The following is a 72,089-nucleotide window of genomic DNA, read 5'->3' on the forward strand; positions in this document are numbered from 1 at the left end:
GTGATTGGTGTTATGCTGCACTATTGTCAATGTCTGGCTCAATGTATAGTGATAGGGATTACGCTGTACGACTGTCAATGTGTGCCTCAGTATATAGTGATAGGTGTTATGCTGTACCACCGTCATTGTCTGCCTCAGTATATAGTGGTAGGTGTATAAGTTTTTATTCCTTTCTTTTTTTGGGATGGGGGGGCACCAGAGGAGTAGTCCGCACAGGGCGCCAGAACACCTAAGGCCGGCTCTGCCTTAGAGTGGCGAACCCGGTTGCAGTTGCGGCGGGCTTAAGGGGCTCTGCCTTAATACGGCCATATTTTAAGGTACTAGCCTGGAGCTGCAGCTCCATCAGCCCCTAAATCAATCCTGCCCTGCCACAGGCGCGGTCGCAGTTGCTGCTTGCTCTGGCAACAAGGTAAGTAGGGTGAGGGAGGGGGCTGCAGTGAGAAGGGCCAGAGGGGGGTTAGGTAGTGAGAAAGGGGGAGAGGGGATAGATAGAGGCGGTACATATTGATAAGTGGGGAAGGGGGTTACATAGTGAAAAGGGGGAACATAGTGAGAAGGGGCAGATAAGATGATGAGAGGGGGTAGTGTAAATGCGTATGAGAATGAATGAATAAATGTGTGGATGAATTGTGTGAATGCCTATGACAATTAATGAATTCATGTGTGGATGAATTGCTTGAATGATTTGTGAGACTGCATTAATGAATGTGTTAATGATTTGTGTGAATGATTAAATGCAAAGATGGTACATGAAGGGTGGGCTTTAACAATAAATAAATAAATATGGGCTGCTCAGGCTTAAATGCCCGGGCCTATTTTTTGTCCCAGTCCGGGCCTGCATACACATATATATATATATATATATATACACACACATCGATGGGAGCCGCCATGGCGCCCATGTACGCTAACGCATATATGTATGAAGTAGAAAGACGTACATGGTTAAAAACACATGCAAATAAAATCTTGAGGTATTTTCGATATATCGATGATGGGTTGGTACTATGGAGGGGTACCGTTGAGGAAGCGGAGATGTTTGTTGTGGAGATAAATTCTCTACCAACCCCTATTAAAGTTACTGCCCAAATAAGTTCATCAACTATCAATTTTCTTGATTTGTCTATTTACATTGAAAATAATAAACTAAAGTATTCCATGTATAGTAAGCCAACGGATAGAAATACTCTACTACATGCCGAAAGTGCACACCCTAATCATTTGAAAAGATCCTTACCGTATTCACAATTTATTAGAGTGATCAGGAATAATACGGATGAAGATAAGAAACAGGAACAGTTACAGTTGATGTACAATAAGTTTATGGCAAGAGGATATACTACCAAGATCTTGACAGCAGCTATGGAAAAAGCCACACAGTCGCATATGAAAGTTGATAAATCCTTGAATACACAAATGGTATGTACAACCACATACAATGCTGGATCTCAACATTTAACTAGAAGCATTAGGAAGAATTGGAATATGCTCACCTGCGATGCTTCTTTGCCTCAGGCATTCCATCAGGCCCCGTTAATGAGTTACAAGAGACAAAAGAATCTAAGGGACCTCCTGGTACGGATTGACCAGGTAGAGAGCTACTCAGAGGGTCGAAGTAAATTTAAGAATAATGGGAGTGTCAGATGTTTGAGATGCGTCACATGTGGACATATGACTCCAGGTAAAACATTTGCACACCCACATACGGGCAGAGTCTACAACATCAGACATTGGATCACATGCAAGACAGAGTATGTGATTTACAAGATACAGTGTCCCTGTGGCCTTGCATATATAGGCAAAACAGAAACTACTCTAGGTGAGCGTATTAGGGGTCATAGATCCAGTATTCGGGTAGCTTACAGGGATGGGGAGTCTGATAAACCTGTGGCAAAACATTTTTTGGACCTTAAACATCCTCTGACATCCCTCAGGTTTATAGCAATTGACCACATCCCGGAGTCATTAAGAGGGGGCGACCGTGGAAGGCACCTATTACAGAGAGAAACATACTGGATCTTTCATCTAAAGACAATGTCCCCCTTTGGATTGAATGAAAAGCTCACATATACATCGTTTTTATTTGTTATCTCGCAAACTGTATATAGTTAGTGTCCAATGCCTGTATGCGGCATTTTGGAGTAGGTACTTGGGGAGTAGAACACTGTATGTGACTGATATGTAACCCTTTTATTAAGCTTAGAACGTATTAGTGGATACTGTGCAAAATCATATAGTGTAATGTTTTGTGGTATATGGATGGAGTTATACCAGTAGAGATCTTCTTGGTTTAATTGTGGTATCTGGTACTAAATTAGACAATAGATACCCATGAGTTAAATTGTCTATTATAGTATCTTTATGTTGAATCTAAATGTATACATGAATAAGGAACTGTGTTCAATAATAATGGACACACCAAATTATTAAACATGCCCTATATCTATATATATTTGAATTAGGGATTTTGGTAGATTCAAATTCCACTGATTTGTCCATTTAATAATAATGGTGATTTAAAGTGAGTTGGTATTGCATGTTGCATTTGCAGGCACTTTTTTGGTGCTGCATCTACCGACATGCATGGTTTTTAATGTGATGTATTTTTGTATTTTAATAATAAAAGTATATAATGCTTATGTTAGGGGTTAACATTGAGGAACATACTTGCACTGTCACTTTAAATTTTGGACTAGTTTCAATTTTGCACATTTGTTATTTGCACCTTTTGTGCTATTTGCAGTTTGCACAATTCATTGCACATTATTGGTACTCTTTGTTAGTATGTCTAGCAAATACCTATTTTCACTATATGACATATTGTAGATATATTTAACATTTAAAGTTAATCCCCTTTCATGTTTGCACATTATAGCACTTTAAATTTAACATAATGAGCTCTTAGGGGCCTCAGAACATATTTCACATCACTTTAAAACATTACTGATTATGCACAAACTGAATAAACTGTGTTACTATAGTAACAGGAACACAATAATGTTACACTGCACTTCCGGGTATGAGCAGTGTTATTACACACATGTTCACTAATGGCATTGACACGCCGATTTCAGCACACACCCACTCACTTCAGATTGGTGAGTTCTCAAGCTATTTTATTATAAATATGTGTTTGTTTTAGTTCAAATGTATGTCCTGATCAGGGCCGGCCGAAGACTTAACGCCGCCTGGGGCGAAGTTTAAAACGCCCCCCCCCGCCCCGCCGACATCGGGGGGGGGCATTTTAAACTTCGCCGACGCCATAACGATCCCCCCCCGGTACTTACCTTTAAACAGTCCTGCGGCGAGTCTCCCTGCTCTGCCACGGTGCCGGCTTGTAATGCTGAGCGCCGGAAATTGACATCACTTCCGGCGCTCTGCATTACAAGCTGGCACCGGGACCGAACAGGGAGACTCGCCGCAGAGGAGAGAGAGAGAGGGGCGCCGAGCAGGTAAGTGAAAGCCACTCGGTGCCCCTCTCTCTCTCCTCCGCTTCAACAAAAAAAAAAAAAAACCCGCTTGGGGCGGCAAAGTGCCGCCCTTTCTAAAGTGCCGCCTGGGGCAATTGCCCCAGTCTGCCCCATTATAGGGCCGGCCCTGGTCCTGATGAAAGTCAGTAATGACTGAAACGTCGACTTGACTTTGAAAGACTTTATCTTTTGAAAGTGTTTTATATATACACACACACATATATATATATACACACATATATATATATATACACACATATACACACACATATACATATATATATATACACATACAAATATATATATATATATATATATATATACACATATAAATAAATATATATACACATACACATATACACATATATACACATATACATATATATACATATATACACACACACACACCTGGGGTGGAGCAATTGGAGAGCAGGGTGGGCCAATGCTCCATTCCCCCATTCTGTGGAAACTCCATGCCGGGTTTTCCAGGAGGCAAGAGATCTGCAGGATCCGGTCCGGGATTTCTATGAGGCCGGCGTCAGGCCCAGGTGCTGGGCATTAAAAACCCCTGGAGCCTGATACTCAGGGAGACTGTTGAGGGAAGAGGAAGTTCCCTGTGCTCCCAGGGCAAGGAGAGGCCCTGAAGAAGACCATCCCTGAGCCAAGTGAGACAACACACATTTTGTGTGTTGTCTGGGGGAGGTTTTCCAGAGCCTGGAGTAGCTGGGTCTGGCAGGGAGGTCTAGTTAGTGGGTGATTAGGCTGGTCAGTCTAGACCAGCATAGTTAAGTTAGAGAGAGGGCTCCAATTGGGAGCTAGGTTTTATTTTTATGATTTGGTTTTTGGGGTTTCAGCAATTAAGAATAAAGTGCTGTTTTGTTCAAAGCTGCTGTTCCTGACTCTGATTGCCCTAGAGGACTGTGCTTATGACCCCTAAAAGTGACATGTATGGCCCTCATGCTATAGGGTTTGTCACAATACATATACATATATATATATACATATATATATACACACATTATATATATATATATATATATATATACACACATATACATATACACACATATATATACATACAACCTCTCATTTATATTATGTTTATATATTTGTTGCCAACTTTATTAGGGTGAGAAGCGCAGACAGTATTTTGTTTTTTTGCATACATTGTACAGCCAACACACTGTATTTGCAGCATGCTCACACTGTTTGGTAGGCCTAGTATTATTTGAGCCTGAGACTAGCTTAGCGCACCGACATTTTTTCTTTTCCCTGATTGCACATATTTGAGGTTGTTGGCTCCTCATCAGTCTGGTTGCAGCTTGCTGTCCAGGGGTTAATTGGGAGGAGGTTTAATTGCACCTCCCCCAACACATTAATAAGGTTTTGGTAGCAGTATAAACTGCTTTGTGTGCCCACTATGTAGGAGGTGAGAGTAGGACGTGGCGGGTGAGCTTAATTATGCTTTGTCCAATTCATATAACCAAAACCTCTCATTTATATTATCTTTATATATTTGTTGCCAACTTTATTAGGGTGAGAAGCGCAGACAGTATTTTGTTTTTTGTATACATATATATATACACATATACATATATATATATATACACATATATACATATATATATATATACACATATATACATATATATATATACACATACATATACACATATATACACATATACATACATATACATATATATATATACACACATATATAAATATATATATACACACATATATATATATATATATATATATATATATATATACACATATACATATATATATACACATATACATATATATACACATATATCCCCTTCGTGACAATGGCCGTTTTAACATTTCTGCGCTGCTCGTGTTTAGCTGTAATTTTCTTCTTTCCCGTTTACTGAACCCACACACATTATATATTGTTTTTTTCAGGACAAGAAGGGCTTTCTTTAGATGACATTGTTTTGATTGTATCGTATTATTTACTATTAAAAAAAAGTATAAAATATGGTGAAACATTTAGAAAAAAATGACTGTTTCTAACTTTTAGTTGAAAAATCTTTTACTCATCTATAAAAGGTAATAAAAAAACCTGCTAAATAGATTCTACTATTTGTCCTGAGTTTAGAAATACCCAATGTTTTTAAGTTTTTTTGCTTTTTTCTACACATTATGGGGCAATAAGTACAGGTAGCGTTTTGCTATTTCAAAGCCATTTTTTCCAAATCTGGTAATTCTTCCCCCCATGTGCCATTTCGGGTATCTTTGAAGCCGGCCAATGCAATTTACCCCATCAAGTCATATATTTTTGAAAACTAGACAGCCCAGGGTATTCCAAATGCTAGTATTTTAACCCTTTCCAAGCACTTATTCTACCATCAGCCTTTGTCAAACTTTATGGTGGTAATTTTTTTGCATTTGTTTTTTCACACACATTTTACTTCAGGTATGAATAAACAGGTTCTGGTATATGTCACTATCACAAAACACCCCAATATGTGTTCAGCAACATCTCCTGAGTACAGCGATACCCCACATGAATTATTTTGCCTGGCTGTTTGGGGGCAAAAGGGCCACATTTGGGGCATGCACATTTTTCAATGTTGAACTTTGGCATTTGGGGATCCACTGCCCATGCCGTATTTGGTACATCTTTGAGCCGGGCCATTTCAGTGTGCCCAATAAACCCATATATTTTTGAAAACTACACACCACAGTGTATTTTAAATGCTGGTATTTTAACTCTTTGCATGCACACATTTTACCACCAGCATTGTTTCAAAGTTTGCAGTAGTATTTTTGTGTGTGTATTTTTCCCACACACACCTACTTTTTGTATGAATTTACAGCTCCTGGTATATGCCACTGTCACACGACACCCCGATATGTGTTCAACAACATCTCCTGAGTACAGTGATACCCCACATGCATGGGTTTGTTTTTTTGGGGAACTAAAAGGCCACATTTGGTACGTGTGCATTTTTTTTAATTGGAAATTAGATGTGTGGCCATCCTTCCCCCCGTGTTAATTGGGACCTTGTTGAACCCGGCCAATTCAAGTTACCCCATCAAATCATACATTTTTTAAAAGTAGACACCCCATGGGCATTTAATATGCCAGTATTTTAACTCTTTCCATGCGAGAATTGTTTTAAGCTAATATGCTAATTTTAGGACTTACTCACAAAAATATATTTTTTATATATATATATTTTTTTTTACATTTTTTTTCAACTTGAAGGTTCCCCTGATAGTGACATCAGTGGGAAATTATTTTTACATTTTACTGGTTTTTTACTATTTTTTTCTAATTATTATTAATTTTATTTTATTTTTAATTTATTTTTACTAATCACACTGTGATTAGAAAGCTGGGCTCCATTGACTTGCATGGTTGAATGCAGTACCTGTATTCAACCTGCAAGTGGAGCCAGAGTTCTCTAGAGGGTCTGGAGACCGTCTAGCGAACTTTTTAGTCTTTATTGTTTTTTTTTACAGGGCGGCCGCCATCTTGCTTGATGGCGAAGATCACCTGCAGCGGCGGCTGTGACCGCTCACCAGAGATGGCCCCTTTGTGCCGATCATGGCGTTGCTGAACGAGGCATTACAGCAACGCCGTTTCGGTGCAGAAAGCGAAAATAGTTCGCTTTCTGCACCCGTTTAAAGACGTGCCGGTCCTGGCACGTCAATTGTCATCAAGTGGTTAAATATATATATATATACATATACATATATACACATATACATATATATATTTGCCCCTGCTGCCAATATATATATATATAAATATGAGACGCTGTTGCCAATATATTTTATAGTGAAAAAATTGGACCCTACCCAAGCACTTGTGGGCCCCACTCAACGCTCCCTTTCATGCAATCACTCCCTCCGGTACCACACCAAAAAAATATATATTTGCCACACTGACTGCAGATCAAGGGAAGACAGTGAGAGTCAGTACAGTCTTCCCTCCTTCTGACTGCACCATGACATTGAGAGGTCCTCTCCCCTGTAATCATCCCCAGAGTCCCTTTGTCCCCTCATTCACTAAACCACACCGCTCTTTTACTTACACCCTGTAGTTCAGGTATAGATCAAATAAATAACACATGAAAACAGCACATGCAACTGAGTAAGACAAAAAAAAACCCTTTTATTTGCAGGTATACATAAATAATGTACGGAAACATAGCATTGCAGGTATAAAGCAACAGAACTCAGCATTGCAGGTATAGATCAATTGGAAATCACATGTAAACTCAGCACTGAAGTTATAGATTAAATAAACAACACATGGAAACAGCACTCCAGGTATTGATCAACTGAATAAGACATACAAATCCTATATTTGCAGGTAAGCATAAATGATGTATGGAAACATAGCAGATACAGGTCAACAGACTAACACAAAAACCCAGCTTTGCAGGTATATATCAATTGGAAATCACATATTAAAAGGTATAGATAAAAAACCCTAAATTACAGGCATAGATCACAGGTCGCACACCCTACAGCCAACCCTGGCGTCCACATTGCTCACATAGAACCTGACTAGCACCCAAATTACACACACATAGGATGTTGCTAAACAGCCCAGCATGAGTCAACATGGTCCCCAAACAGCTGAGCGTACGCCATCTTTGTCCCATAAACACGCTACTTGTGCCATCTTTGTCCCCAGTGCTTACACCCTGCTTATACCATCTTTGCTTTATTATTTAATTATTTACACATATTCATTAATGCATCCACACATTAATCCATTCATTATCTCTCTCATTCTTAGATTCTTATATTTAATGCAGGTTATAAATAATAATTAATGCAATAAAAACAGCCTATGAAACTAATGTGCGTATGTTTTCAAATACCATATACATGATAAAGTATATAAAACCTTGTATTTGAATTGCTATCTGATTTTTCAGTCTACATGTCATTGTATTCACTTATAGAGCTTCAACAGATCCCTTAGCGCTACTGCTATAGAGAGGGAATAAAAATTAACAATAGCCTTAAAAGCTACAATTTAAATAAAAAACTCTCAAATTCATAATAAAGCACTCATATTTCTCATGTTTTTCTATAAATATATTTGGCAAGGATTACTTATAACCCTCATAATACATGGACATCTCTCTTGGATATGTCCTCACTTCTCATTCATTGCTTCATCTGTTAGTTATCTTCAAAACAAATGGGGTAATTTCAAAGCAAAAGCTAGAATATGTATCCGGTCCCAGACTCGGCAATGTATTTTAGTTAGGCTCAACCCTTGGCACCATTCACTTCCATGGCTGGTGTCCTCACTGTAATGTGTGATCCTGACTCTCCACTTTAGAAGGATGCATGGCACCTGGTACAGTATACTATGGAGGCTGTGTCAGGCAGTCACAGTCCTTCATAGTGTAAATAGGCCAGTTGGCACGATGGGCTCATAAAGCATTGACACACTGGTGAGCCTGACCAACCATTAGGGTTGTCCTCTGTTTTGGGCAGTAGGGTTGGGGTAGGGCTAATGCCAAGCACACTATAAAAGGAGAGCAGGAAGTACCCGGTTATAATGTAAATTCTCCTCACTTTCTACCCTCTCCCCCCTTTGCCGTTCACTTACCTTGTAGAAGTCCAGCGGTGCGTGCGGGTTCACTGCTGATTGCCGGAATATGACATCATATTCTGGCGTTTAGCATGAAATGCCAGCACTGCGACTAAGACAGAGGCCTCGAGGAGAAGAGTGAGAGGCCCCGAACGGTTGCTGAAAAGTTATTCCTCAGCAACCACTCGGCGCCCCTCTCTCCTCCGCGTCTATTACAAAAAAAAAAAAAGACGGCGTTTCGATTGGAGGCCCCCCCCCCGCGTTAATTGGGACATTGTTGAACCCGGCCAATTCAACTTACCCCATCAAATCATACATTTTTTAAAAGTAGACACCCCATGGGCATTTAATATGGCAGTATTTTAACTCTTTCCATGCGAGAATTCTTTTAAGCTAATGTGCTAATTTTAGGAGTTGCTCACAAAAATGTTATATATTTTATTATTATTATAATTTTTGCCTTTTTTTATTTGGTGACTTTTTTTTTATCAGTGGGAAATTATTTATACATTTTACTTTTTTTTAACTATTTTCTTTTCTTACCATTATAATTTTTTTACATTTATTTTAATAATCACATTGTGATTGGAAAGCTGGACTCCATTGACTTGCAAGGTTGAATACAACCTGCAAGTGGAGCCATATTCTGGGGAGATCCTGTGTTTTTTTTTAAAGGATGCCGCCATTTTGCGAGTGGCAAAATCACTTGCAGTGACAGTTGTCATTGCGCGTCCTGGGGTGGGAGTTCGGTGTTGCTGAATGCCTCGAGATCGAGGCATTTCAGCAACACCTTTGAAGTTTAGGAGGCAATCAACGATTAAAAAACTCTTAAAACAGGCGTCCGCAGCCATAAATCGACATCGAGGCATTGCAGCAACAACGTGTGGGTGCAGAAAGCGAACATGGAACTAAAATTTAGGGGTGTGTAGAAGCACTATTAAACATCTACAGGCACCAGACAAGCTAGAAGGCTTGAGATTTCTGAGGGAACAACAAGCCTCAGTGTCTGTAGATGAGTGTTTAATGCTTCTATATACCCCTAAACTTTAGTGGAAGGGTTTTCCCATCACCTTTACCCACCATAACTTATGTAATGGTATTTCTTGGTTACCCCAAGCCTCAAGTATTAAGCCAGTATCATTAACCAGTATCACCAGGAGTGGCAATTACTTCCAAGGGTTCCATGTATAAAGTGGATATAGAGGCAAAAGGTGATAATTGTTGACTTCATTTGCATGGGCCTACCCAGAATCCCTTGTGGTTGTGGCAGCACCATGAGATTTCTGAGGGAACAACAAGCCTTCTGGCTTGTCTGATGTCTGTAGATGAGTGTTTAATAATGCTTCTACATATGTTAAATATATATATATATATATACAGTATAACAAACAATTCTTCCACAAATGACATGTAACTGACAAAAAAAACCTGATTTAGGTTTTTTTTGCAGTGCTACAGACCCCCTAGCCACTCTTCTCGTCCTACAGACCGCCTAGCCACTCTGCTCGTCCTACAGACACCTCTGCTTTGCTCTACAGAACCTGTTGCTGTAAGCCTGTTCCTAAACTGGTGTTTTCCAGTTGTGTCTACAGGTAGCATCAAAGACTACAGCAGACAGCTATCTACCTCCAGCCAAGCCCAAAGCCTGATCCTGCCCCTGCACAGGACCTGTAACTTGATCTGGCACCTGGGCCCCTGATACCAGACACCAAAGAAGAGCCCCTGAGGGAAAGAATGGGACATGAGGTGCAGTACACCTTTTTTAAATTACATTTTCCTCACTATTGATACCATTGTACCAGGTAAGGCACCCCAATGACACCTGAGGGCCGGATATGGGAGGGGGTGAATGAGAGCCCCTCTAAAGGCTGATAAAAGAAGTAGAAGGTCAGTAAACAATTGTAATTTTTCTACAAATCGTATATTTTTTTGTATTCGTTAAAAACAAACAAAAAAAAAAAATCGGTATGTGTGTGTATGGAAGTGTGTCTGTGGAGGACAAACAACATAATGCTTTTTTAAATTATTAAACAAAAAAAGAAATCTCTGTGTCTATATGTGTTCACAAGTTCAGTCCCCAGTGTCACCTCTGTCCCCAAACAACCCCTCCCAGTGTCACCTCTGTCCCCAATCAGCCCCTCCCAGTATCACCTCTGTCCCCAATCAGCCCCCCCATGTCATTGATGTCTATAATCAGCCCCTCCCAGTGTCATCTCTGTCCCCAATCAGCCCCTCCCAGTATCACCTCTGTCCCCTTTCAGACCCCCATGTCATTGCTGTCCCCATTCAGCTCCCCAGTATCATTTCTGTCCCCAATCAGCCCCTCCCAGTGTCATCTCTGTCCCCAATCAGCCCCCCATGTCATTGCTGTCCCCATTAAGCTCCCCAGTGTCACCTCTGTCCCCAATCAGACCTTCCCAGTGTCACCTGTCCCCAATCAGCCCCCCCATGTCATTGCTATTATGTTTTTCCAAGTATCCATCCAGTTGCAGTTTAAACGTCTGTACAGACTCAGATTGTCTAACCAGTACATGAGAAGCCAGGTATTCAAGAAAAAAATGACTCAGAGTCGATATCTGACCCTTTAAAGTCGAGACACTAAGGCCCGTAGAAAAACCATCTTTTAAAAACATCAAAATGGAGCTAATGGAAGGAGGAAAAACCGAAACATCCCTAGCGGCATACCAGAGCAGAAACTTCTTCCAGACCCGAAAATAAATTCTTGAAGTAGAGCCCCTAACAGATCGTAACAGTAAGTCAAAAGATCCTCCGTAACACCATGATCACGAAGAATCATCCTTGCAGTAGCCAGGCCGTCAACCTGAACATCTGGAGCTAATCTGGAGGAAGATTGCCGCCGTCCAACAAGTGATCTGAGGGAGGTAGTTCCCAAAACCTTAGACTCAGCTGACTTAGGAGGGAGAACCAACTGCGGTTCGGCCAGTATGGGATAACGACTAAGACCCGAGCCCTGTCCGAACTAATCTTCTGGAGGACACGGGGAGGCAGAAACACGTATCCCAGAGGGAAGTTCCACTTGATGGACAGACCGTCCAGGAAGTCCGGCGAATCCTGCCTGTTGATTGAGGCAAAAATTGGTACCTTCCTGTTTCGCCTGGAGGCCATCAAATCTATCTCTGGAAGGCCAAATCTTGATACCAGGGAGGTGAAGGTCCCTTCGGTCAAGGACCACTCTGCTTGAGAACATCTTAGCCTGCTTAGATCGTCTGCAACGCAATTGTCGCAGCCTGTCAGGGTCCACAGCTAAGACCCCGTAGAAGTGACTCACCTGAATACCTGGCACCCGCGAGTGCCGGGCACAATGCTGCTCCTGCTTCCTCTCCGGCACCATCTGCAGTTTGTTCTAGGCGCGCGCCCCCACCTCAATTTAACACTTCCAGTCCTGGAATGGCGGGGAACGCGCTCTGATGACGCTGTACACGGAGGCGTGGGCGACATCTAGTGGCGGCTTTATAAACCAGCACTGAGTATTATTGAGCTTCCCTCTGCATTTTTGCTGTTTCCTGATTGTTCTTGTTGCTGACCCCGGATTGCCTTCGGACCTTGCCGACTTCTATATTCCTGACCCCGGCTATTGTTTACGGATTTCGCTGACCTCTCCTTCCCTGAACCTTGGCTTCATTTACTGGACTGTGTTTTATTACCCTGACTTGGCTACGTTTCTGGACCACGCTGCGCGTGGTGCATCTGTTCCAATTACTTCTATTGGACTGTATATTCCTGCATACTGGGTTTCTCATCCCTAATCCTCGCACAGCCTCTTATGTGGGTAGCCGATAAGTCTTCCAGATGACGCTGGGCCCAACTCATTATAGCCAAACAAAGAACCTGCAGGCTCCTTACTCGTGTACCCCCTTGTTTGTTTACATACGCAACTGTCGTAGCGTTGTGCGACTGAATCTTCATGGCACGACCTTCCAATTGGGGTCTGAAGGCTACCAGTGCATGAAGAACCGCTTTTAGCTCCCGGTAATTGGACGAACGCAGCGAATCTTCCAGAGACCAAATTCCTTGCCTGAAGATGGCCTTAAATGGGCGCCCCAACCGATACCGGAAGCATCCGTGGTAAGAGTTATCCAATTGCGAGGACGAAAAGAAAGGCCTTCTGAAAGATGAGAAGAGGTCCTCCACCAAGAAAGTTGGGATAAGACCTGATTCAAGATAGTTATGTCCCGGTCTAGGTCTACCTCTTGCCTGGACCAACTCCGTAGAATACCCCACTGAAGGTGACATAGCTGAGATCTTGCCCACCTGACCGCTGGGATGGAGGCTGTCAGTAGACCTAAGATGCTCATGGCCTTCCTGATAGAGCAGGTCGGATGTAATTGAAGCGATCTGACCTTTCTTTTGCTTTTCCTGATTTTTTCGGAAGGAAGAAAAACACGTTGGGAAATCGAATCCACCTCTAGGCCAAGGAATTGGATCCTGGTGGAAGGTATGAAGTTGGATTTGCTGCGGTTGATAATCCAGCACGCATCGTGGTGACTAGATCCGCCCGGAGCTCCTTTGAAGATTCGGCCTTGATTAGCCAGTCGTCCATGTAAGGAACGATGGAAATCCCTTTTTCCCCCCGTAGAGAAGCCGCCAAGGGACACAAAATCTTTGTGAAGATCCTTGGGGCTGACGACAGACCGAACGGAAGGGCCTTGAACTGGAAATTATGAATTTTTCCTTTTATACGGATTGAAAACCTGAGAAACCTTCTGGAAATTTCCGCGATCGGCACGTGAAGGTACGCGTCCTTCAGATCCAAAGTAGCCATGACGTCTCCCTTCTGAAGAAGGTGGGTGACTGAAGAAATGTTCTCCATACGAAAGTGGCGATACTGGATACAGCTGTTGACTCTTTAGATCCAAAACGCGTCAAAAGGATCCATCCAGCTTTGGGAATAGAAACAGTCTGGAATAGAGTCCTTGGAAGCGCTGAGAAATTTGAACTCTCTCTCTATAACTCCTTTTGATAGGAGAGATAGGCTTGCCGAACGTAGAGCTACATTTTTCACCAAGGATGGATATGAAGAAATCAGGAACTGACTTCTGGGAGGAGAGAAGAAACCGATTCTGTACCCCTCTGAAACGATCTTCCGAATCCAACTGTTGTGTGTAGTCTGTTCCCAAATATGCTTGAACTGCTGCAGCCTTCCACCCACTTTGTCATAACTTTCTTTTCTCTTGTTTTTTGGAACGGTCCTGGAACTTTCTGTCTCCGTAGAAATTCCGAAAATTCTGCAATCTGGAAGACGTCTGGAAAGGCCTGGTTGTCTTGTACGGATATCTCCTGTTCCATCTGGGACGTCTATCCTGAGGAAGAGCCATTTTGGTCTCAGACATTTGTTTGATTAAATCTTCCAAAAGGTGCTCTGAACAATTTACTCCCCTCAAAAGGTAAGTCACATAGGGATGCCTTGGAGGCTCTATCAGCCGTCCAGGATCTCAACCATAAGGCTCTACGAGCCACAGACGATAACCCCATATTCTTAGCTGATATCTTAACCAGCTCTTGAGAGGAATCCGTAAGTAAACTGTTGGATAATCGCAAGCTCTAGAGACTGCTGCATTGGCCACTGCTGCTCTGCATTGCGCACCTGATGCCTGAAATATGCGCCGGCAAGAAGTCTCGACTCTTCTATCCATTGAGTCCTTAAGACCTGAGACACCTCCAATGGGAATGGTCGTCTTTTTGACAGCTGGGCTATGTGGACGTCCACCTTAGGGGCTCATCCAAATGCTCTTCACTTTGAAGCCGGAAGAGATGCTTAAAATGCCTGGAGAGAAAAGCTCTCTTCCCTGGGTATTTCCATTCTCTTTCCATTAGCTGTTTCAACTTGGGGAGAATGGGTAAACCCTTGATTTTATCCACCTCTTTGTCTGATAACATGTGTCACCTCCTTAGTGAACCTGCGAAGCTCCTGGGGAGGAAAAACTGCTTCATCCTCAGAACTGAACGAGGTTGAGGAGTCTGAAGATTGCGAGATTTCACCCGATGAGAGCTCTGATCTAGAGGAAGAACGGGATCTTCTGTGTTTACGGGCAGCGTTCCCTGAAACCCTCGACTGAGCTTGAGCCGCAGAGACCTGGAACGCCTCAAAAAGTCTGTTCTAGGTTTTCCTGAAACCATCCCAGGAAGGATTGCAAGTGCTTTTGTTTGTCTTTAGTGAGTTGCTCTGCCGAGCAGGCATTACACATCTTTTTTCTGCATCCATTCGGCAGAGGAGTAGCACACTCAGAGCACATGCTTTGATTTAAAAGTGGACTTTCTAGGAATAGGAGCAGATTTCTTGTCTTTATCTCCAGGTAAAACCGGGCTAGACATCTGGTTAAAGACAAAATACTCCGACACAACCCTACGTAACGTCCATGGTTACTGAAGGGACCTCGCTCTGCTCTCCACCTGGGGAGCAATCAGAGGCTGCGAACCCCCAGGCAACAACCCGTGTGCCTCACCAGCCTTCAGATCTTCGGGAAATATCCCCCAGAAAAAGCGCCAAGTCCTTCCCTGTACGGGACAAGAAGAAAACTGGGGCTGTTCAGGGGAAGCGGGCTTTTATGGGTAAGGAGTTCTCCGTGACTTAACCCTTTTAATACTTTTAGCGTCTTGTCCACAAGGAGAAAACACTACCCAGTCGTACTGTCACTGTATGGCAGGAAAAACTATCATATACAGCCAGGCCATAAGATACCACCACATCTGTTCTGATACAGCAGATCTTAACAAACCACTCCAGAAACTAAGGGGAGACTTTATGAACCAGGGCTACAATGCCAGGATTATTGACAACCAGATACAGAAAACCACCAACATTCCCAGAAAAAAAAAGTACAAAGAACATCGTACTGGAACCCGTGTGCCGCTGAAGGTCACTTACCACCCCCAAGTAGAAGCTCTCCCCAAAATATCTAGAAGAACTTCAAGCAACACTACACACCGATGACAGACTCAGGGAAATGTTGCCACAGCCTCCCCTACTTTCCTTCAGACAGCCCCCCAATCTTAAACAACTGATAACCAGGAGTGCCCTGAGCAAGTCCACAAAAAAATGGCACTTTCCCCTGCCTACAAGGAAGGTGTAAAACATGCACACACACCATAAGATCAATGGTGACTCCTGCAAATCTTCTAATGTGGTATACCTTATTATGCATGCAAAGTGTCCAACAGCCCTCTATGTGGGTGAAACAGGCCAGCCATTTCATAAAAGGCTTACTTCACACAGATTCAACATCAACAACAAGAGAGCAGAAACACCAGTGGGAGAACATTTTTGCCAAAATGGACATAGTATCAGAGACATCAGACTGGCTGTATTAATGGGACTGTTCAAACCTCAGAGGGAGAGAAAAATATGGGAGGTTAAATTAATACTCAAATTTAACTCTTTAAATGTTGGCCTCAACCGGGATAGGGAATTTGTATCCCATTATCACTTTGTAGATTAACTAACCAGACAGGCGCACAACCCGACCCCATTAGAGTTGTGAATACCTCCTGACACCTCCCTTTATGACTTCAATCCACCTCACTTGCCTTAGACATTCTGACATTCTTAACCATGTTATTTGAGAGGTCTTTCGCATTGTTGTATAACATGCCTGATGAAGGGACCGGAGAGGTCTCGAAAGCTTGCAATCTATATTTACTCAGTTAGCCAATAAAGGTATCATTCAAACTCCACTTCACTCTTATTATTGAGGTAAGCCTCGGTGCTGCCCTTATCAGGGAGGTAGAGCACTGTATTGCTATACTTCTGTATACTAGAGTGCCGGTGGTTCCTGAAGAGCTGTGTCCTCTGCTATGATCACTTATTGTCCTTTTCAGGACAATAGCCCCACAATGTAGCTCAGCTTCGGCTAGCCACAGTGGTAAAGCAGCCCCTTCTCCCTGCACGCTGGTTCTGCCTGACAATGTTTGACGGGTGTAGCCATACAAGTCGGTCCCGTCACAGCGGGCCTGCAGCTCACTGCTGTGGCGCCGGCGCACTGTGTGCAGGGGGAGCAGGAAAGAGTTTCCTCATACAGTGCACGGGAGCCAGGCCCGCGTTAGGCGGACATTGGTCCACATAGAAGTCTGAGCGGCCCCAGTGATGATCGGCCGGCCCCTGGACCAGTGGCATCTGCAAGAAATGTAAGGGGGTGCGGGAGAGTGAATGGGTGAATGAATGAAGAGTTTAGGGGCAGAAATGGAACAGGCAAGCTTCTTCAGGGGGGCAGAAATGAGACTGGCAAGCTGTTTAGAGGGGCAGAGGTGGCACAGCCAGGCAGCTTCAGCGGCACAGGTAGGCTGTTTTAGGGGCAGCTGTGGCACAAGAAGGCTGTTTTAGGGGCAGATGTGGCACGGGGAGGCTGTTTATGCTGCACTACCGTCAATGTCCGGCTCAGTATACAGTAATGGGAGTTATGTTGTACAATATCTGTTAAGTAAATGTTTGCAGTAGTATTCTTTGTGTGTATTTTTGTCACACACGTTGTACTTTAGGTATGAATTTATAGCTCCTGGTATATGTCACTGTCAAACAACACCCCAATATATATCTCCAGGTGTAATATGTAGGGGGGCATTTATAACACACACTTTTTTTAAAGAAAGTTTTGTAATAGATATGCTGCCGGCAGCAGAGTTTGTTTACGTGCATCGCCGCAGCCGGTAAACGTCTCTGCGATGCACATAGACAATCTCCCATGCTGGCAGGGGAGGCTGTCTCAGCGTATCGGAGAGTAGGATGCAGGTCCCCTGCAGCGCTGCGGGTGATCTGCATACTAACACTGCTGCCCGAAACAGCATGTCCCAGGCTGTCAATGTCAAACAATACCCCAATATTTGTTCAGTAACATCTCCTAAGTACAGTGATACCCCACATACATTGGTTTGTCAGGGTCCGGCAACCCGACGCGGTAGCTTACCGGGTCCAGCGCAACGTCGACTGCTCCTTCCACTGCCCGCCCGGCTTCTGCTAGGGGTGCGCGCCCTGTATCAACTTTTTTGTTCCCCAGACACTGTTCGCAGGGAACACGCTTCAGTGATGTCACACTCAGGGGCGGAGCTTCCCCTGAGCGGCAAGTTTAAAACCGAGCAATGTGCTTCCCTCCTACATCCCGAGTCCGCTTGTCATATTGATTTTCCGTGTATCTACCTGGCTTCCCTCTGACTTTGCTTCCGCCTGACCCTTATCTGCTAAACGGCTTGTGGATTCCTCATGCACTTACCTCGGCTTCCCTATTTTACTACGCTGTTCTCTCATGTACCGTACTTCGGCTTGTGTCCTGACTCTGCGTGGGCCTTATCTACTAAGTGCCGCTTCCTAGATCCTGCATACTGAGCTCCGTTACCCCTCCTTATCATCCCACCTGACAGTCGTTTTATTTCTGCCATTCAGGGCACACTATGAAGCGCATGAGATTATACGTATATACATACATACATATATATATATATATACATACATATATGTATATATATATATATATATATATATATATATATATATATATATATATATATATATATATACACATATATATATATATATATATATATACATATATCATGTATAACTGCTCAAAATAATAAAGGGAACACTAAGAGTATACATCCTAGATCTGAATGAATGAACTAATCGTATGACATACTTTCGTCTTTACATAGTTGAATGTGCTGACAACAAAATCACACAAAAATCCTCAATGGAAATCAAATTTATCAACCCATGGAGGTCTGGATACGGAGTCACACTCAAAATCAAAATGGAAAACCACACTACAGGCTGATCCAACTTTGATGTAATGTCCTTAAAACAAGTCACAATGAGGCTCAGTAGTGTGTGTGGCCTCCACGTGCCCGTACGACCTCCCTACAACGCCTGGGCATGCTCACGATGAGGTTGCGGATGGTCTCCTGAGGGATGTCCTCCCAGACCTGGACTAAAGCATCCGCCAACTCCTGGACAGTCTGTGGTGCAACGTGGCGTTGGTGGATGGAGCGAGACATGATGTCCCAGATGTGCTCAATCGGATTCAGGTCTGGGCAACGGGCGGGCCAGTCCATAGCATCAATGCCTTCCTCTTGCAGGAACTGCTGACACACTCCAGCCACATGAGGTCTAGCATTGTCTTGCATCAGGAGGAACCCAGGGCCAACCGCACCAGCATATGCCAAACATCCTGCACGGTGTTGGGATGTAAGCACAACCCCCACCTGTGGACGTCGGGCCCTCATAGAGTCTGTTTCTGACCGTTTGAGTGGACACATGCACATTTGTGGCCTGCTGGAGGTCATTTTGCAGGGCTCTGGCAGTGCTCCTCCTTGCACCAAGGCGGAGGTAGCGGTCCTGCTGCTGGGTTGTTGCCCTCCTACGGCCTCCTCCATGTCTCCTGATGTACTGGCCTGTGTCCTGGTAGCGCATCCATGCTCTGGACACTACGCTGACAGACACAGCAAACCTTCTTGCCACAGCTCGCATTGATGTGCCATCGTGGATGAGCTGCACTACCTGAGCCACTTGTGTGGGTTATAGACGCCGTCTCATGCTACCACTCGAGTGAAAGCACCGCCAGCATTCAAGTGACCAAAACATCAGCCAGGAACCATAAGAACTGAGAAGTGGTCTGTAGTCACCACCTGCAGAATCACTCCTTTATTGGTGGTGTCTTGCCAATTGCCTATAATTTCCACCTGTTGCCTGTTCCATTTGCACAACAGCATGTGAAATTTATTGTCCATCAGTGTTGCTCCGAGTGGACAGTGTGATTTCACAGAAGTGTGACTGACTTCGAGTTACATTGTGTTTAAGTGTTCCCTTTATTATTTTGAGCAGTGTATACTCTATCATCTCTATCTCTATCGTGTCACATACACACTGCTTCACATAAAATATTATATATTAATTATTAGGAAACCTTGGAAACCATGTTGATTTCAGATTTAATAACATACATGCAATCATTAGACATGAGCAGATTCAGAGCATTAACTCCTCTATTACCAGACATTACACACACAGTCACACAAACAGACATACCTGGTGCAGCTTACACTGAGTTGGTGTGAAGGACAGACTCAGCCTATCAGGAGAGGAACAAGTCTCTCTGATTGGCTGAGACCTCGTTCACTCAGACATCTTGGGGATATCTCCAGGTGTAATATGTAAGGGGGCATTTATAACACTTTTTTTTAAAGAAAGTTTTGTAATAGATATGCTGCCATTCTGCCTCCCAAGATGTGCACCCCCCCCCCCAATTTACCAGAGCAGACTCCCAGGTGTCGGGGCCGGTGGGGGACATCTATGCAATCCACGTATACAACCTCTGGTGCTGGAACTTCCGCAGCGGAGTTTGTTTACGTGCATCGGTACAGCCGGTGAACGTCTGCGCGATGCGCTTAGACAATCTCCCGTGCCGGTAGGGGAGGCTGTCTCAGCGTATCGAAGAGTAGGATGCAGGTCCCCTGCAGCGCTGCGGGGGATCTGCATCCTCACCCTGCTGCCTGCCTGAAACGGCATGGCCCAGGCGTCGGGCGATTCTAATTGTGCATTCCTGCGCTAAACCCCTTATTTAGGCCGCACCTCCACTCTAAAGACTTAAAGTGTGGGGGGGTGCACGGCCTATATTCGGGCAAATATGATTGCGTATATACACACACTGTATTTTCCAGTTTATAAAACGACTTTTTAACCCGTGAAAATCTTCTCAAAAGTCGGGGGTCGTCTTATACGCCGGGTACTGAAACTTACCGAGCCAGAGAATCACAATTCCCCACGAAGCCGTGTAGCTCTAGGGGAGGGGCGATCGGAGAAGCCGCCTCCCCTGGGCCAGTCTTCAGGGCCGCGCTGAGGTAGATGCAAGATCGTGATCTCCCCAACTAGCCCTGATCAGCGGGCCCCCGATGACCAGGGCTGGTTGGGAAGATCACGACCTCCATCTAACTAGCCCAAAATTAGGGAGCTTGAGGTCTGGCACTTCAGACCTTGGCTTCTGTGCTCCCTAATCTCTACACGACGGCTATTGATGCCGAGCACAGGGATGATGTCATATCCCGGCGCGTAGTGATGAGGGAGCAGTAAAGCAGAGGTCTGAAATGACAGACCTCCCGCTCCCACAACTGGATGGAAGAAAGAAGATGAGAAAAGTAAGAGATGGGGAGAAAGGGGTGTAAGTACAGTGTATGTGTAAGAGCAGTGTAGGCATTTGTGGGTATATATATGTATATACGTGTGTGTGTGTGTGTGTGTGTGTGTAAGGGCAGTCTATGTATGTATATGTCAGTGTTGGGGCAGTGTATGTGTATGGACAGGTGTGTGTAAGGGCAATGTATGAGTATATGTGTGTTTGTAAGCTGGTGTGTACGTGTATGTGTGTAAAGGAAGGGTTGTGTGAGGGTAGTGTATGTCTAGACATGTGTGTGTTGACAGGCATACGTTAGGGAGAGCTGACCCACCCAATCCAAACAGGCTTTCTATACAACAACCAGCCACTCACCGGTAAGGTACATCGCTTGCCGTGATTAGTTGGTTGTTGTATACTGGGTAGAGGGGTAGTTTTATACGGCGAGCATAGCCCAAACTCTATATTTTAAATGGAGAAGTTGGGGGTCATCTTATACGCCGGAAAATATTATCCCATCCGATACATAAGTGCGAGACACTAGGACAGGGGAATACATTGAAATACAATTCCTTCTGTCTTAATGGCCTTAGACGTAGAAAAGGCATTAGATAGTTTTAACTGGAAGTTTATGGCAGAGACCCTATGGGTCTTTGGATTAAAAGGGATGGTTCAAACGCTCAATCATGGCCCTATATTCTAATCCAAGAGCTAGGACAGGGGTGTCCAAGTTTTTCCTGCAGCGGGCCACATCATTAAATTGTATATGTTCAGGGGCCGCGCTCATTTTTCACCGAGAAAATATGGCCTTTAATAAAACATGCAGATTGAAATAAAGTAAATGACACAAAATCCTTTACAATGTCTCACTGATCTCTGGGCCTTGAATTTTTTGTCCTCTGACGCGACTACAAATTCAGGAGGGCATTTTATCTCTGGATACGTAAAAATTAAGTAGTTCTATTTATTCTAGGGATGCACCAAAATGAAAATTCTGGATCGAAACAGAAAACGACCCCCCCCCTTTAAAAATATAAAAAAAAACAAAAAAACACACTGTTAGCAATCACACTTCTATCATTCCAAGTCAGCCAATACATGCTGAAAACTGGCTAGCAGCCCCCCTCCCTTGTGTATGGGGTCACTTGCAGACTCACTGTGCCATGCTATCACGCATATACTCATGCATTCACAGATTAATTCCCTCAATCACGCATACAAACCAACCCCCCCCCTCCTTACATGCACTGCAGATCTCTCCCTCGCAGACTTATGCAGGGGCTGCTGTTTCCCATTGTGTAGCTCATAAGCGGAAGCAAGAAGGGAGTGGTCACGTGATGCTACATAAATTCACATGACTCCACTGGGTTCCGCTTCCCCTGTGCGGAACAAAAGACACTGCTGTGCGAGCAATCCACAGGAAAGCAACAGCGACCTTGCAATTCTGCGATCTCTGTTGCCCTGCCTGCAAATCTCACACGGGCCGCATTTGGCCCACATGTCGGATGCCCCCTAGCTAGGCTAAAGGGAATGGCAATTGATTCAAACTTTTTCAATATTAAAAATGGCACCCGTCAGGGTTTCCCTCTGGCCCCCTCGATCTGTGCTTTAACTATGGAACCCCTTGCAGCTTTAATAAGAAACACCCAGATGATACAAGGAATAAAAATAAGTCCGCAGGAACGTACAATAGCTTTATATGCGGATGACATCCTCTTAACTATCCTCTCCACAATTGTCTTATCCCTTATCTTATTACAGGCAATAAATAACCACGTCTTTTTCAAACTATAAACTAAACCTAACAAAGACACAAATATTAATGCTATGCCTGACAAACTCAGCAGCAAACCCTAAGAAAAGACAACCATGTGATGAATGCTCAACAGTAGACTATTTGGGAATCAAAATCTGTAGTGATCTATCAGATGTAGTTCCACTTAATTTTGGGGGCTTACTCGAGAAACAAAGATCTATCTTGAAAATGGAAAACAATTAGAACTCGCGTGGCTCGGACGCAAGAATGTCCCTCAAAGCTTATGATTCCCAAAATGTTACATCTGTTTATAACTATACTAGGGCTGAAACAACTAATCGATAAAATCGATAATAATCGATAATGAAAATCGTTGTCAACGAATTTCATCATCGATTAATCGGATCGATTTTTATCGATTATAAAAAGAGGTTTTTTTCAGAGCAAATGCTCTGAAAAACTCCTCTCCTTATATAACCCGACCTCAAACAGAGATCGGATTATAACACCGGAATCCAGATCCCCCGCAACGCTGCAGGGGACCTGGTTTCCCCTCACTGTCGGCCGGTCTCTCACTTCCGTCTCTCTCCCCCTCCCATACATCACTCTGCCTCTCTACCCGGCACCGTTACTGACAGGCACTTTCCCTGCAGCTTCATAGAAGCCTCAGTGCAAGTGAAGGTGAGTAACGGAGTCTGTCTGTGCGATGCAGACCCCCACCGGCTGACAGAGAATCATCCTCTCTGATAGCCGGTGAGGGTCTGCATCGCACAGACAGACTCTGTTACTGCCCTTCACTTACACCGTGGCTTCTATGAAGCTGCAATGAAAGTGCCTTCAGTAACGGAGCCGGGTAGAGAGACAGAGTGGAGTATGGGAGGGGGGAGGAGGCAAAGTGATGTATGGGAGGGGGAGGAGCCAACGTGATGTATGGGAGGAGGCAGAGTGGAGTATGGGAGGGGGAGGAACCAGAGTGGAGTATGGGAGGGAGTGGAGTATGGGAGGGGGAGGAGCCAAAGTGATGTATGGGAGGGGAGGAGCCAAAGTGATGTATGGGCGGGGGAGGAGGCAGAGTGGTGTATGGGAGGGGAGGAGGAGGCAGAGTGGAGTATGAGAGGGGGGAGGAGCCAGAGTGGTGTATGGAAGGGGAGGAGCCAGAGTGGTGTATGGGAGGGGGAGGAGCCAGAGTGGTGTATGGGTGAATTATAGTGGTGTATGGGGGGTATTATGAATTTTTAGGGCATATAGGGGGTATAAGGCATATGGATATTAGGCATATCAGGGGGGCATAAACATATCTGGGGGTAAAAGGTATATCAGGGGGCTCAGTGGCATATAGGGGGTATAAGACATCGATATTAGGCATATCAGGGGGCATAAAACAAATCTGGGGGTAAAAGGTATAGCAGGGGGCTCAGTTGCATATCACTGGCATATAAGGAGTATAAGGAATATCAGGGGCACAGTGGCATATCAGGGGGCACAGTGGAATCTGGCATTTAAGAGGTATAAGGCATATATGGGGGCAGAGTGGCAAGCTGGGGGTCAGATGTGCATAACTGGGGGCAGTTTGGTAAATAAAAAAATTTAAACAAGGCTTTTTTCTCAGTTTTTATTAAATATGAAAAATAGTTAACATATGATTTAATATTTACTAATAACTTTGTATTAAAACCTAGTTTGAGAAGCACTGTGTTTGGGTTCTTGTAGCTTTTATTATTATGTCAGTAAAATAAGAAGGTGAATATAGAGAGAGAGGCCATTGCAATAAAGAGATGAAAGTGTAAATTGTACGTTTTTTATTGCAATTTTTCTTCAATTTAAAATAATGTATTTTTTTATCCGATTAATCGACAAAATAATCGGCCAACTAATCGATTATTAAAATAATCGTTAGTTGCAGCCCTAAACTATACCTCTCCCAGTTTTAACACATATGCTAAAAAAAAAACAAAAAAAAACTATTTTCATCATTTGCTTGGGCCGCTACGAAACCTAGGATTCCTAAGAAAACTGAGGAGCAGCATCTCCCAGGACAGACTGGGCTATCCAGATCATACAACGCTTGCCAATTATCACACGTACTTGCTTGGGGTTAGAAGTAAGCATAAATTAGGTTAGTTTAGTTCTGAGAAAAAACAACCTAGACCCACTCTAAGCTGTTTTAACAGATTAAAAAATTGGCGATTTCAAGCACCCTAGTGAAAGATCTACTGAAGTAGACATTTAGAATTTCAAAAGCTCAGGGTCTATCATTCATATCAGAATTATCTCCAATTGAAATACTCTTATCTACAAGATTTAAATATCCTCAATTGGAAAGCTAGCAGGATGAATACTTTTGCAGATTTTACTGAAAGACAACAAACCATTCCATTTGCAGATATTCAACTACGATACAAGTTACCACATAAGGAAGTTGTTTCGTATTTACGGATAAAGACACTTCCCCTTATCAAATCCATTAAGGAAACAAGACACAAGGAATGCACTTTCTTCACCAATTCCTTAAGCTAATATAGTGTCGAAAGTACTAAAGTGATTGGCAAGTGCCACACTGAAAAATCAAAATGGGAAGGAGCTCCAGATAGAGGCCCCTTCCCAAAGTTGGCATAAGCCATGGTATAAAACTAGGAAACCAGTTCACTGTTTAAATCGGCAGGAACAATTAGTAACTTGTGCATCGCTGGTACTTGGTTCCATCTAGGCTTAATAAAATATCTAGCACGCAGAGTGACATCTGCTGGCGATGCTTAGATGATAGAGGGACACAGATCATTGTAAGATCATTTGAGCAGGGCCCTCCTCACCTTTCTCTAAGTCAAATTTGTGTTACATACTATTGGTTATGTCCTATCTACCCATTGTACAGCGCTATGGAATTTGATGGCGCTATATAAAACAAATAATTCCCACATTTGGCAGGAGTGTCAGCATCTCAACAAATTGAAGAGAAATATTAATTTTGACCTGCAGATATTGTTCCATATAGACTTACCTCAAATGACGAAACATAACTTTCTTATTGGTGAACATATTACTTGCCTGCAAAATATGTATTGCTCGACATGGGAAAACGCAGGACATACCCTTCTGGGAAGAAATTACTTACCAAATCAAAACACAGGCCGCATCAGAGAAATATTTTTAACAATTTGTTCCTTAAAAAAGGGGGGGGGGGAGGAGCTTATATTTTTTTCTCCCTTCTTCCTTGTATTTTGTCAGATTGTAATCCTCGGGTTTTGAACGGGTCATTTACATGGATCATGTATACGTATACGGTTCTTCTTCAGTCCTCTTAATAAACCAAGTCGATTTCATCTAGTAATGATATCAGCTTTGGGCGTTCACCGCTGTCGAAATTCTGAACACTTTGTTTATCTAATAACTCATTGTATAACTTATTTGGGTAGGCGTTTATCTTGTAACTTGTTTTCTACGCATATTCTACTTCTATGTGTTTTAAAAAAAAACTATCTTGAAAAAAAATGGGTATGGTGGCCACAGATGAACAAGACAAAATGTTGATTACCTGTAGGCAAGCCATCTTGCTAATTTGTTTTATGACAGAACAGAGGAGAGCTGGAGGAGACTGCGAGGGGTATATGGGCTGGGTCAGAGATAGTTAGCAGAGGGACCAGAGGACACTTGTGTGTGAGAACTAAATGAAACACTAGATGGGATAAGCACCAATCAAAAGTGCAGCATACATGGTCTCATTGGGCCTTATTTTAAACTCGCGCTAATCCTGGCCACGTTCCAGGCACCCCAAATGCTAGTGCAGCCCTCCATCAGGTACCACAACGCAATCGGACTCCATGTTCGTTCTTGAGATTCAAGCCAGCAAACAAGCGGGTGCATGCCCAGAGGAAGCAGACATGATTGCAACAACGAATGTAACAAAAAAAAAAAAGCCTCTACAGGTTCAGACTTCATGCTTGAAGAGTTGCGGCACTTGCATGCTTACTCCAAAGCAGGCTACATTGGTTGTTCCACTTATTTCCACGTGCAACCGCTTGTTTGGTTTGGTCCTTGTTTTAAGCCATGCCATATATATCTCTACACAACAGACACATAAAGAAGACACACACACACCATTTTCTTTTAGGTGTCCTGTTGTAAACCATGAACACGATATACAACCCAAAATTGTTTAGTTGGCATTGATGTTCAAAAATATTCAGAAAGCTTTCTAACTACCTTTCCAGTGAATTATACTCAACTTGAAATACCAGCTTTATACAGGTTATGTCCTTTATCTATGAATGAATCACTCTGCAGGTCTATTAATTGAAATTCAACATACACAGCAAAATTATTTATGAAAGTATACTACTTGTACCCAGCCATTGTGCTGGTATGTGCTAGTCTCAGTCAAATCCCAGGGGAGCCCCAGCCTCCATATCACGGGATTTGGAGTTTACAAGTTCACGTCTGATTGCATTCGAAATCGATGGGTGGGAGTGAATTTGTAATAGCTCTAGCAAAGCTTCCTTTTGCTCAGAGGACATATCCTCCTTGTATCGCTGGCACATTGTGAGAAGGCACTGATGCCACAGCACTGGCAGGTCCCTCTTGTCTGTTCGGAAAGCAAGAAAGTGAAAAACCAGAGCATCAAGCACACGGAAAGGAAGTGCATACTTCTTATCAATCAGCAGGCGTAGAAAGATACTGTTGGCTCCATTGTACTCCATCTCAGCAATCTTCAGCATGGCAGCACTGGTAGGATGAAATGAGTGGGGAAATAAAGTAAAACTGATAACTAGGAAGAACATGAAGTGGTTACATTGATCTCTAGTGCTTTATTATGGCACTATTCTATAGCTCAGTGTACCATGTAGCAAAGCTAGTTATGTCCAGTACACATTTGACATTGCAAAACAAACAAATTCACACTGCAGCAGGGAGGGATACACAAATACAATGCAGTTTTGGAGCTTCAGTGTCTCCTGATTTCTTGAACTTTATAATTTGCATATTAAAGCACATATTAGGAATGCACAGAAATTTCAGCCAAAGATGGCATTATCAGCAAATTGGAAGGGGGGGAATCCAGGCTGCTGCTTAACTGTCCGTTCTGCCCAGGGGAAGCAGGAATCCAGCGGAGTCACGTTATTTTATCTCACATCACATGACCCTGCTCCGCTCCTGCTTCTCCAGGGCGGGACAAGAAAAGTTGTTCGCACAGATCGCGAGCAACGCAGAGGAAAGCAGCAGCTCATGGGGAAGTCTGAGTGGCGCCAGGAAGTCTGCAGTTCAGGTATTGGGTGGGGCAGGATGTATGAAGGAGTATCTGAATGAATGAACTAGTGTGTGTGATAGCATGGATGTGTAAGGGTGTGCATGGCACAGGAAGGATGTGATGTGCAGACCCCATTATGCAGGGTAGCATTTTATCTGTGCTGGCAGCATCAATACACAAGGGGGCAGCTAGCCAGGTTTCAGCATGTACTGGCTGCTTGTGCATTATTGCTATATTTATGATTGCTAACAGTAATCACATTCCTATCGTGCCCAGCATGTACTGGTTGCCTGGGCTTGATAGGAGTGTGATATAATATTTTATACTTTGGGTGGGTTTTTTTTGGTTTTGTTTCTTATTAAAAGGCGGAGGTAATCATTTTCCGTTTGACCAAGTGCATCCCAAATTTTCGGTCCAAAATGTTGGTGCCTCCCTAACCTTATATGCATTATGTTTTGAAGGCTGCCTGAGACACTGGAGTTTATCTAAAGTATTTTGTCAATAATGGACTGCATATTAAAGGTACTTCAACATGCATACTTGGAGAGCCTGCACATGGACACCTTTACTGACAGTTTCTGGAGTGAAAACAAAGGAGGCGGTGTACTGCAGGCTCTGCTAAAGGTAACGATCTCTCATTTCGGCTACATAATGCATATTAAAGTACATCAACGTGCATTCTCCATTGGTGGGATTGTATTAGATGACCCCTTAATCTCATCAGTGAAACCCAAAGATAAGTTGCTATTCATAAAAACTAAAATAGATCCAGTGATTAAATAGCATAAAGCAAAGGGCTTTGTAGTAAACACACAAACACTTTTAATACAAATTTAAAGGTGCATGTTTTTCTTAAGCTATTTATATGTTTGGATTTGGACACGTACCTGGAGTGCAGAACAGGGACAGAACACTTTGTAAGAATGCTCCCAATAATCACTGCTTCTCGAAGGGTACATGTTCCAGATTCACAAAGTGGAATAAGGATACCTAGATTGAGAGCAGAGCAGTATTAACCATGAGTTAGCCTGCACTTGTGAATCCACAGTATCCAAGTGCTGAAACATTTTCTGTGCTTTCTGTAGTACCTCATGCTTCAAAAGTCCAAAGTAAAGATCCTGAACTCACCTTTAAACCATGCACCTGGTTTGAAGAGACCCTTTTTGAGAGCCATATAAAGGTGGAAGTTAAGACGCTTGTATTCTGCAATGTCATCTCGCACACGAGGGAGCAAGACCAGGTTATAGAATCGCTGTGCCAATCTCTCTGTTAAATTGGAAGAGAAGATCCTAATAAAGGGGGGGGGGGAATAGCACAAAGAAAACTCAGTAGTTCACAAAGAAAAACGGCCTCCACATTTTATTTTCATTTTTTAAAATCACACATCTGCATGTTTCTCGTATGCACTTAGAGGAAATTAATAATGGCTCTCTCCAGCAGAGTTGGTCAAATGGCAGCATGACAAGTGCCTAAATGCTCCTAGTGAAATACCCTGTGTTGCCTACTTTCTGGAAAAATATACCATAAAATCATGAGTATAATTCCCCCCCACAAATGTACCTCCAATTCCTGAGGGCATGTATTATACGAGTAAATGTATTTATGCTGCTCGATCCCTCAATGAGCGAGATTGGGCATGGTTTACCCCTTCAATGCTGTGATCACAACATTGAAGGGGTTAATGCTCAAGTCTTCAAGCCCCACAAGCTTGTGCATCTAAAGTTTAAGAATTTTTTTTTAATCTTTTTGTTAGTTAACCGATTAATATCTGATCACTGATTAGTGACATTTTAGGGCACTAATTATTCAGACTCAATGATCAATGTCAGTGGGCACAACTAGATTTGTTTATATCTATATATACAAACACTCATTAATTTAACACCATAAAACTACATAATTTTTAAATCTTAAAAAACATTTCTTATGAACCCTGTGGCATGTTTATATAAATTTATTTTTAAAAAGTCAGTCACCTTCCAAGATGACATTGACAAATCTATTAAAGATTGCTTCGATGGGCAAAGATGGGTTGGGGATCTTGTGTGCATCCGACTCTCAAACAAGGAGACAATATCAAGGCGCTATACTCTATGCCCTAGGTTATCTAAATCTATCAAGATTTCATATGCATCCAATGGAAAAATGGTCTAGGGAGAGGAATGGGGTGTATCAACCCCTTTAGTCCCAGGGGTTTTCATAACCAAACGACCAAAATATTTTTTGTCATGTTTACCATGTTTAAGGAATCCGCACAAATTATACTTCATGCTGTTCGGGAGAAGGCATTTTAAAATCATAGACATAGAACCTATACCAACGGGGGTCTTGCAATCTTGCTCTGAAAAATACCCCTCATTATATAATAGTTTAGTCTGACTCACAGCAGCAGCTCCTACTTACCAGTCCCTCCCTGTAATCACTGTGACAACTGGCCCCGCCCCTTCCTTCTCCCAGAAGGCCAGAACCACATGGCTGTGACACTCATCTAACTGTAAGTATAAGATTAATATTTGGGCTGCTGAAAGTTAGGCGAGGTAGGGGTTAATTTAGGGGCAGTTATGGTTAATGGGTGTTCAGGGTTAATTTAGGGGCAGCTATGGTTAATTTGAGGCAGTTGTGTTTGATGGGGTATTTAGAGTTAATTTAGGGGTAGTTATGGTTAATAGGGTGTTTAGGGTTAATTTAATGAGGACTGAGGGTTAATTTAATTAAATAAAGTTAACTTAAGGCGCAGCTAGAGGTAAAGGGGGGCAGACTAAGGGGAATCTAAATCCTGGGGGCAGTGAAGATTAACCCAGTACGTATTTATAAAAGTATGGTGTCAGTGTGATGCGAAGGGGTCTGTGACTCTATGAGGGGACTATGAGGTATCTGGGGGTATAAGGCATATCTGGGGAGGATGGAGTGACATATCTGGGGGTATAAGGCATATACGGTATATAAGGCATATGTGGGGAGGATGGAGTGGTGTATCGGGGTATGTGGCATGTGTGGGAGGCAGCGTGGCATGTCTGGGCTCAAATGTGCATACATTGGGGGGGCTGGTTGGGAAATAAAGACAAGAAATGCATTTTATCACAGTTTTTTTTTATTCTGCTGTTTGTATTTAACATCATTTGTTTATTAAATTATTTTAAATGAAAAATTTACATTCATTTTTTTATCCGATTAATCGAAAAAATAATCGGCCAACTAATAGATTATGAAAATAATAGTTAGTTGCAGCCCTACTTCAAATTGTCTCTAGAAGCAACATCAGCACAAGCACTGACCAACAGAAGAGTCATGAAGCGTAAATGTGCCCCAAGCAAGTTCTGTAAAGACATGGTTTGAAGGGTTTGATGTGGTGGTACAAGAGTGGCCTTGTGGATGGGTTAAGGTTGCTATGAGAAATCAGCTTCCACATCATACAGCAATGCAAAAAAAAAAAAAAAAAAAAAAAAAAAACCCAAAAACAAAGTAAACTCCTACAGATAAACGCAAAGATGACAAATCTGGTAGCATCCACTAGAAAAATACTTGTCAGTTTGCGATACGAAAACATTTTTTTCCATTCTATACATGGATACCTGGAATGGGAAAATATGCAGGAACGCTCACCTGGTGGCCTGGTACATAGCTGCAGCTGTCCATGTCTCAGGTTCTGTTATATACAGAATTTGCTCCCAGTTAGACAAGGCAGGGACAATCTTGAATGCTTTGGGTAGCTTCCCACTGCGGTACGATGACAGAACCTGGAAAAGAGACGCTTTAAGTGAAGACAATCACCGGGTTGCTTAATTACTGAATTAGCATCTTTGTTAAGAAGCTAGTAACTAGAGAATAATCAGGTCAGCAGTCACAGAGCAGTGAACCACAGAAATGAACCTGCAATCATAGCAAGTTGAGAGTTTTGTTTTACAGATGAAGTACCCGGTACATCATTTGCCCTCTAGTGGTGGGTTTCGCCTTAGTTGCATGTAATCAGTGTGAACAATCCTAATAAACACCAGAAAAAAAAAATAGTCACAGGTCCCTTTGCATGGATTGGTGACCAACTGCTTACAGGAATGTTGAAATGCTCCTAGTGAAATATGTTCTCTCCAAAAATATATACCATTGCAAGAGTATTTTAGCTGGTGGGCTGCTAAACAGTCCAAAATCATACTTATACATCAGAAAATAAAAGTTGAAAATGTAAAGTTCGAAAAAGGGAATGGACATGAACCTATGCATGTCGAGTTCTTGCACGTTCAGCAGGGCGGCAATCTTGAATACGGCACCCTATGCTTTTCTGCCGGAGTGTGATGAAGCTGGGTCACATAATGCACCTTACATGACCCCATTGGGAGCCTCTCCGCACCCCTGCAGATAGCTCATTGTGGCCAGCCACGCTGCTGCCTGAGAGGGGGATGGAGTAGTATATGCATATGTCTAAACAGCAGTATCAGTGTGCATATGTTTAGTGCTAGACTCGGTATGTTTGTAAATGTATAGTGCCAGAATCAGTGTGTCTACTGTATTGTAGTGCCAAATTCAGCTTGTATAATTTTATATGTGTGTAAAAGTGTGTTGATAGTACCGCATTTGCTCGATTATAATCGGGGTCGTCGACTAGGTCTGACTATGAGACTAAGATCCAGATCCCCCGCAGCGATGCAGGGGACCTGGATCCTCCCGTCTCTACCGCCCCCCCCCCCCCCCAACTTACCGGTACTTCCGAGTCCCCGGTGCGTAGTCCGGGCAGCGTGTAGAGCTCTACGCGATTAGCGTAGACAGCTTCCACTGCAGCCGGGAGGAGGTGCGGTTCCCCGGCTGTCAGATAAGAGTTCCCCGTGCGCGATGGAAAATGCCTTTTAACCCTCTATATCCCACTCTGCCTCCTGAAATGCCTTATACCACCCTATATGCCACTCTGCCCCATAATATGCCTTTTAACCCCCTAAATGTCAGAGTGGCATAAGGCATTTCTGGGGGCAGAGTGCTCTGTGAAATGCCTCTTAACCCCCTTAATGCCACTCTGCCTCCAGAAATGCCTTTTAACCCTCTATGTGCCACGCTGCCTCCTGAAATGCGTTATATACCAAATATAGCAAATACGGTATGTCTGGTGAAGGGTAGAATGTTAGTGTGTGTCTATTACTGTATGGTGTTAGAGTGTAAATGTATGTTAGCGTATTACTAGACAAACCCCAGGCACCAAGAAAATAAGACATAACTGATGATGTAGAGGCGGGCGGCTTCTGTGCAGACTTACCTCCTTTACTCCCTTGTAAACATCTAGCACCCTGGGATCCAGCTGTGGCATTGGCCGCCCAGAAACATCTGACATCATAGTGTCTACCTCTGTCTGCTTCTCCGTAATTTTCTCCATGATGATATCAGCAAGGGTCTGTCTGCAATATCACATAATGGAGACATCATAAATGCTGCAAGACAGCGGTCTTCATTTAGCACAGACATTTTTCCTCTGTGCCCACTCACCTCAGAGGTGGGTTTTTGTTCATGAACATCTCAATGGCCTTTTCATCCTGAGGGTTAACCTCAACATCATCATTGTACTCAGAGTCCTGAATTTCAGCTTTTTTCAGTGGCAGCCATTCATCGTCTTCTGAATCTGAACCATCTGCTTTTTTAGTATCTGTAGACATGAACAGACAGCTGACAATAAATTAGCAGGCTAATTTACTTGCTACAAGACCACTGCATGTGAGCAACCGACCACATATCAAATATGTAATTGAAATGTACAGCAAAAAGGTGAAACCTACGTAGATAAGTACTAAAATAATTAGCAAATTCAAGCTGCAAAGGTAATCAACCCTCCTTGACCTATGCCAAACAAATGAAGACATTTCCAATTTCAACATTTCTTCAGTCTGTATGCACCATTTCAATAGGAGGTGTTATGTATGAGTTATTGCTCAATTTTTGCCAGCCGGCAATTTAATTATATATACGCTGCAGTGATCACATTTAACCAGCATGCTACCTACAGCTCAAATAATTGTGCAAAAAGAATATATACACATCAAAACAGCCCAACAATGTCGTTGATTTAACCAACAAAGCAACTTGTGTGGGTTGAGTCTAATCATATGGGTCTGTGCTATACCAATACCACAATTATATTAGGGCTGCCACTAACTATAATTTTCATAAATGATTAGTTGCCCGATTTATTCGATTAACCGGATAAAAAAAAAAAATATTTAAGATAACTGGATGTTAAAAACAAGACAGCAGAATAAGGACTCCGAGAAAAATGCATTTCTTTTTAACCCCCCCCAGTTATACACATTTGAGCCCAGGCTTGCCACACTGCCTGCCAGAGTGGCATACACCCAGATATGCCACTCTACCCTCCCCAGATATGCCTTATACCCCCCGATATGCCACTGTGTTCCCCGATATGCCTTATACCCCCAGATACACCCCTCTGCCCCCCAGATATGCCTTGTACCATCCGATATGGCTTATACCCCTGATATGCCACTGTGCCGCCCCTGCCAAGATATGCTTTATACCCCCTATGTCAGTGCCCTCTGCTATGCCTTATACCCCAGATATGCCTTAAACACCAAATATGCCACTGGGGCAGCTGGTGAACGCCCGCACGATGCGCGTAGATAAACCTCTGCTGCTGGCCGGCACTCCCGCTGGAGCTTCTATGAATGAGCACCGGGAGGTCATGCGACACTGGTACTAGACCATAGAAACCCCAGAGGAAGCGGCGGCAGTAGCGGAGGATGTCTGTGCGCATCGCACGGACGCCCAGCGGCTGCCAGAGAGGAGGAGGATACAGGTCCCCTGCAGCGATGTGGGGCGAACGTTGTGCAATGCGTGCAGACAACCTCTGCCGGGGCTTCTATGGTGGAGCACCGGGGCTGCGTAAGTGGCGGACAGTAGCGGAGGATGTCTGCGCGCATCACACAGACGCCCGCTGGCTGTCAGAGAGGAGGATCTTAGCGTTATTACCCGACCTCTGTGGTCGGATTTTAAGACTAAGGGTATTTTTCAGAGCATTTGCTCTGAAAAAACACTCGTCTTATATTCAATAAAATAGTTTCAACAAATCAATGAAATTCGTTGGCAACGATTTTCATTATCGAAATTATCAGCCCTAAATTATACAGAAGCAATTTGCCCGAATATAGGCTGCACCCCCCCCAGTCTTTAAAGAGGGGGTGCGGCCTATATTCAGGGTTAAGCGCAGGAATCCGCAATTTGTATCACCCAATGCCCGGGACACGCGGTTCCGGGCGCCGTGCAGGGTTAGGATCCAGATTCCCCGAAGCGCTGTAGGGGACCTGCATTCTACTCTCCGGCAGCCGTGGACGACTATGCGATGCGCTGAGACAACCTCCCCTGCCAGCACTTCCCACGGGGGGAGTTCCGGCAAGGGATATTGTTAAAGCACATCGTGTAGACGTGCCAGCAGCGGAGGTTGTTTACACGCATCGCCGCAGCTGGTGAACATCTGCGACAATGCACGTAAACAACCTCCTCTGCTGGCACGTCTGCACAATGTGCTTTAACAATATCTCTTGCCGGCACTTCCCACGACGGAAGTGCCAGCATCGGAAGTTGACATGTGTATCGCACAGATGTCCCCCGCTGGCCCCGCTAGACATCAGGGAGACTGCATTGGTAAGTCGGGGGGGGGGGCATATCTAGTGGCAGCATATCTCGGGGGGGGGGGGGTTTGCAGAGTGGCATAGCTATAAGTGCATTAAAATGGTTATTGGTTTTCTGTTTATATGTAATATGTTGACTAAGTGCATAATAGATACAAAAAATGTTAATACAGTGTTAGAATACCATTATACTATTCCACTAATGTAGATTTTTAGAAAAAACACATTTTTCTTTAAAAATAACAGAAAAAAAGACACCTAATTTAGGGTGCAGCCTATAAATGAGCCAATACCGTTTGTATGCCACAGTGCCCTCCAATATGCCTTATACCCCAAATATGCCACTCACCCCCTGCATATATGGAGTATAAGGCATATAGAGGGTTCAAGGAATATGAAGGGAGGACAGAGTGCCATATCTGGGGTTATAAGGCATATCAGGGGCACAGTGACATATAGGGTACATAAGGCATATCTGGGGAGGGCATTGTCCCATATCTGGGAGACAGCGTGGCAAGCTTGGGCTCAAATGAGCAGAACTACAGCCAGAAGGATGCTGGGTCTCAAATAACATCTCAGAAGCAGAATGAAGTGCCACCGGTTAATTCATGAACGACACCTAGTTCTGTTCCTCACCGAGTACACTTGTCTTCTCCTTCGGAGCCACGTGTCCCGGCCCATACTCGGCTTCAAGCTCTTCCTGCTGGAGCCGAGCTTGCTCCAGGATCCTACGGGACAGCTTTTCATCCACGTAGCTGTCATCTTCTGCACCTCCTGCCGCCTGCCCCCGTCGTTTACCCCGAAACGTAGGCTTCACAGTGCCTTCCTGAAGGATTTGATCTGCCAATGGCGCATGACGAGAAGCAGAACCCCTTGAGCAGCGACGCTTAGGCATGTCGCCGACACACGTGCTACTGAATACGTAACAGACATGCGTACTTCATATCAGCGCACTCCAATGACGATTGGCGCATTAATTATCCATGGTTACAAACACTAGAGATGCGTTGATTACCATAAAATAGATTCTCACCGCAGAACAAAAAAAAAGTGTAAATTGTAGCTTTGCAACGCTATTCTTTTCTTTTAGCTAGGTACAGAATTTGTTCAAGCAATGTATCTCGCATAGTAGCCAATGCGACAAAGGCATTGCTTCTCTTGTGTTTAGAAAAAAGACACAAGTAGTTGGGTCTAGGCGCATGATTATAATAGAGTGAAATGCAACATGGGAGTCACATGGTAAGATCGGCCGCTGTAACGATCGTTTACTACTGGACATTAACTAACAGCTGCAGACTTGTAGACATCCTTCTGTAGCGCTTTATTAGTTCGTTAACACCAGTGATCATATGGCCTGTTAAGCATATTCCATCTAGCCCCAAAATAACGGAGTCAGTTTTTAGAAAGCGTTTACACAATGGGTTCTTTGAAGTCCTTTTGACGAATGTCTGATGGATAGGCTTTAATACCAATTGCAAGAGATATTTCAGTCTCTGTATTAACGGTCCTGTAGGTTCTGCCTGCACCCCAGACTAAAACATGTTAGGCCTACCATACTTACAAGTCGCTTGTGAGCAAGGTGTGGATATATTTGCGGCATATGTTTATTTTTAGTTAGATTGTAAGGTCTAATGGCACATTTTTCCAATTTCTAATGTGTCTGTTTAAAATTGTCATTGTCGGTATAAACTCTTTCTGTGGTGATATTGCGCTTAATTCATAACACTTCTTTTTATGTTGAGCGACTGTAAACCCTTTTCTGTGTATTTAATGCACCGCAGCGTATGTCAGGTTCCGCTAGCCGAAGGGAAGAGTGTGCAACAGACTGTGGAACTTCTGACTCATAAACTTGAGCAAATGGGAGCAGAGAAGCAAGGAACATTCTTTGTGGACTGTGAGACATATCACACCGCCAGTATCGGAAGCACAGGTACAAGTGGCATACATTTGTCAAATAAAATGCATTGACTTTGTAAAAAAGAATTTGTGATATGACAATATTATTATAAAGAAATCAACCACACTGATTTTGTTTTTGTATTGTTTGTTTATATACATACCGTAGCATATTAATACATTTAGTATCCCCTTCAATCCCAGGGGTTTTTGGTACCTCAAAGCCCGGAGCAATTTTGCCATTTTTGCGGTATGTCGGTTTAGCGATTATTCTCCTTTCCTGTGAATAGTGTACCCATGTAAACTATATATTGTTTTTTCAAGGAGAGATAGAGCTTTCTTTTGATACCATAGTTGGATGATTAGCTGAAAATTTAGAATGAGAAATTTAGTAAAAACTAGCGAAGATTAGAAAAAAAAAACTAATCTTTTTTACATTTTCCTTCTGAATCCTCACAAAATTAGGTAAAGTGATGGAAAATCCCCTCCAAGTTTATCAATTCAGGTGTCCTGATTTCAGAAATACCTAATTTATATATACCGGATTGGCTCGGATATAGGCCGCCCCCGTATATAGGCCGCACCCTAAAAGTTTGGTGCTTTTTTAAAGAAAAAGTTTTTTTCTTTAAAAAAAAGCACCAAAAAAACATGCTGCCACTCTGCCCCCCCGAGATATGCTGCCACTGTCCTCCCTCCCCGAGATATGCTGCCACTGTCCTTCCCCCGAGATATGGTACCACTGTCCTCCTCCTCCCCGAGATATGCTACCACTGTCCTCCCTCCCTGAGATATGCTACCACTGTCCTCCCTCCCCGAGATATGCTGCCACTGTCCTCCTCTGCCCCCCACTTACCGGAGCAGACTCCCGGGTGTCTTGCGGGGCCAGCGGGGGACATCTACGCAATACAACTTCCGGTGCCGGCACTGGATGTGCCGGCACCGGAAGTTGTATACGCGTATTGCGTAGATGTCCCCCGCCAGCCCCGCAAGACACCCGCGAGTCTGCTCCGGTAAGTCCGTGGGGTAGGTGGGGGCTTAGACAACCTCCCGTGCCGGCAGCCCCCCCCGTGGGAAGTGCTGGCAGGGGAGGCTGTCTAAGCGTATCGGGGAGTAGGATGCAGGTCTCCTGCACCGCTGCGGGGGATCTGTATCCTAACCCCGCTGCCTGCCCGGCGCCCGGGACTGCATGTCCCGGGCGTTGGGCGCTAGACCCCGAATATAGTCCGCACCCCCACTTTAAAGACTTAAAGTGGGGGAAAAAAGTGCGGCCTATATTCGAGCCAATACGGTATTTTCCAGACTTTCCCATCACCAGGGAGCATACTATAAGGTGTACAATTTTGTATAATTTTAATGCCTATGGCTAAATGGGTTTCGGGGTTGTGAACGGGGGCAGGAGGGTTATACTGGCTAGATGTTATGCTAGGGCAATGGGAAGTAAGGTTTTTTTAATAATTTTTTTATATATTTTTTTTAATTTTCTTAAATTTTTTTGTGTATTTTTTATAATGTTTTTTACACAGAAATGGTTAGAGGTCCTCCTAGGGGCCTCCTGAACATGGCAGTGATGTCACAATGACATCACAACTCACGTTATAATTTTTTTTAGTATTATTTATATTATTATTTTAATGATTTTTTTAATATTATTTTTTAAATGAATTAACATTTTTTTTCTTCAGCTTTTCTGTTTCCGGACGGGAGGGGGAGTGAGAGACATGGTTTCTCACTCCCCTCCCCGCGATCCCCCTGCACCGATCACACTGTGATCTCTGTGATCACAGACCTGCATAGAGATCGCAGCGTCTCTGTGCCTCATCGGAGGGTAGGATATCCCCGCAGGAGATATCCTGTCCTCCGATGACCTTCCGGGTTACGTCAGCAGTGACGCAACCCGGAAGGGAATGCCCGATCGCCGTTTGCAATGCAATGTAACAGCTTACCGGCTTTCATGCCGGAAGCTGTTACAGGAGATCGGACAGCAGAAAGCCGGCAATGCCGGCTTCTGCTGTCAGTGGGGAGTCCAGGCTGTCAAATGACAGCCTGATCTCCCGTGCAGCGGGAGGGATGTGTCCCTGACGCTGCACGAAGGGCTGGACGTACCGGGACGTCCATAGGGGTTTCTTAATAGGCGTTTTTTGGACGTCCCGGTACGTCTATTGGGGATTGAAGGGGGTATACTGTTAGATTCCTATAATGCATCTTTGTGCATTCCAAACCACTGTCGTTACATTACATTTATTTATACAGTGCAAACAGATTACACAGTTCTGCTGTTACAGTAGGGTACATTGAAAATATCTGACAAAGGTAATTGACAGCAATGTTAACTAGGGCTGAAACAACTAATCGATAAAATCGATAATAATCGATTATGAAAATCGTTGGCAACGAATTTCATCATCGATTAATCGGATCGATTTTTATCGATTATAAAAAGAGGTTTTTTTCAGAGCAAATGCTCTGAAAAACTCCTCTCCTTATATAATCCGACCTCAAACAGAGATCGGATTATAACACCGGAATCCAGATCCCCCGCTACGCTGCAGGGGACCTGGATTCCCCTCACTGTCGGCCGGTCTCTCACTTCCGTCTCTCTCCCCCTCCCATCTGCCTCCTCCCCCCTCCCATACATCACTCTGCCTCTCTACCCGGCACCGTTACTGACAGGCACTTTCCCTGCAGCTTCATAGAAGCCTCAGTGTAAGTGAAGGTGAGTAACGGAGTCTGTGTGTGCGATGCAGACCCCCACCGGCTGAAAGATAATCATCCTCTCTGATAGCCGGTGAGGGTCTGCATCGCACAGACAGACTCCGTTACTGCCCTTCACTTACACTGTGGCTTCTTTGAAGCTGCAGTGAAAGTGCCTTCAGTAACGGAGCCGAGTAGAGAGGCAGAGCGGTGTATGGGAGGGGGGAGGAGTCAGAGGGGTGTATGGGAGCCACCCTCCAATACACCACTCTGGCTCCTCCCCCTCTCATACGCCACTCTGCCTCTCTACCCGGCTCCCTGGTGTCTTGTCAGAAACGGAGGTTCACTGGAGGCAAAGTGGAGTATGGGAGGGGGGAGGAGGCTAAGTGATGTATGGGAGGGGGAGGAGCCAAAGTGATGTATGGGAGGGGGAGGAGGCAGAGTGGTGTATGGGAGGAGGCAGAGTGGAGTATGGGAGGGGGAGGAGCCAAAGTGATGTATGGGAGGGGAGGAGGCAGAGTGGTATATGGGAGGGGGAGGAGGCAAAATGATGTATGGGAGGGGAGGAGCCAAAGTGATGTATGGGCGGGGGAGGAGGCAGAGTGGTGTATGGGAGGGGGAGGAGCCAGAGTGGTGTATGGGAGGGGGAGGAGCCAGAGTGGTGTATGGGTGAGTTATAGTGGTATATGGGGGGTATTATGAATTTTTAGGGCATATAGGGGGTATAAGGCATATGGATATTAGGCATATCAGGGAGGCATAAACATATCTGGGGGTAAAAGGTATATCAGGGGGCTCAGTTGCATATCACTGGCATATAAGCCCTGATATAAGGCATATCAGGGGGCACAGTGGAATCTGGCATATAAGAGGTATAAGGCATATATGGGGGCAGAGTGGCAAGCTGGGGGTCAGATGTGCATAACTGGGGGCAGTTTGGTAAATAAAAAAATTTAAACAAGGCTTTTTTCTCAGTTTTTATTAAATATGAAAAATAGTTAACATATGAATTAATATTTACTAATAACTTTGTATTAAAACCTAGTTTGAGAAACACTGTGTTTGGGTTCTTGTAGCTTTTATTATTATGTCAGTAAAATAAGAAGGTGAATAGAGAGAGGCCATTGCAATAAAGAGATGAAAGTGTAAATTGTGCGTTTTTTATTGCAATTTTTCTTCAATTTAAAATAATGTATTTTTTTATCCGATTAATCAAAAAAATAATCGGCCAACTAATCGATTATTAAAATAATCGTTAGTTGCAGCCCTAATGTTAACACATGCTAAGATCTACTTGGACAGAAGGAGAGCACTTTAATTAATTGGATAGCAGAGTGCACCTTTCTGTTCCCATAAATATTTGTATTGTCCTCCTTGCAACTGTCTGGAAGGATTCTGCAGAATCCATGCATTACCCCCTTTCTTCACCACAGTTCCTAGACTTGCAGAAGGGGTTTTCTGGTTGCCAAAGCCCACATGCAGTATATTCACCACCAGCCAGTCCCAGGGAGACAAATATGCGCAAAAAGCATTCCTATTGGAATTGCTATCAATGGGAGCACTTTCCAGACATAGTTTGTCTTCAAACAGCAGTTTTCTCCTTATTCTCCTTGGTAATTGTCAGAGTTTGTTTTTTCCAATACAGGTTGAAGAATGCATATTATTATTATTATCTTTTATTTATATAGCACCAACAATTAATGCAGCGGTTCATGAAATACATACCGTATTTCCCCATGTATAAGACGCATCGAAAAATTTGTGGTCTAAAAACTGGGTGCTTCCTATACAGTGATTATAGATTGCAGTTACTACGGTACTTCCCAGTACCTTCTTGCAGTCACACTGCCGATTGGCCCTGCCGCTTTATGACTCACTGCTGATTGGCCCCGCCCCTTTCCTTAAAGCATCCACACTGCTTAGGCAGCAACTCATCTAACAGTAAGTATAAAATTAATATTTGGGCTGCTGAAAGTTAAGGAAGGTGGGGTTAATTTAGGGGCCGTTATGGTTGATGGGGTCTTTAGGGTTAATTTAGGGGCAGTTATGGTTGATGGGTTCTTAAGGGTTAATTTAGGGGCAGTTATGGTTGATGGTGTCTTTAGGGTTAATTTAGGGGCAGTTATGGTTGATGGGGTCTTTAGGGTTAATTTAGGGGCAGTTAATGGATGGGAGTGATGAGGATGAGTATGAATTTTATTTTCAAATTACGGGCCCCAAAATTAAGGTGCGTCTTATACATGGGGAAATACGGTATATTCAAGGGGTATGACAAGACTAGAATTCACAGACTAAGACAAACTGATACATTAGGTGGAGAGAGTCCTGCTCACAAGCTTATATTCTTGAGAAAAAAAACTAAAGCACAGAGAAAGGGTGAGAGGTATTGTGGTTGTATCAGTGACAGGGAAGCTCTAGCAGGTAAGATGGTATGCTTCTCTGAAGAAGTGGGTTTTGAGATATTTCTTGAATGTTGGGAGGGGGGTGAATGCTAACGGTTCGGTGGAAGTAGATATGGGGCAGCTGGAGCAAAATCTTGTACACGGGAAAAGGAAGAGGTGATAAGTGGGGAGAAGAGCCTTACCCCATGGGAAGAAAGTAAGGAACGACTGGGGGGAGTATTTGCTTATGAGGGCAGAAATATATGGAGGAGCAGTGTTATGGAGGGCCTTGTATCAGTATCAAGATTTTAAATTTAATTCTTAAGTGGAGGATTTCATAGAGTGGGGAAGCAGAATAGGAGCGGCATGAAAGAAAGGTAAGCCTAGCAGCAGCATTTAGGACAGACTGCAGTGGAGAGAGTCGAGACCAGAAGAGTGTCAAGTAGTCAAGACAGGAAATGATAAGTGAATGAACCAGAGTTTTCGTGGATTCTTTGGTGAGGAATGGGCGGATGCAAGGGACTGAATGTGAGGGATTAAGGAGAGGTTTGAGTAAAGGATGACCCCAGGGCATCGGGCCTGATTAGTAGGAGAGATAGTCGTGTTGTTAATGGTGATAGAGAATTCAGGTGGTGGAGTGTATATGAAAGGAGGGAAGATGGTTAATTTCAGGTAACGTTGTGACATCCATGAAGAAATAACAGACAAGCAGTTGGTAATACGGGACATGAGAGATCCGCAGAAGACAGGTAGATCATCTGCATATATATAATACTGGAGGCCATATGCGTTAATTACCGTATTTGCTCTGATATAAGACAATGTTTTTTTCAAATGCTCTGAAAAATACCTCTCGTCTTATATATACACGAGGTGATCTTATAATCAGACCTCAAATAGAGGTCTGACTATAAGACTAAGATCCAGATCCCCCGCAGCTCTGTAGGGGACTTTATGATCACTTACTTAGCTTAAACGGTGTTGCTGTAATGCCTCGATGTCAGCAACACCGAGATCGTCATGGGCGTCGATGTCTGCCATACAAAAGAGTTTAGGAGGTGATCAACGATTCAATGGTTTAGCTGAAGCGCCTCGATAGCGAGGCATTCAGCAACACTGAACACCCACCCTAGGACGTGTTGTGACCACTCCGAAGAGCAGTCCCAACCACCACAGCAAGAGATTTTGACACAAGATGGTGGTGCATCCTTTAAAAAAATTTAACCAAGTTGCCAAAATTTTCAAGAGGGTCTCTTCAGATCCTCTTGAGAGCTCTGGCTCAACTTGCAGGTTGAATACAGGTATTGCATTCAACCATGCAAGTCAATAGAGCCCAGCTTTCTAATCACAATGTGATTAGTAAAATATAGTAAAAATATTAGTAAAAAATAGCTATAAATGTGGTAACATTTAAAAATAATTATGCAGTGATGTCACCATCAGGGGAACCATTCAGTTCCAGCAAAATGTAAAAAAAAAAAGTACAAAAATAATAAAATAAAAAAAAAATAAAGTTTATTATTACGAGGAAGTGCTAAAATTAGTATCTGTCACTGTATCTTCCCAAAAATCTTGACATGAAAAGAGTTCATATAAAAGCATTTCAGATACCCAAGGATTGTCTACTTTAAAAAAATAATAAGTGGTTTGATGGGGTAAATTGGAGTGGCTGGGTTCAAAGATAGGCACAGACTGACCAAAATGGTGGGGGGAAAAAGCACACTTCCCAAATGTTGCCTTTTACCCCCCAAACAACCAGACAAATAGTATCACTGTAATCAAAAGATGTTGCTGAACACATATTGGGGGGGGTTTAACAGTGACATATACCAGGAATTTACAGGAATACTGTAAATTAACACTGGAAGTAGAACTTCATGTGATAAAAAATACAGAAAAAGATAACTGCCACAAATTTTGACAAAGGCTGGTGGTAAAATTAGTGCATAGAAAGGGTTAAAATACCTACATTTGAAATACCCTGGGGTGTCTAGCTTTAAAAAAATATGGGGTTTGATGGTGTAAATTGAATTAGCCGGCTTTAAAGATGGCCCACTTAGGACATGGGGCAGTAGGACCAGATGTTACATTTCTAAGTTGAAAAATGCGCACTTCCCAAATGTGCAAATTTTCCCTCCCAAACAACCTGACAAACCCTGCATGGGAGGGTTATCACTGTACTCGGGAGATGTTGCTGAACATATATTGGGCTGTTTGGTAGTGAGGTATGCCTGGAGGTATAAATTCATACTTGAAGTACAATTTGTACAATTTGAGGAAAAAATAAATGACTACCACAAGTTTTGACAAAGGCTGGTGGTAAGATAAGTGCACAGAGTGTTAAAATACTGCCATTTAAAAATATAGGGTTTGCTGGGGTAAATTGAATTTGCAGGCTTTAAAGATACCTGAAATAGCACATGGGGCAGAATGACCAGATTTGGAAAAAAATGGTTTTGAAAAAGCATTACGCTACTTGTACATACTGCCCGATTATATGATATGATCAAAAATGTTATCTGAAGAAAGCCCTTCTTGTCCTGGGAAAAACAATACAGAACTTGTGTAGGTGAGGAAAAAATTACAGCAAAACACAAGCACTGCAAAAGTGTTAAAACAGCCTGGTCCTTAAGGAGTTAAAGTACTCGCAAAGTATTTTAATATGCATTCTTCATTGGTCAATCAGTGTTGGTCCCTTTAATAAAGGTTTCTTATTTTTTTTTATTTACTCTCGTGAATGTAACCCTAAGTTTGTTTGTATGCATGCATATTCAATAGGGCTGCAACTAATGATTATTTTCATAATCGATTAGTTGGCCGATTATTTTTTTCGATTAATCGGATAAAAAAATGAATGTACATTTTTCATTTATTTAAATTAATTTAATAAACAAATGATGTTAAATACAAAACAGCAGAATAAAAAAAACTGATAAAATGCATTTCTTGTCTTTATTTCCCAACCAGCCCCCCCAATTTATGCACATTTGAGCCCAGGCTTGCCACGCTGCCTCCCCGACATGCCATGCTGCCTCCCACATATGCCACTCCACGGTGCCTCCCACATATGCCACTCCACGCTGCCTCCCACATATGCCACTCCACGCTGCCTCCCACATATGCCACTCCACGCTGCCTCCCACATATGCCACGCTGCCTCCCACATATGCCACGCTGCCTCCCACATATGCCACGCTGCCTCCCACATATGCCACGCTGCCTCCCACATATGCCACTCCACTCTACCCCCACATATGTCACTCCACTCTACCCCCACATATGCCACTGTGCCTAATACGCCTTATACCCCCTGATACATCACTCCATCCTCCCCAGACATGCCACACTGCCTCCCAGACATGCCACGATGCCCTCCCCACATATGCCTTATATACCGTAAATGCCTTATACCCCCAGATATGTCACTCCATCCTCCCCAGATATGCCTTATACCCCCCAGATATCTCATAGTCCCCTCATAGAGTCACAGACCTGTTCACAGCACCATACTTTAAAAATAAGTACTGGGTTAATCTTCACTGCCCCAGGATTTAGATTCCCCTTAGTCTGCCCCCCTTTACCTCTAACTGCACCTTAAGTTAACTTCATTAAATTAACCCTAAACACCCCATTAACCATAACTACCCCTAAATTAACCCTAAAGACCCCATCAACCACAACAGCCCCTAAATTAACCCTAAACACCCCATTAACCACAACTGCCTCAAATTAACCCCAAACACCCCATTAACCACAGCTGCTCCTATATTAACCCTAAACACCCCATTAACCATAGCTGCCCCTAAATTAACCCTAAACACCCTATTAACCATAACTGCCCCTAAATTAACCCTAAACACCCCATTAACCATAGCTGCCCCTAAACACCTCATTAACCATAACTGCCCCTAAATTAAACCTAAAAACCCCATTAACCATAACTGCCCCTAAATTAACCCCCACCTCCCCTAACTTTCAGCAGCCCAAATATTAATTTTATACTTACAGTTAGATGAGTGTCACAGCCATGTGGTTCTGGCCTTCTGGGAGAAGGAAGGGGCGGGGCCAGTTGTCACAGTGATTACAGGGAGGGACTGGTAAGTAGGAGCTGCTTCTGTGAGTCAGACTAAACGGATTATATAATGAGGGGTATTTTTCAGAGCGTTTGCTCTGAAAAAACCCTCATTTTATAATCGATTCAACTAATCGATAATGAAATTCGTTGGCAACTATTTTCATTATCGATTATTATCGATTTTATCGATTAGTTCTTGCAGCCCTAATATTCAATATCAATGTTTGTGTCAAGGACGCTTTCAGCACTATATGTCAGTGCTGCTTTTAATTGACTATTAATTTTATATTTGACGAAATATTGCAGCACAAAGATTCAGTGCCTTTATACAGTGTGTCCAGAAGTTGATGCTGCGATATGCACATATGTTTTAAGTCTACTTGTTTTTCTTTTCAAATATATTTTAAAAAAAACTAATAGTTACTTTCTAAAGTAATACTAAAGAAGTACTTTTTCCACCTCTCAACAGCCACAGAGTTACCTTAAGAGGTCATCTTTTTTTCTATTATCTTTCAAAGATGAAAGAAGAGACAAAGATTCTCTTTGAAAACATTTAACTTTGTAAAAAATGTTTTTTGTTTACCCTATGTAGAAAACTGACCTCACGATTCAGTATGCAGACCCAGCCTTGGTAAAATTATCTTGCAAGAAGATCTGACATGGCCCTGCACATTGGTTACAATTTTGAAATAAGATTCATGTAAAATGACAATTTAAATTACTTATTGTATTAACTATTCACTTTAGAAGATCCCAGGATTGATTCTTTGTAATTTTTTTGTTATATCTAGTTAAGGGGATTTGAAAAGTTGAAATGTTCCAACTCATATGTATCTGATTGTTTTGTAAAAAATCCTAATATTTCAGTAAACATCTCATTATTGCTATAAGATATATTTGAATGCATTTTGTTAGGTTTACGTTTTAAGACTTGTCCATTTGCAAGAATGTTTTTACTGGAGCTGTATATTCAGGCTATCGTACTTCTACTTACAAGCTTGTGCCACACCTTGTTTGATTGATATATTTAACAGATTTTGAAGATTGTTCATTATACTGAAATCCCTATTTTGTATGTATGAATGTTTATAAATAATTTAATAAAGCACTAACATGTTCTTAGTGCTTTATAGTTTACAGTATAATAAAAAATGGAGGTACAATAGTACAGTACAGTAGGTATGAATGCATTAGGAATGGTGCTCTTTGCCCTTAGCAGTTTAAAGTCTAAGCTCTAGATTTTATTATGTCATACAAATAGTAAAATAACACACCACATGCAGCTCAACACATATATGTATTAAATAATTGTTTCCTGCCAGTATGTCAAACATTTCTATAATATTTTTTATATTGCTTGTATAAATCAGGTCAGACCGGGAAGCTTCTGTATGTCATGCACAATTCGGAATATCCCCTCAGTACCTTTGCTTTGTTTGAAAACGGTCCGTGCTTGGTTGCTGACCTGAACCTTGATGTGCTGATGGTAAAGCTGAAGGGATTCTTTCAGAATGCTAAAGCTAATAAAATGGAAACAAGGGGCACACGATACCAGTACTGTGATTTCCTGGTGAAGATTGGCACAGTGACTGTGGGACAGAGTGGCCGAGGCATTTCTGTTGAGGTATACATGAAACATATCTCCCCTTTTAAACATATTATGAAAACTTGTTGGTGTTTTTGTCATTGGTTACCGTCTTTGTAAAATTATAATATTCTGAAAAAATGACGTGTATATATATGTTACCTTAGTTTGCTGTGATTGTCTTCTTAAATGAGCTGGTAAAATTGTTTTATCAAAATTATGTATAAATCTACATTAAGCAGCTATAATTTGTGATCAGTAAAAATGTTCTTAGAGCTGGATAACAAATTGATTATCTAGTCTAAGTTGAGCATTACCGTATTTGCTCGATTATAAGATGACCCTGATTATAAGACGACCCCCCAAAATCAAAATATTAATTTAGGAAAAAAACAAAAAAGCCTGAATATAAGACTACCCTATAGGAAAAAAGTTTTACTAGTAAATATTAATTCATGTAAACTAATTTTCATATTTAATAAAAGCTATGATTGAGACAAATATATATTTTTTATTTGCCAACCTGCCCCCCCCCAGTTATGCACATCTGCCCCCAGGCTCGCCACTCTGCCCCCAGAAATGTCTTATACCCCCCTATTTGCCACTCTGCCCCATGATGTGCCTTTTAACCCTCTATATGCCACTCTGTCTCCAGAAATGTCTTATACCCTCATATATGCCACTGTGCCCCATGATATGCCTTTTAACCCCTATATGCCCCTCTGCCCCATGATATGCCTTATACCCCTATATGCCACTCTAGCATATAGGGGGTTAAAAGGCATATCATGGGGCTGAGTGTCATATAGGGGGTTAAAATGCATTTCTGGAGGTATATATATATATATATATATATATATATATATATATAACAGCAATCACACTCCTATCAAGTCAAGGCAGCCAGTACATGCTGGAACCTGTGGATGATAGTAGTGTGATTACAGCCTCCCTATGCCATGCTACCACCCCCACCCCTTACACATCCATGCTATCACACACACACACACTCATTCACAAACATTTAAATACTCATTCATTCCATACTTGTGCAAAAACCCTCCCCCACCCCCTTACCTGAACTGCAGATCTCCCACTCGCAGACTTCTGCAGGGGTCTGGCTGTGCGAGCAACTTCTCTGGCCCCGCCCCCAGAGGAAGGAGGGGGGGCAGAGTTATGTGAGGACTGTGCTAGCTTCCTGTTCTCCTGAACGCCGCTCGCTACCAAAGCCCGGTAAGCAGCCTGGCCCTAGCAGAATGAGGTCTGATTAGAAGACGACCTTGATTATAAGACGAGGGGGATTTTTCCGAGCATTTGCTCTGGAAAAAACCTCGTCTTATAATCGAGCAAATACGGTATTTTTCGTACCGTTTGGGGTAGGGACATGCCGTGATGTTAACATGTGAATCAATGATCAAAATACAGTAACATTTGTTGTATTTTTTTTATACAATTACAGTACTTTTGGAAAAATTATGGTGGATTTTTCTGCACCATTTTGTTATTTTTCCCAGGTGGATTACTGCCCATGTGCCGTGCCAGGTGATTGTTGGAATCTAATGGTGGAATTCATACAGAGTTTCATGGGCAGCCATGGTCTATCTGTTCCTCCTGTATTCAATGCCAAACATGACGTACTCTACTCACCAGCGGACACCATGACACAGTATATGGAACTTCTTAACAAGATACGCAAACAACAGCAAGTCACAGTGGCTGCTATGCGGTGATTTAGATCAGGCGTGCATCTCTCAGATGTACAGGTTAACATTATGCTCCACCATAATTTCTGCACAACTGACTATTACTTTAACTCACTTCTGCCTGCATAACATTTGCACAGTGGCAAGTGACCATAAAATGGAGGCAGTTTATTTAGCAATAAGCTATATTGAAAGATGTCCTCTAAAATACTCTATTAAGCCCTTTATTATTCAGACTGGGTAGGAAACTACTGTGCTGAGCAATAATGTACACTTTTGTTGCCACAGGACAGATGGGTGAGAAATAAAATTCAAACTGTACTCTGGGAAATAATCATAGGTGATATGACATTAATACTTGTGTTATGTTTACAAATAAAAAAATAAAAATGTCTCGCACATTGTCTTTTATTAATTAGTTGCATCAGTATTTTGATACAATGGAAACATATCAGTGTGTACTACATTTGTTTTATTTCTTCTGTCAAAAAGCCCCTGTAAAAACTTCCCATTTTACTAGTCAAAATTCTTCAATATTTATAGACTTGGTACCTGGGTTAGTGAGTACATATCCTTATAGAAAAGTACCGTATTTGCTTGATTATAAGACAAGGTTTTTTCCAGAGCAAATGCTCGTCATATAATCGGGGTCGTCTTATAATCAGACCTCAAATAGGTCTGACTATGAGACTTAAGATCCAGATCCCCTGCAGCGCTGCAATTACTGGTAAAACTTTTTTCCTATAGGGTCGTCTTATATTCAGGATTTTTTTTTCCTAAATTAATATTCAGATTTTGGGGGGTCGTCTTATAATCAGGGGCGTCTTATAATCGAGCAAATACGGTACATGTCCTTATGAAAATAGAGCTTATGCAAAATTAGGGATTAATCTAGCCTTGGTGCAGAATTAATATACATTTTATTAAAGACAGGTGGCGAGTATTTTGCATTTCCTTCTTTACTGAATAACCTCCAGCAGCAAAACCGTTAACATGAAAAAGAAAAAAAAAACAACAACCAATCAGGATTAAGGAAAGCACCCTATATCAGTCCCAGAGCCCAACTACCCCTCCTCTCTCTTTGCAGAAACGCCAAACAGGAACCGAACAGCAACAAAAAAGGACATTGCTTTCCTCCAGGAAACTCACTGGTTAGATAATGATAATAGAAAGTGGGGAGGTAAACCTTTTACAAGATTTGTACATGCTTCTACGACACAAAAAAAAAGGGGAGTAGCAATTATTTTTTCTGACTCATTAAATATAGATATTCAATATCAAGAAAGGGATAAGGAAGGTAGATATATTATCCTAATAGTAAACATAAATGAAATAATTTTTACACTTCTTAATCTCTATTAACCTAATAAGGCTCCGTCTAATTTTTTCTCCAAAATAATGTCAAAAATAGAAAAAATTAAAAAAGGTAATCTTCTGATAGCAGAGGATTTCAATTGTGTATTGGATGTAGACTTGGACAAAAAATTTATGAGATCAAATACAGTAGATAAAAGACTAAAAAAAGAAGCAAGGACAATGAGTAATGAGGAAAAATAATCTATACGATCTGTGGAGGTTAATGCACCCAGGTGTTAGGGAATACACACATTTCTCTAAAATACACTGCTCCTATTCCAGAATAGATCTGATCTGAGGTAACTTTACTACACAAAAATTAATAGGAAAAACGTATATAAAAGAGAACGTGTGGTCTGATCATAGCCAAGTATTCTTTGAGTTTAATGGCAAAAATACATTTTTACCAAAAACAACCTGGCGGCTAGAAGATTCTTTACTGTATAAAGACGTTAACAAAGAATATATTTTGAAGACAACTAGAATTTTTTTTCAAGAAAATCAAACGGAAGGTATATCCGCATAAACTATCTGATGCGCATATAAGGCTGTCATCAGAGGACATTTTATTAAATTAAAAAAAAATCTACAAAAACAAAATAAAGTTCTAGCTGATCTTTATATAAATTTATATAAGTTAACGAGGGATAATAAGGAAAATCCTACAAAAACAAAATCAGAGGAAATTAAAATGTTACAAGAGAATATAAATCAAATAGAGATGGATAAAGTAATTAAAAACATGGAAAAAATAAAAGTCAAACTATATTACAGAAATAATAGAACAGACAAATTCATGTCTAACAGACTGAAAAAGATTAGAGCAAAAAATAAAATAACAAAAATCATAGATCATGGTGAGACGTATCTAACCCCAGATGATATAGCTGATAGATTTAAGATATTTTATTATGATTTGTATAATCTACCAACGTCAACTTCAGAAAATGATATTATTTCCTATTTGAATAATACTGATATCCCCCAAATAACAGCTACACAAAGGGAATTATTAAATAAACCTATAACAAAGGATGAGGTAATTAAAGTAATTAATCATTTGGTGAAATATAAAACCCCAGGGCCTGATGGCTTCGGAAATTTTTTCTGTAAAACACTCAAGTTAGAACTGGTTACTCATCTAACAAGGACATTTAATCAAATGGCTTTAGAAGGGAAGTGCCCTGAGGAGATGTTATCTGCCAATATATTGCCTATTTTAAAACAAGACAAAGTACCCACAGATATTGCTAATTACCGTCCTATCTCATTGATAAATGTAGATATTAAATTATATTCCTCAATTCTGGCCAACAGACTCCAGAAAATATTGCCAACTATAATTCATCGTGACCAGGTTCGCTTTATTCCACATAGAGATATTGAAAACAACACAAGACGACTTATAGGCACGATAGATGGAGCTAATAAAAAAAATCTGCCCCTTATTACCCTGTCTCTCGATGCCGAAAAGGCGTTTGACAGGGTAAATTGGACCTATATGGAACAAACGATAAAAACCTTTGGGATCACAGGTTGGATACTGGAAGCTATAAAAATGTTATATACTAACCCCTCTGCGAGGATAGTGGGCTCAGATATCTGTTCTGAACATTTTTATCTAAAAAATGGTATAAGACAAGGGTGTCCCTTGTCATCATTATTATACATTCTATCGATAGAACCTCTGGCAATTAATATAAGAAACAATATAGAAATTAAAGGTTTTCCCACCAAACATCAAGAATCAAAAATCTCTTTATACGCAGATGATGTTATACTAACTCTAACGGATCCTTTTACATCTATAAAGAGTTTAATGTTTGAAATATCAGAATACAGTAAAGTTTCTAATTACAAGCTAAACTCCTATAAATCTATGATACAATACAGAAATATAGATATAGTAATAAAAAACTCAATTAAAAAAGAATATCAATTTAATGACTCCGAAAAAAGAAATAACCTACTTAGGTATAAAGATCCCTAAAAATATAGATAAAGTTATGGAAGTCAATGTATTAAGATTAATAAAATATACTAATAAAACTTTAAAAGAGTGGAGTCAGGTAGGCCTCTCTTGGTGGGGAAGGATAAATACTCTAAAATCATATCTTCTACCTAAATGGACATATCTATTCAGATTAATTCCTCTGACAATTCCAAACAGTTGGTTAGACATGGTTCAATCAAGTTTTAACAACTTTATCTGGAAAGGGAAAATCCCTAGGATTAGTATGAACATAATGGCAAAAAAGATTTCGCAGGCAGGTACAGGAGCTCCAATCCTTAAATGACATCACCAAACCTATGTCCTTCTCCATATTCTTATGATGCAGCTTGAAGACGCTAATCAAGAAATTTGGTATAAAATAGAAGAATAATCATGCACTAAAGGAGATTTAAACTATATCATCTGGGGGATACAAAAAAAAAAGTAAACAAAAAAAAATACCTATAGTTAGCGATAATATGATTTTGAACCAATTAATGCCTATTTGGGCAAAACTAAAAATGAAATTAGGTCTTTGGAATAAAATAATCGCCCATGTCGATATCAAAATCTTAGAACATTGTATGGACGACCAGACTATTGTGGAGTGGAAGAAGAGAGGAATTAAATATATTAGAGACTTGGTACCTAACAACATTGTTAAATCCTTTGAGCAGCTAAAATCTGAATTTAATTTATCAAACAATAATATATTTAAATATCTAAGAATAAAAAAGTTCTTAAAAAATCATTGTATCTTGGATAAAGAATTAGTAAATATAAAAGCGACACAGATATTAGAGCAAAGAAAAATTAAAAAAGGTGCATCAAGATTTCTAGAAGCCCTCCAAGTAGAAAATAATCTGACAAAAAAATATAAAATTATAACAAAAATGGGAAAACCTTTTAAAAGTCCAGATTAACTCAGAGGAATGGTACAAGGCCTTCAGAAATGTGTCTAAAGCTGTAAGAGATTTGTCTCTAATCGAAACACACTTTAAGTTATGTAACATCTGGTATTTAACACCTAAAAGATTATTTTACATATACCCTCAACAGTCTAACACATGCTGGAGATGTAGAGTAGAAGAAGGAAATTATTTGCATATGTGGTGGTATTGCAAAAAAATCAGAAACTTCTGGGATATAGCTTTCGATTTTCTAAAGCACACTATGAATATTGCAATTAAAAGAGAACCTACAGTAGCATTGATACACCAAAGCTGGCCTTCTCTTACTCTAACCCAAAAAACTCTTACGATCCATTGCTTTTTAGCAGTCAAAAAAATAATTGCTAAATACTGGAAACAATACGTAGATCTCTCTAGAGCCTTATTAGTTTCACAGCTAAAACACCAAATAATAATGGAAGAATGAGTCAGCTGGATCTTAGATTCAACAATGAAAATAAAGAAAATGTGGAATGATATACTGATTGCTATCACAAATATTCCTGAGACATCCCTGAACGACTGAGATACATTCCTTGATCCCTCAATAATTCCATTAGCCTGTCCTGCATATGTTAAGAAATAATCATTATGACATACATACTAAAACAACAACTATTGATATGTCTTTTTTGTCATTTGTATATTATGCTTTTTTATTTTTATTTTATTTTACTGTCTTTGTCAAAAAAAAGAGAAATTAAGGGGGGATATACCCCTTTTAAAAACATAAAATTTACATTAATTCTGCACTAGGTCTAGATTAATCTCTAATTTTATAGTAAGACAAGAGGCTTCATATTTTAACGCCTTCAAGCAGTGCAAAGGAAGCATGCGGAGTAGGACAAAAATAAAAAGTCCGACATGTAGATTGCCTCGATCAATCCACAGCCGCCGTGATGTCCGAAAGGAGACTCTCGGAGGAAAAAGCCACCGAAGCTGCAGCCCCCCTGAAATGCGTGAGCACCAAAGGACCCCTTGACACCTGCCAGATGAAGAATCCACTTGATCCATCTGGATAACATAGGCATAGAGACAGCTGAGTTCTCCAAAGGAGAGTTACTAGGATGACCATAACCCCCTGCCTACTCAGGGGGTGGAGAGTCCGAAGGATCATGGAGAACAGGGGTAAAGCGTATGTGCCCTTGGGAGGCCACGTCTTCAGGAACACATCCACAGCCAGTGAGAGTGGATCCGGCAGCCAGCTGAAGAAAGCAGGCGTTTGACGGTTCATCCGCCTGTGGTACTCTGCAGAAGTGGCCAAAATCGTGAAAGACAAGAAGTTAGCCTTTAGTAGATACAAAAATACCCAAAGTGAGGAAGATAGACAGATCTATAAAATTAGGCAGAAAGAGGCAAAGAAAGTTATAAAAACTGCCAAATCACAGTCAGAAGAGCGAATTGCCCTATCAGTAAAAAATGGAGATAAAACATTTTTTAGATATATAAATGAGAAAAGGAAAGTTAAACAAGGATTAGTTAGACTAAAAACAAAAGGCATATATGTAGAAGAGGATAAAGGTTTAGCTGACTGCCTCAATGAATATTTCTGTTCAGTTTTTACAGATGAGAATGATGGAATGGGACCTCAGTTGGGAAAAAAGACTGAATCATTTGAAATATGTGAGTTTATCGAGGCGGAGGTTTTACTTCAGTTGTCTAAGGTAAAGACAAATAAGTCGATGGGGCCTGATGGGATACACCCCAAGTTATTAAAAGAGCTTGGGGGTGTACTAGCAAAATATTTAACGAATCATTGGTAACGGGAGTTGTCCCTGGGGATTGGAAAGTAGCAAATGTTGTGCCTATACACAAAAAAGGCAGTAGGGAGGAGTCGGGCAACTACAGGCCAGTTAGTCTTACATCTGTAGTGGGAAAATTAATGGAAACAATGTTAAAGGAAAGGATTGTTGAACATCTGAAGTCACATGGCTTTCAAGATCAAAAACAACATGGGTTTTCCTGAGGAAGATCTTGCCAAACAAATCTTATTGATTTTTTTGATTGGGTGACTAAAGTAATTGATCAAGGTGGTGCAGTAGACATTGCGTATCTGGATTTCAGTAAGGCCTTTGACACTGTCCCACATAGAAGACTTATAAATAAACTGCAATCTCTGGGTTTAGATCCCAATGTTGTTGAATGGATTAAGGAGTGGCTGAGTGACAGAAAACAGAGGGTTGTAGTCAATGGCGTATATTCAGAACAAGGTCTTGTCACCAGTGGGATACCTCAGGGATCTGTACTTGGACCCATTCTCTTTAATATTTTCATTAGTGATATTGCAGATGGTGTTGATGGAAAGGTATGTTTATTTGCCGACGACACAAAAATTTGCAACAGGGTTGATGTTCCTGGAGGAAGAAGCCAAATGGCAAACGATCTAGGTAAGCTGGAAAAATGGTCAGAGCTGTGGCAATTGGCATTTAACGTGGATAAATGCAAAGTAATGCACCTGGGGCATAAAAACCCAAGGGCAGAGTATAGACTATTTAGTACTGTCCTAACCTCAACGTGTGAGGAAAGGGATTTAGGGGTAATTATTTCTGAGGATTTAAAGGTAGGTAGACAATGCAGTAGAGCAGCAGGTAATGCTAGCAGAATGCTTGGTTGTATAGGGAGAGGTATTAGCAGTAGGAAGAGGGAAGTGCTCATGCCGCTGTACAGATCACTGGTGAGACCTCACTTGGAGTATTGTGTACAGTACTGGAGACCATATCTCCAGAAGGATATAGATATGTTGGAGAAAGTGCAGAGAAGGGCTACTAAAATGGTTTATGGATTACAAAATAAACCTTACCAGGACAGGTTAAAGGATCTTAACCTATATAGCCTGGAAAAAAGACGGGACAGGGGGGATATGATAGAAACATTTAAATACTTAAAGGGAATCAACAAAGTAAAGGAAGTAAGTTTATTTAAAAGAAGAAATAAAACCGCAACAAGAGGACACAAGCATAAACTAGAGGGGCAAAGGTTTAATGGTAACATCAGAAAATATTACTTTACGGAAAGGGTAGTGGACGCATGGAATAGCCTCCCAGTGGAAGTGGTAGATGTTAATACAGTAAAGTCATTTAAGCAGGCATGGGATAGGCATAATGCCAAGCTAGATATAGGATAAGGGCAAGTACTAAAGGAGAGTACTCAGAGGTTGGGCAGACTGGATGGGCCTTCTGGCTCTTATCTGCCGTCACTTTCTATGTTTCTATGTTTCTATCCTGGAAATGAACAACTCCATATGGAGGGGACCCCAACGTAGGTCGAGAGATCGAAAAACGCTCGGGAGGAGGCAAGAAAACCAGTCCACCACCAGGTTGTCCTTGCCGAGAAGGTATTCCGCTCAGATGGACAGATGGTTGTCCAAACAGTACTAGTATCAGGGTCTGTCCAGAGCGACAGGTGGGGAGTGAAGACCAGTATGCAGGATAATAAGGTACTTAGGAGATCAGTCCCAAAAAGCGTAGTCAAGAAGATAAGCCAGAGGTCAATACACGGAAGCGAGGTACTTAGTAGATCAGTCCTAAAAAGCGTAGTCGAGAGGATAAGCCAGGGGTCAATACACGGGAAGACATCAATACGCAAAGTCCAAAGGATAGCCAAGGTCGGTACACAAATGCAGGAGACGGAATAGCAAGGAGGTAGATAATGGAGGAGTCAAGGCAAGCCGGGTCTGGTACACAGTAAGGATAACACAGGAGATACAGTAAATAGGCACCTACTGTTTTAAACTTGCTGCTCGGGGACGTCACTGAGCGTGTTCTCGTAGTTCCCTGTGCGGGAACAATAAAGTTACATGATAGGGCTCGCCCTTAGATTCGGCCACGGGGAAGGAGGAAGAGACTGACGACGCAGTGATGGATCCAGTACCCGCAGGTAGTGGGTACGCAGTGCTGGACCCGGTACCCGCAGATAGCGGGTACTCTGGTGAGTCGCTGCGGTGAGGTCTAGTACACGGACCGTGACAACTAGTAAAGGTCCTTGTGAGGAGTCTTAATCGCAAACCCCACAGGCGGCTGATGTAACGAATGGCGGACACATTGTCCATGCGGACTCAACAGTGAGTGAGGTGCTTTGTGAAACTGCACGCTGCGAAAGACCCCACAATCAACTGTAGGCAGTTGATGTGTAAGCCGCACTCTTTGCGAGTCCATAGGCCCCCCCGTAGCCACTGCGCCACTTCTTGATGGACAACACCTTGACGTGGGGAAGTTTGAGCACTGCTGCCACAAAATCCACCATGAAACCTAGAAACTGGATCGACTGAGTGGGTTCGATAGCCTCAATGACAAAACCGAGGCCCTGGAAGAGCCGTGTCATGAGAGAGGTATCCCTGTTGCTCGCCATCAGCAGAATATCGTCCAAGATAATGGAGGGGACGCCCCATGCACAGAAGAACTCCATAACCGGTTTCAGAAGCTTTGTGAAGCACCAAGGTGCGGGGCTGAGACCGAACAAGTCGACAAGTGAATTGCTAGAGATAGTCCAGACAATGGAACTGTAGGTATCTCCTGTTGTCCTGATGCATGGGAACAGTGAGATAGGCATCCTTCAAATTGAGCCTTGAGCCTTTTCTCTGAGAAGATCGCAAAGGAGATGGGTACCCTCCACCTTGAAGTGCCTGTAAACCACGTGGAAGTTGCGCAGGTTGATAACTGGTTGAAACTCACGATTTCTTGGGCACCAAAAAGATGTTGCTCAGGAAACAAGAAGGGTCTGCCACACATTCTGTAGCCCCCTTGTCCCGAAGAAAGTAAATTTCTGAATGGAGGAGGGCCGCAGCATCACGATGAGGAGGGTTGGGTTGGGTGGGAAAAATTGTTGGGGAATGGACAGGAACTCTATACGGAAACCGACAACAGTCTGGAGGACCCAGGGGTCTGAGGTGAGGATAGACTTGAAAAATGGGCTAGTCTGCCCACAATGGGAATATGAGTGAGAAAGAGAATGACCCTTACCTTAGGACATCTTCCCCCTGAAGGGTGTGTATCCTCTGCCTCGGATAGCGCCACGTGGAAAAGGGCTGCGGAAGTTGGACCGGTAGGTCGTGAAGGCCTCAGGGAGCCGATGGGGGGTGATCTGCCGGGTCTGGAGCCGATGGAGGCCAACTGAAAGGGGGGGTCACCCCTGATGCCCAAGGTGTGGGAAGAGTACTGGGTAGAGGGGGTCACCCTCAAAAGTCAATCCAGGGCGTGAGCCTGTATGAAAATAGCCAGTCTAGGCCCTAATACAACAGGGGGTTACCCCCAAGCAAGGGACTCGTAGGTCCCGGTTAGTAAGTGGCTCCTCTGGGAGGGGGGATCAGGTAGCAAAGGAGGATCCAACTGTGCAGATATGCTCTAAATAGAGAAGTCCAGTAAACAGTCCGTGATCAAGGGCAATGGCAGGCAGCGAGGTCAAACGGATCCGAGGTCAAGGCAGGCAGATTAGATGCAAAAACGGTTAAACAGGTCCGGGGTCGTAGGCAGGCAGATCAAAAGCATTAACGGTTACACAGGTCCGGGGTCGTAGGCAAGCCGTTCAGAATCGTCAAATAACAGGCAAAGGTCGGTACACAAGGCAATATAGAAATAGCTGGAAACAGCACACCCAAAAAGCATAACACTTTGAACGGGTAAAGACTTGTGATACAAATGGGGCTTAAATAGGAGACGGTACTCACATACAGGCCGCGGCGTTGCATGCGTGGCGTGCGTGACGTACGTAGCGTACGTTGCATCCGTCGCGTGACGTCGTCGCGGCCGACGCGGACCTCCGACGCGTCATACTCGCGGTCCTGGCGGTTCTCATAGAGGACGCGTCTGCACGTCCTTGCCGTGCAGGCGCGATCCCGGCCCGAGGGTGTGGAGGCAGGACTGTCCTGCCGACGTCGGATCGCGGCATTGGCAGCAGCGACGGAGGTGCCGGGAACAGGCGAGCCGACGCGAGCGACAAAGGTACATGCCGCGGCAGCGCGACCAGGAGCGCGACGGAGCCGGACGAAGGGGGTACAGCGCGTGGAAACGAGCGACACAACGAGGGGCGTGAGCGAAGCGAGCCGGCACCCAAGTCCGCTCCTCAGGGCCATACCCCTTCCAGGCCACGGGGTACTGCAGGCCGTTCCGAACCCTACGGGAATCAAGGATCCTGTCGACTACGTACTCATGACCCTGGACATCGAGCGGAGCAGGAGGCTTAAAGGGAACGGTGTACTGGTTGGTCACATACGGTTTCAGCAAGGAGACGTGGAAGGATCGCGGTATCTTCATGGTAGGTGGTAGAGCAAGGGACACCGTCACGTCGTTGAGCTTGGCACGGACGCGGAAAGGGCCAATAAAACGGGGACCCAGAGTCCTGGACGGTTGGCGCAAACGGTCACCCACTTGGTAATCCGGTGGAGGTATTCTTTTGGTGTCAGCAAACCGTTTACAGCGGCGTTGGGCTTTCAAGAGGACTTCCCGGAGGTTCTTCCAATGCTTGTCCATGTCAGACACACGACTGTCGACAGCTGGCACCGTGGAGGAGGAACGAGAAGACGGAGGAGGCAACACGACAGGGTGATAGCCTAAGGCAGCGAAGAACGGGGTACAGCCGATGGACTCATGAAGGGAACCGTTGTACGTCATTTCTGCGAGTGGGAGGAGAGATGACTAGTTGTTTTTGCGTTCGTTGCTGAACAACCTCGGGTATTGTTTGAGTGTTTGGTTCGTTTTTTGTGTCTGCCCATTGGTCTGCGGGTGATAAGCAGACGATAAGTGGAGCTGTATGCCGAGTCTGTGGCAGAGGTGTCTCCAGTAGCGGGATATGAATTGCGTACCCCGATCAGACACCATGTGGAGAGGAAGACCGTGAAGACGGACGATGTGGTTGAGGAAGACGTCGGCCAGTTGCAGAGACGAGGGCAGGCGCGGCAAGGCTACGAAGTGCACTTGCTTTGAGAAGCGGTCGACAACCACCAAGATGGTGGTATTACCTTGCGACTTGGGTAGATCCACGACGAAGTCCATTGACATGTGTCCAAGGAACCGTGGGAACGGGAAGAGGATGCAGGAGACCTTGAGGACGCCTCCGAGAGGTCTTCTGGCATGCGCAGGTGTGACATGGGGCAAGGAATGCTCGGATGTCCTTGGTAAGGGACGGCCACCAGAACGACCTTTGGATGTGGTATTCCGTCTTCCGAAAACCAGAGTGACCTGCGAGAAAGGACTTATGTCCCCAGTGAAGGACGTCCGTGCGGAGTCTGGGAGGGACGTAGAGACGACCCGGAGGAGGACGTCCAGAAGACGGGATGGCCCCTTGGGACATGCGGATTCTGCTCATCATGCGGATGGACAGGCCGGGGAAAAGTCGTGTGGATGGTATGATTGGCTCGTCGGTGTGTTGGTCTCTGTGGTTGTCGTGTTGTCTGGAGAGAGCGTCGGCCTTGATGTTTTTGGAGCCCGGTCTGTAGGTGATGGAAAAGCTAAACCGGTTGAAGAAAAGCGACCACCGTGCTTGCCGAGGGATTAATCTCTTGGCGCTCTCGATGTACAACAGGTTCTTGTGGTCCGTCATGACGACCACGGGTTGTTCTGTGCCCTCTAAAAGGTGGCGCCACTCCTCGAATGCCATTTTGATGGCTACGAGTTCGCGGTTACCAACTTCATAATTCCGTTCGGCCGGGGAGAAACCCTTGGAAAAGAAAGCACAGGGATGGTATTTTGTGGTTAGGTCATGACGTTGCGATAATACAGCCCCTGCCCCAGTTTCGGAGGCATCAACCTCTAGGAGAAACTGTTTGGAAGGATCGGGCCATAGTAATATGGGAGCTGAGATGAAGGCTTGTTTTAGACGTTCGAACGCCTGTCGGGCGTGTGTGGTCCACAGAGACGGATCAACACCTTTTTTTGTCATAGCGGTGATAGGAGCCGCTATGGTAGCATAGTTCCTGATGAAGCGCCTGTAATAATTGGCAAAGCCCAGGAACCCCTGGATGGCTTTGAGCGTTTGTGGGAGGGGCCATGCGGTGATGGCCTCGAGTTTGGCTGGATCCATGTGAAGGCCTTCGTAGGAGACGATGTAACCAAGGAAGGGCAAACTGGTCTTCTCAAAGATGCATTTTTTGTGCTTGGCGTACAAACCGTTCTCCCGTAGCCTCTGCAGGACAGCCTTTAGGTGTCGACGGTGTGCGCCGAGTGTAGGGGAATACACGAGAATGTCATCCAAGTATACTATGACGTGGGACAAGAGCATATCCCTGAAGACGTCGTTGATGAAAGCCTGGAATACCGCAGGGGCGTTGCATAACCCGAAGGGCATGACCTTATATTTGTAGTGCCCGAAGCGGGTGTTGAAGGCTGTCTTCCATTCATCCCCGGACTTGACACGAATCAAATTGTAGGCACCCCTGAGATCCAACTTAGTTAAGTATTTAGCCCCTTTCAAGAGGTCGTAGATCTCCGTAATGAGGGGAAGCGGATACCGGTTCTTTATCGTGATACGGTTTAGGCCCCTGTAGTCGATGCATGGCCGTAAGGAACCCTTTTTTTTGGCCACGAAGAAAAAAACAGCCCCGGCCGGTGAAGAGGACGGGCGGATGAAACCTTTATTCAGGCTTTCTTTGATGTATCTTTCTAGAGCCTTATTTTCCGGTTCGGAGAGAGGGTAAGTACGACCCCGTGGTGGATTGGATCCAGGCAGGCCCGGACTGGCCATCGGGCACACTGGGCATTTGCCCGGTGGGCCGGGCCACGGCGGGGCCGCATTGACTTAGGGGCTGATGGAGCTGCAGCTCCAGGCCCCTACCCTACCTACCGGATCCGCCACTCTAAGGGGCCGGGAAGTCCCCACCAAGGCCGGCCTTACGGGTCTGCGGCCGCACAGGGTATAAATTAAAACATCGGGGTTTTTTTTACTTTATTTAACATCCTCCATGTTAAATAAAGTTTTTTTTTAACTTTATTTAACATGGAGGATGTTAAATAAAGTTGAAAAAAAACCCAGATGTTTTAATTTAAACCCTGTGCGGCCGCAGACCCCTAAGGCCGGCCCTGGTGGGGGCTTCCCGGCCCCTTAGAGCAGGACCGGCCTTTGGGGTGTGCGACCGCACAGGGCGTCACACTCTAGGGGGCGGGGGGCGGTCCCCCTCCAGAGACGGACAGTAATGTCCGCCGCTGGAGGAGCAGGTTCGCAAGGGAGCGGTATCGGAGGTCTTTAACAGACCTCCGGTTCCCTTCAGTGATTTTAAGCCGGGTTCAACCCGGCTTAAAATCACTGAAGGGAGCCGGAGGTCTGTTAAAGACCTCCAAAACCGCTCCCTTGTGATCTGCACGGCAACAGCTGCTGTGCGCCGGGATCTAACAACAAACCCCGGCGCACAGCAGCTGTTGCCCTCTGAACCGGAAGAAGACAGAGAAGACAGAAGAACTGAAGAAGAGGAGGAAAAGGAGCTGTAAGGAGAAAAGAGGAAAGGTAGGAAAATATTCAGTGAGAGTGGATTAGTATATATGTGTGGATTGGTATATATGTGTGGATTGGTATATATGTGTGGATTGGTATATATGTGTGGATTGGTGTATATATGTGTGGATTGGTATATATGTGTGGATTGGTATATATGTGTGGATTGGTGTATGTGTGGATTGGTATATATGTGGGGATTGGTATATATGTGTGGATTGGTATATATGTGTGGATTGGTGTATGTGTGGATTGGTATATATGTGGGGATTGGTATATATGTGTGAATTGGTATACGTGTGGATTGGCATACGTGTGGATTGGCATACGTGTGGATTGGCATACGTGTGGATTGGTATACGTGTGGATTGGTATACGTGTGGATTGGTATATATGTGTGGATTGGTGTATATATGTGTGGATTGGTGTATATATGTGTGGATTGGTGTATATATGTGTGGATTGGTGTATATATGTGTGGATTGGTATATATATGTGTGGATTGGTATATATGTGGGGATTGGTATATATGTGTGGATTGGTATATATGTGTGGATTGGTGTATGTGTGGATTGGTAGATATGTGGGGATTGGTATATATGTGTGGATTGGTATATATGTGTGAATTGGTATACGTGTGGATTGGCATACGTGTGGATTGGCATACGTGTGGATTGGCATACGTGTGGATTGGTATACGTGTGGATTGGTATGTGTGTGGATTGGTATATATGTGTGGATTGGTATATATGTGTGGATTGGTATATATGTGTGGATTGGTATAGGTGTGGATTGGTATACGTGTGGATTGGTATATATGTGTGGATTGGTATATATGTGTGGATTGGTAAGTGTGTGAGAGTGATGGGTGTTATGCTGTACCATTTCCAATGTCTTTTTCATGATCTAATTATGCTCTAAAAGTACATCATAACTCCCATCACTCTATACTGTTCCATACAGTGGCAGAGCTGGGAGGCAGAGGCCTTGCACCCCCACCGCAGGACTCCTGAAAGGTAAGTGAACTTCAAAGAGGGAGAGGGTACTAGCCTGGAGCTGCAGCTCCATCAGCCCCTAAGTCAATCCTGCCCTGCCACAGGCGCGGTCGCAGTTGCTGCTTGCTCTGGCAACAAGGTAAGTAGGGTGAGGGAGGGGGCTGCAGTGAGAAGGGGCAGAGGGGGGTTAGGTAGTGAGAAAGGGGGAGAGGGGATAGAGGCGGTACATATTGATAAGTGGGGAAGGGGGTTACATAGTGAAAAGGGGGAACATAGTGAGAAGGGGCAGATAAGATGATGAGAGGGGGTAGTGTGAATGCGTATGAGAATGAATGAATAAATGTGTGGATGAATTGTGTGAATGCGTATGACAATTAATGAATTCATGTGTGGATGAATTGCTTGAATGATTTGTGAGACTGCATTAATGAATGTGTTAATGATTTGTGTGAATGATTAAATGCAAAGATGGTACATGAAGGGTGGGCTTTAACAATAAATAAATAAATAAATAAATATGGGCTGCTCAGGCTTAAATGCCCGGGCCTATTTTTTGTCCCAGTCCGGGCCTGGATCCAGGCAACAGGTCGATGGCACAATCGTAGGGCCGTTGTGGTGGTAGTCTCTCCACATCTTTTTTGGAAAACACATCCAAATAATCCCAGTAGTGTTTCGGTACAAGGGTTCTGTGGTCTGTGGGCGTGATTTCGAGGGCGAGATTGAGTCATCGTCAGGTTATGGCACTGGTTGCTCCAGGACAGTATGTCTCCTTTTCCCCAATCGATGTGAGGGTTCTGCTGACGTAGCCAGAGATGTCCTAGGATGAGAGGGGCGTGAGGAGACTTGATTATTTCAAACGAGAGCTGTTCCTGGTGGGTAACCCCCACCAGTAGGGGCAGAGGTTTGGTTTCCTGTGTCACGAGTCCTGATCCCAGAAGAGAGCCGTCAACGGAGGCCACCAGAGAGGGTGCTTCTTTGGTGCGGAGCGTTATGCGGTTCTGTTTTGTCCACTGGTGGTCCATGAAAATGCCCGCTACTCCGGAATCTATGAAGGCGCAGGCGGCCACTGCGTGTTCCTGCCAACGGATGGAGATGGGCACCGTCATGTGTGTAGCGGGAGGAGAAGGAAAACGATAAGTGCTTAGGGTGCTTTCTCCCGTGCAACCTAAGCGTTGTCTTTTCCCGGCTTGATGGGACAGGAGGGCAATAGATGGTCGGCTTGACCGCAGTAGAGACAGAGCCCCCGTGTACGTCGGTGATTCTTTTCGACCTCGGTGAGTCGGCGGACGGTCCCTATTTCCATGGGTTCTTCAACAACGGACGAGGAGGATGTAGAAGACGAAGGGCTCGGGGAACCAGAGGCAAATGGCCCTGGTCTTCTTCCTCGTTTGTGCTCGGTCAACCTTTCTTGGATGCGTTTATCCACTCGAATAGTGGATCCCGGCAAGGGTGTGGAGGCAGGACTGTCCTGCCGACGTCGGATCACGGCGGAGCCGCAACTCTGACGCGTGCGCACGGCGATGGCGGCAGCAACGGAGGTGCCGGGAACAGGCGAGCCAACGCGAGCAAAAGAAAGTGCCGTGGCGGCGCGTGTGACACTTCCAGGTCCCTTTAGGCCTAAAGGAGAGGCCTTACGTGAAAGAGATTAAGCTGACGTTTTCGGTTATCGTGTTTCCCTGCTCGCGTGGTTCAGGTTTCTTCTTCCTGATCACCGGGGGAGGGTCTCCCTATGCGCCACGGTCTCATCATTGACGGCAAGATGTGATCTGTGCTGCTTCTTTATCTGAACGTTCTTTATCTGAACGCACAGCGTGGCTGCGTCCCCAAACTAGGGACTCCTAGGTCCCAGAGACAGCCAAATAATGTAGTACAGTGAAAATAGAGCGCTAGGCCTGAATAGGCCGCGTGGTGCGCAGTAACCACTCCGCTGCCCCCAACTGGAGCGACCTGACAGGCCCACCAGAAACACAGAGGCCAAAAAAACAATGACTGGCGGCACGGTAGAAGCCTTGTGCTTAAAAAAAAAACACTGCCAAGCGGGCAGCGAGACAAACGCACCACGCAGTTGGAGAGATCAACTGTGCTGTGCAGGAGGCACAAACAGCCACGCTGTGCGTTCAGATAAAGAACGTTCAGATAAAGAAGCAGCACAGATCACATCTTGCCGTCAATGATGAGACCGTGGCGCATAGGGAGACCCTCCCCCGGTGATCAGGAAGAAGAAACCTGAACCACGCGAGCAGGGGAACACGATAACCGAAAACGTCAGCTTAATAAAAAAAAAAAAAAAAAAAGGTAAGAAAAGCTATGGCACCAGATAACCAAACGAATAGGGTAGGAGGAATAAAGAGGGAAGAACATAAATACATTATAAAAAACCCTTTTCAACAAGAAAAAAACAGTTTAAGAAATAAAAAGGTAAAAGGCAGTAATAAGAATAATATACAAAATACAGAAATAATGCCAAAAGAAATAAACTGAAAGGAAAGAAAGACAGCTTTCCTTATCCTCAAATTAGTTAATTTTTTTGAAATTCAGTCCCATACAATTTGGTCTGGGTCTGAAGGATTAACACTGTTACAGAAGACGTACCAGTTATGACATCAGTCTGTTACGAACCAAAGATGTACCTGGTATGCCTTCGCCAGAAGTCACTCCTGCATTGCGATGCATGTCAGGATTGTGGAGGGATTACTGTGCCTGACCGCTAAATGGCCAGGATGATTAGTCCAGACACATGATCTTTGACGTAATCTAATAATTTCTATCAATTAAAAAAATGACCTTATACCCCCTATATGCCACTGTGCCCCCTGATATGCCTTATAGCCCCATATATGCCACAGTGCCCCGATATGCCACTGCGCCCCCCTGATATGCCTTATACACCCCTATATGCCTTTTACCCTTGATATGCCACCATGGCCCCTAATATGCATTTTACCCTTGATATGCCACCATGCCCCCTGATATGCCTTTTACCCCTATATGCCACTGAGATGCCACTGTGCCCCCTGATATGCCTTATAGCCCCTTTATGCCACTGTGCCCCCTGATACTCCTTATAGCCCCTTTATGCCACTGTCCCCCCTGATACCACTGTGCCCCCTGATATGTCTTATGCCCCCCCCGATATAAGAAAAACTGACATCGCTAATAGTTTTTTTATATTTATTAAATATAGACAAAAAAAATAAATACACAATACAATATAAATATATATAAATATACGGACAATATAAACAGTAAATCAAATATTACAGACATCAAAAAATAAAAAAACACAAATGCACATAATTAATAAAACCCTGCAAAAATTCTACCTGCCCCACCAGGGGTTAATATATCAACAGAAGAAACACAGGGCAAATGAGCATAAAAATAAAGATAATACTTGCCCAGTGCTGCTTACTTGTCCTGTTTTTATTCTGTTGATATATTAACCCCTGGTGGGGCAGGTGGAAGTGGCAGTGAGGTGAAGTAGCGGAGGTTGCTCACATCGCGCACTAAAATCCAAATCCCTTGCACCGCTGCAGGGGACCTGGATCCTCTCCGGCAGCCGGTAGGGGTCTGTGCGACGCGCGCAGACAGCCGCTTCTCCCCTCCGCATCCGTTGGGGCTTCCATGATGGAAGCTGTTGGGTGAAGAGGACTTCCTGCACACCCAGGGGAAGGAGAGGCCCTGAACAAGAAGACCATCCCTGAGCCAAGTGAGGCAATACCTGCCTGGAAATTTTGTGTGCTGTCTGGGGGAGGTTTTCCAGAGCCTGGCGTAGCTGGGTCTGGCTGGGAGGTTGAGTTAGTGGGTGATTAGGCTGGGCAGTCTGGACCAGCATAGTTCAGTTAGAGAGGGCTCCAATTGGGAGCTAGGTTTTCTTTTTATGATTTGGTTTTTTGGGGTTTAAGCGATTTAAAATAAAGTGCTGTTTTGTTCAAAGCTGCTGTTCCTGACTCTGATTGCCCTAGAGGACTGTGCTTAGGACCCCTAAAAGTGACATGTATGGCCCTCATGCTATAGGGTTTGTCACAATATATATATATATATATACACACAGTATCTCACAAAAGTGAAAAGTGAGTACACCCCTCACATTTTTGTAAATATTTTATTATAACTTTTCATGTGACAACACTGTAGAAATGACACTCTGCTACAATGTAAAGTAGTGAGTGTACAGCCTGTATGACTGTATAAATTTGCTTTCCCCTCAAAATAACCCAATACACAGCCATTAATGTCTAAACCTTAGCAACAAAAGTGAGTACACCCCTAAGTGGAAATGTCCAAATTGGACCAAAAGTGTCAATATTTTGTGTGGCCACCATTATTTTCCAGGAAGGAAGCCCCCAAACAAACCAGTGCATGGGGGGGTATCACTATACTCAAGAGATGTTGCTGAACACATATTGACATATACCAGGACTAAATATGGACCTAAAGTACAATGTGTGTGTGAAAAAGACAGGACAATAGCCGTTGTATCACTCCCCCAATGTGGCCACCAAAAATTCAGTGAAATTAGATCCTTGGTGTGAGCTACTCCAGAATGTCCTGATGTTCTGGATCCATGAAGCATGCATACTAACGGTATTCACAAGCTGGAAGGAACAAACAACTTTCCAGAAGGCAAGGACGCAGGAGCCTAGGTTTGAGACTGTATGATACAATCTAGAAGAGGAACGCTACAACGTAGATCGACTGCTGCGATAACCTTAGATGGGTTCAGGCTCCTCCTCCGGTATCATATGCATACGTGACATATGCGTCCGCCTTGGTGTTTTTAGAACTCAGGCGGTAAATTAGCACAAACGGAAACCAAGAGAGGAAGAGGGCCCATCTGGTCTGGCGTGGGTTGAGGCATTTGGCATATTCAATATATTGTAGGTTCTTATGATTCCTATAGAGGCTCCTTCTGGCAGATGACGCCACTCCTCCAGGGCCAGAATGACCGCCAGCAGTTCCTTATTACCTACATCCTAGTTCAAGTGGTTTCAGCAGCGAGACATGGAAGACATTCGGAATACGCATGTTGGGAGGAAGATCTAAGGCATAAACCACCGGATTAACCTTGCGCAGAATACGGTAGGGACCCACAAAACGAGGGGCCAGTTTGTGAGAGGGAACCCGGAGGTTCAGATTGCGAGAGGATAACCAAACCCTCTCCCCAACCTGGTAGGAAGGAGCTGGAAGCCGTTTGCGGTCAGCCTAGAGCTTGTACCGTCGTGCTGATAACTGGAGTGAGTCCTTGACCAGTGCCCACATGGATCGGAGTTCGCGTAGACGGTCCTCGAGAGCAGGGATGCTCTGGGGTGGAAAGCTATCGGGTAGCATGGCAGGTTGCATCCCGTAGTTTACCAGGAAAGCCGAGAGACCAGAGGCGGTGGATACATGGCTATTATGAGCAAACTCCGCCCAAGGCAACAGGTCAGACCAGTTGTTCTGATGATCCGAAATGTAACAACGAAGGTACTGCTCCAAGCCCTGGTTCGAGCGTTCTGCGGCTCCGTTAGATTGTGGGTGGTAGGCCGAGGAAAAGGAAAGGCGTATCCCCAACTGGAGACAAAAGGCACGCCAAAAGCGAGACACAAATTGACTCCCTCTATCCGAGACTATTTCTTTAGGTAGTCCGTGCAGCCTAAAGATCTCCCTCGTAAAGACGTTTGCCAATTCTTGCGCAGACGGGAGTTTCTTAAGTGGGATACAGTGGCACATCTTGGAGAACCGATCCACTACCATCAGAATGACAGTATTGTTCTGGGAGGGAGGAAGTTCCACAATGAAGTCCATGGAAATGTGTGTCCAGGGTCTTTCGCCATTGGGAATAGGTTGCAGTAAACCCACAGGAAGATGCCTGAGATCTTTACTTTGAGGGCAGGTCTGGCAGGAGGCAACAAATTCCTTAATATCATTACAGATCTTGGGCCACCAGAACTGACGGGTCATACCCCAAATCATTTGATTCTTACCAGGGTGGCCCGCGGCCTTAGAACAATGGTAAGTGCGCAACAAGGAATGTCGGAGGGGAACAGGTACGTAGCACTTGCCAGGCGGTGTGCACGGTGGAGCCTGATTTTGTGCAGCCAGGATTTTCTCCCCCAATGGGGAGGTCAGACTGGTACGGATGCTTGCCAGGATGCGATCGGGAGGAATAATCGGTGTCGGAGGCACTTCTTCTCTGGAAGAGGAAGTGAATTGTCGAGATAAAGCATCCGCACGTACGTTTTTCGCACGCCTATCATGCTAAGTCAGCCAGTAAATGCTAGAACTTGGGCATGATAGGATTGTGATTGCTGTTAATTATATGTATATATATATATATATATATATATATATTAATATTGTTGAATTTTTTTTTGTCTAATTTTGGTGTGTTACTTTTAATAAAGTATTTTAAACTTTTTTTAATTTTTTTTTGGTTTTGGCCAAATGAATGCTGAATTTTCAGTTTCGGTCCAGAATTTTCATTTCGGTGCATCCATACTATATACTAAGCCAGTCACTGAAGTGTTAGGCCTACACCACATCAATATTTGGCTTAGTATATAGTGATAGGGGTTGTACTGCAGTATTGTCAGTGTCTGGCTCAAAGTATAGGCACACATTGACAGTGGTACAGCGTAATCCCTAAGTATATAATGATAACAGTTATGCTGTACCACCGTCAATGTGTGCCTCAGTATATAATGATAACAATTTTGCTGTACCCCTGTTAATGTTTGCCTAACCATAGAAACTATGCAATTTTAAAGTGTGTGTGTGGGGGGGGGGTGCCACATACAGGATCTGCCACAGGTGCCAAATACTCTAGGTACGCCCCTGCATCATGCAGCTGTCAGACCCAATGGCCATTCCTCAGGTCTTCGTCCCACGTCTTAAAAGGGGTGGGATAAAGAGCTGAGGCACGGCTATTGGGCGGCGCGGTGCGTGCACGCCGGCCGCTTTAACTTCATTAGGCGCCAGTGGAGTGACTGCTATTAATGTCGCTCGCAGCCGCTTTGGTGGCGCAATGGGCCACTTGACTAGACTTGCCCCCCAGGCCTTAGGCTGCCAGCCCTCCCCTGTATGCTGTTACTGAGACATGGCATAATGAGAAAAATTACCGGGACATATCAAAACCGGGGTACTCTTTATATAGGAAAGACAGAAAAGGGGAGGGATGGCCCTATATGTAAAAAATAACATAAAATCAAACCTAACACAAGTTGGCGAGGAGAACATAGAGTCAGTTTGGGTTACGTTACAATTTGGCAA

General features: G+C 43.5%; 2 protein-coding genes across 2 annotated transcripts; one reads left to right on the forward strand and one right to left on the reverse strand.

Moving 5' to 3' along the window:
* Positions 1-27,072: 27,072 nt before the first annotated feature.
* On the reverse strand, positions 27,073-36,726 carry BYSL (bystin like). The gene is made up of 7 exons (XM_053454267.1): positions 36,433-36,726; positions 33,644-33,800; positions 33,417-33,555; positions 31,781-31,914; positions 29,306-29,466; positions 29,065-29,167; positions 27,073-27,654 (listed from the first exon to the last, which is right to left on the reverse strand). The coding sequence occupies exons 1-7, from the start codon at positions 36,689-36,691 to the stop codon at positions 27,306-27,308; spliced, it is 1,302 nt and encodes a 433-aa protein (XP_053310242.1). The 5' UTR covers positions 36,692-36,726; the 3' UTR covers positions 27,073-27,305.
* A 248-nt stretch (positions 36,727-36,974) lies between these two features.
* On the forward strand, positions 36,975-50,526 carry MED20 (mediator complex subunit 20). Its single transcript, XM_053454275.1, has 4 exons — positions 36,975-37,035; positions 37,578-37,726; positions 48,210-48,463; positions 49,939-50,526. The coding sequence occupies exons 1-4, from the start codon at positions 37,022-37,024 to the stop codon at positions 50,152-50,154; spliced, it is 633 nt and encodes a 210-aa protein (XP_053310250.1). The 5' UTR covers positions 36,975-37,021; the 3' UTR covers positions 50,155-50,526.
* The last annotated feature ends 21,563 nt before the right edge of the window (positions 50,527-72,089 follow it).

The sequence above is a fragment of the Spea bombifrons genome, chromosome 2 (assembly GCF_027358695.1).
Source record: "Spea bombifrons isolate aSpeBom1 chromosome 2, aSpeBom1.2.pri, whole genome shotgun sequence".
NCBI classification, from domain to species: Eukaryota; Metazoa; Chordata; class Amphibia; order Anura; family Pelobatidae; genus Spea; species Spea bombifrons.

Coding starts and splice junctions, on each gene's coding strand:
- BYSL (XM_053454267.1), bottom strand. CDS start 36,691: ATGCCTAAGCGTCGCTGCTCAAGGGGTTCTGCTTCTCGTCATGCGCCA. Junction 29,467..31,780: donor GCTATGTACCAGGCCACCAG/GTGAGCGTTCCT, acceptor CCCCTTTATTAG/GATCTTCTCTTCCAATTTAA. Junction 29,168..29,305: donor ACCAGGTGCATGGTTTAAAG/GTGAGTTCAGGA, acceptor CTCTCAATCTAG/GTATCCTTATTCCACTTTGT.
- MED20 (XM_053454275.1), top strand. Junction 37,727..48,209: donor CGCCAGTATCGGAAGCACAG/GTACAAGTGGCA, acceptor TGTATAAATCAG/GTCAGACCGGGAAGCTTCTG. Junction 48,464..49,938: donor GCCGAGGCATTTCTGTTGAG/GTATACATGAAA, acceptor TATTTTTCCCAG/GTGGATTACTGCCCATGTGC.